Source organism: Ovis canadensis, chromosome 1, assembly GCF_042477335.2.
Source record: "Ovis canadensis isolate MfBH-ARS-UI-01 breed Bighorn chromosome 1, ARS-UI_OviCan_v2, whole genome shotgun sequence".
NCBI lineage: Eukaryota > Metazoa > Chordata > Mammalia > Artiodactyla > Bovidae > Ovis > Ovis canadensis.
In genome coordinates, this window is record NC_091245.1 from 99,578,861 (window position 1) to 99,649,760 (window position 70,900).

The window sequence follows — 70,900 nt, forward strand, 5'->3', positions numbered from 1 at the left end:
TTTCACCTCAGGCTGACTTGGGTTTTAAACTCAGCTCCCACTTAGCTGCATGATTTAGGACAGTCACTTACTCCTTGAAGCATCTGGCGCCTCAACTGTAAAATGAGAATAACAGTTCGTATCTCATGACGTTATTATGTGTATTAAATGAGACAATATAATGTAGTGTTTAGAATAGTGCCTGGTACAGGCAGATACTAAATACTCAATAGATGACAGCTGTCATCATGGTTGTTGGTAATGACTTTTCCTGTTATCATTTTCTGTCCACACATGTGCTGTGCTCCTTTCAGTCCATGGCTTGCTCCTTGTCTATCTTCCCCTGAGGTCATCAACCCCTCTTGGAACTGCCCAAAACCTATTCTTCAAGGCCCAGTTCAATCTGATCCTTCAGATTATTGCTTTCTACTCCAAACTCTACTCATCGCTTTTTTTTTTCTTTCCTACGAGTCTAGAGTTTTGTGTCATATCTGTTATACAATTTAGGAATTAGTTGTTATTAATTTTTATGCTTCCTCATTTGGACTATAAGGTGCCTGAGAGGGACTATTTCTTCAGCCTCTAACGAAATTCTTGCTCTCCTTAATTTGGCATTAAGACAGATAGCAGGTGTTCTATTAGTTTTTGATAACACAGAAAGCAAACATGTAAAAGTCGTTATGAAAATTTAAAACCCGGGGTTTCTTGATCCCCTGTATGGTCTCCTTCATTAATATGAATCAAGATTTATCCTGAGAAAAATTATTTATTCTAAAACACAGCACAGAGAGGAGAAAGGCCTGGTGATTGAAGAGTTCCAAACTCAAGATCAGCACTGTTTGTTAAGTTAGTGTCTTTCCTGACACGAATGACCTTATTTTTGCTTTCCTCATCACTTCTTGGCCTCTCTCTGCTGTCTCACCTCTTTTTCCAATCCCAGAGGACCTGCTGTCCTCAGGAAGCCCTCTGAGTATCTCCTTCTAGCTTGAGTTTCTGAGGAAAAAGTAACCAATGTTTATTGGGTACCTACAGTGTGCCAGGCACTCTTCCTACATGTCTGTATGCAGTCATTCATTTGTTCCGTACACTATCATTACTCCACTTTATGGAAGAAAAAACTCAACCCTAGAGAAGTTAAGTAATTTTTCTAAAGTCACACAGCCCTCTAATGGAAAGCTGGGATTCAAGCCAAGCAGTCTGACTGAGAGGCTCTCCACCCAGAAATGCGTTTTTGATTCATGATTCTCCCCTTGTAAACAGTCTGGGAAGGGGCAACTTCATGATAAAAACCTAGATATCACCACCATCATCATAATCATCACCATCATCACAGCAAACAAGGTCCTGTGTCACTGTGTACAGGGCACAGCACAGAATGCTCAGAGGATAAAGAGGCATCTGGCCCCACTACATGTCTGAACTTGACCCCTTAACCCTTCAGATTGCTTCAAATGCCTCCACTACCACACAGCAGTTTCTGCTCACCTCACCCGACTCCCAAGAATGTACCTCCTCTTGATTGCCACTTTTTGCTTCTGCTCTGCCACTTATTTATTACTTTCTATCTTGTACTACGGTTATTTATATACATTCTCATACAGCCGACCAAGCCTTTGCTCATTGCTAAGTCTTGCCTGGTTGCTGCTACACATTTTTTAAGATTCTGCTCAGGTCTTATTGTGTCCCCTGACTCTCCTGTCTGAATTAGATACCCCTCCTCTGTGTGCCCCAAATGCCTGGTGTGTATCCATATCATAGCATTTACTATGTGCTGTGCTGTGCTTAGTCACTCAGTCATGTCCAACTCTTTGAGACCCCCATAGACTGTAGCCCACCAGGCTCCTCTGTCCATGGCGATTCTTCAGGCCAGAATACTGGAGTGGGTTGCCGTACCCTGCTGCAGAGGATCTTCCCAACCCAGGGATTGAACCAGCATTTACTATATGTGATTATAAATGTTTGCTTATCAGTACCCCTAACTGGATAGATCCCAGAGTCTAATGTCAAGGAACATGTCCTCTGCTTATTTGAATCTTTGGTACTTTGCAAAGTACCTGGTAAATTAGGCATTTTCTCTCCCCGCTACCACCCCCGATGAATGAATCTTCCATATAAGTCTGATTATACTTGGAAGACAAAATTGTGTACCTGATTCATTTTTTGTTCCCCTCAAGATGCCCTGCATCTAATAGATGTTCAATAAATGTAGCAATAACTAAATGACTTCGAAACACAAAGAGGTGTCAGATTCTGCTCTCGGGATATAGGGAAGGACTGGCAACTACAACAAAAGGTAGATGATATTACTATTGGGCTTCCCTGGTGGCTCAGCAGTAAAAAATCCTCCTGCAAGGCAGGAGCTGCAGGAGACACAAGTTCGATCCCTGGGTCTGGATGATCCCCTGGAGGAGGGCATGACAACCTCCTCCAGTATTCTTGCCTGGAGAATTCCATGGACAGAGGAGCCTGGTGGGCTACAGTCCATAGGGTCGCAAAGAGTTGGACAGGACTGAAGTGACTTAGCACGCACGTACACACGCTATTAATATTAAACGTTTGCATATCTAAGTTGTGTTCTAAAACAGGTGATATAAACACCTACTACTGAACTTAATGATAAAGAAAATAGCATTTTTTTTTCTATGAAGTTTGAAGTTATTTGGCCAGTAAAATGCAGTCTAATATTCAAATCCAGGGCCTGGTAACTCTAAAGCCACTGATTTTCCTGCTCTACTATATTGTGGGGATGTTAGGATAGTTGGTTCCAGAAGAACAAGTAGGGCTTAAATAATTAGAGAGGAATTAGCACTGCACAAATGACTATACACACACACACACACACACACACACACACACACACACTCGTATGTACATGTATGTATACACACACAGGTCTTTCGGAAAGATCTATTTAGGAAGAACGCGGAGAATTGACTGAGAGGAGAAGCTGGAGGCAGGAATGTCTATTTAGAAACTATTACAACAGTCCCAACTTGGGAACAGAAAACAAGAAATTGATTTAAGGAGGAGTTTGTGGACACTGATGATTGAGTAAAATACACAGCAGGTAGAAATTTTGAGTCAGGATTACTCCAAAGTTTCAAGCCTAAGTGAGAGACAGTGTATAATTTTGAAAGATGGTGAGTTTGTATTTTGATGTATTAAATTGACTCCTAGATGGGTAAGCTGAGTGGATAGAAATGCAGGATTTAAGCTCAAGAGAGGCCTGTGTTAAACCTGCAGATGGGTTGATCAACTGCAAAGAGGTGATAGCTAAAGTTAGGAGAGTGAGAGAGAGAAATCCTAGGGAGAAGTGGAGAAAAAAAAGATCAAAGAACCAAGGAGTTGAAGGAACATTCAAGAAATGTTCAGGTCAAGGAAGTATTTAAGTCAAAAAAGAAGACAGACCTCTAGGTATCTATTAGAAGGAAATGAAATCATGATCTTGAAGTGATATCTGCACCCCCATGTTGACAGCAGCACCATTTACAATAGCCAAGTAACAGATGAATGGATAAAGAAGATATGTGTTATATATACAGTGAAATATTACTCAGCCATAGAAAAGAAGTTATGCCATTTGCCATTACTCGGATGAAACCTGAGGGCATTATCCTGAGTGAAGTAAGTCAGACAGAGAAAGGCAAATACTGTGTGATCTCACTTATATGTGAAATAAAAAAACCCCAAACTCACAAAAACGGAGAACAGATTGGTGATTACCAGAGGCAGAGGGTTGGGGGAAAGGTATTAAGGTATTCAAAAGGTGGCTCAATGGTAAAGAATCCGCCTGCCAATGCAGGAGATGCAGGAGAAGTGGGTTCAATCCCTGGGTCCAGAAGATTCCTTTGAGTAGGGAATAGCAGCCCACTCCAGTATTCTGGCCTAGAAAATTCCATGGACAGAGGAGCTTGGCAGGTCAGACGAGACTGAGCACACACACACACACACACACACATGCATTCAAAAGGTACAAACTTCCAGTTATAAGATAAATAGGATGTCTATTTATCTATAAGATAAATAGGGGTGTAATGTACAGCATGGTGACTATAACCAACAATACTGTGGTGTATATTTGAAAGTTGCTAGCAGAGTAGGTCTTAAAAGTTCTCATCAGACATACACAAATCATAACTATGTGAGGTGATGGATGTTAACTAAAGTTAAGGTGGTAATTATTTCACAATATATGTATATTCAATCATTATATATATACCTTAAACTTACACAATGTTATATGTCAATTATATCTCAATAAAATTGGGGGATGGGGGCTAGACAAAATAAGAATATCTTTGTATCTTGGAGTCCAAACCGTAAGAGAGTAAGGAAAGGATATTCATTGGATGGATTTGGTGATTAGGTTTGGCCATATTGGAGAAAGGATTTTGGTTAGATGGTTGGGTTAATTACAGAGGAAGAAAAGGAATTGTGATGGGAGAGAATGTAGGTTACCCTTTAGATAAACTGGGAATGAAAAGAAAGGGGGGAAAGAGTATTTGTGCAAGAAAGATTTTACTAAAGATTCTAAAAAGTAAATGGAAGACAGATGGATAACTGAGCAAAACCCTTCCAAGTTGAGATGAGATGACAAGGTTGGTCTTGCATTTCTATCCACTCAGCTTACCCATCTAGGAGTAGGAGAAGTAGGAGACAAAGTTTGGAATAATTGCTGTAGGAAATGATATAGGAGGCAATGAGGCTGCATAAAAGGATTGCCAAGTAAAACCCAATAAAGTTTGATTGAAGTTTTATCACCCGAAATTTGATTGAGATCCATTTTTTTTTGTTTCATGGGTTTTTTTTTTTTTTCTAGTAATGTCTGCCAGCCCAGGAGTGAAAACAAATGTGGGTACATCTCAGCCATGGGAATTTCAATTGCTGGAATGGTAGGTGGTCAAGGATTCCAAAAGGCAGTGTGGCTAGTAAGAGCAACCCGGATTCAAACCATGGAAGTGAGGCCAAAGCTGCAGTAGTTGGGTTCCAACTCCAGAGAAGCTGGGAAGAGACTGATTGTGGGAAGTGGGAAGATTTTAGTAGTGAAGGCAGAACCCAGGAAAAATAAAATAGGTGTATCCGATGGGCAAAATTCCTGGAGAAATGTCTAGCAGAAGAAAATGAAATTAAATAGTAGAAATACTTGCACAGAATTATTCTTGGGAAAGAGGTTAAGAATAAAAAATGAAATAGTAGATTAGTGGAAACTGAAGAAGAAAGGAGACATGAGACTGTAAGGACAGATGTGAAGAACCGGCCTGAAGACCAGGAGATCTAGGGGAGAAATGGTTAGAGCACGTGGAACATATAGGTTGTTTCTCATTGAGCAATGATGGACTATGGCTAAACTGGAAAGCTGGGGAAGGGGAACTGGGATTTCTGTATTGATCAATTCAGTTCAGTTCAGTTCAGTCGCTCAGTCGTGTCCGACTCTTTGCGACCCCATGAATTGCAGCACGCCAGGCCTCCCTGTCCATCACCAACTCCCGGAGTTCAAACTCATATCCATTGAGTTGGTGATGCCATCCAGCCATCTCATCCTCTGTTGTCCCCTTCTCCTCCTGCCCCCAATCCCTCCCAGCATCAGAGTCTTTTCCAGTGAGTCAACTCTTCACATGAGGTGGCCAAAGTATTGGGGTTTCAGCTTTAACATCAGTCCTTCCAAAGAATACCCAGGACTGATCTCCTTTAGGATGGACTGGTTGGACCTCCTTGCAGTCCAAGGGACTCTGAAGAGTTTTCTCCAACACCACAGTTCAAAAGCATCAATTCTTCAGTACTCAGCTTTCTTCACAGTCCAACTCTCACATCCATACATGACCACTGGAAAAAACATAGCCTTGACTAGACAGACGTTTGTTGGTAAAGTAATATCTCTGCTTTTGAATATGCTATCTAGGTTGGTCATAACTTTCCTTCCAAGGGGTAAGCGTCTTTTAATTTCATGGGTGCAGTCACCATCTGCAGTGATTTTGGAGCCCAAAAAAATTAAGTCTGACACTGTTTCCACTGTTTCCCCATCTATTTCCCATGAAGTGATGGGACCAGATGCCATGATCTTCATTTTCTGAATGTTGAGCTTTAAGGCAACTTTTCACTCTCCACTTTCACTTTCATCAAGAGGCTTTTTAGTTCCTCTTCACTTTCTGCCATAAGGGTGGTGTCATCTGCATACCTGAGGTTATTGATATTTCTCCTGGCTATCTTGATTCCTGTGGTCCACTGGAGAAGGGAATGGCAAACCACTTCAGTATTCTTGCCTTGAGAACCCCATGAACAGTATGAAAAGGCAAAATGATAGGATCTTGAAAGAGGAACTCCCCAGGTCGGTAGATGTCCAATATGCTACTGGAGATCAGTGGAGAAATAACTCCAGAAAGAATGAAGGAATGGAGCCAAAGCAAAAACAATACCCAGTTGTGGATGTGACTGGTGAGAGAAGCAAGGTCCAAGGCTTTAAAGAGCAATATTGCATAGGAACCTGGAATGTTAGGTCTATGAATCAAGGCAAATTGGAAGTAGTCAAACAGGAGATGGCAAGAGTGAACGTCGACATTCTAGGAATCAGCGAACTAAAATGGACTGGAATGGGTGAATTTAACTCAGATGACCATTATATCTACTACTGTGGGCAGGAATCCCTCAGAAGAAATGGAGTAGCCATCATGGTCAACAAAAGAGTCCAAAATACAGTACTTGGATGCAATCTCAAAAACGACAGAATGATCTCTGTTCATTTCCAAGGCAAACCATTCAATATCACAGTAATCGATCAATTGGGGCTTAAGAATTTGCAGACTGGGTGTCACAAAGCTTGGCTTCTAGAAGGCAGGCAATGAGGGTAGGAGGCACAACCCTGTAGGTCTGAGTGTGGAAATAAAGGAGAAACATCGGTGGTACCCTCTAAAGGGAAATGAGTGTCACATGACAGATCTGTCAGAGCTTTTACAGATAGAGTGCCTCTGATGCCCAGGTCGTGGAAAGCAGATATGTGGGGACACAGAACAAGACCCAAGCTCACATCAGACTGCCAGTGGCCCCAGATGGAGCGGCAGGAAGGAAGAAGATGGGAATTTTGATTTCTTCCTTACAAAAAGGACAATTAGCCCTCCATATTCCTGGAAGGGATGAAGCTCTGGAACTTCTCATTGGCTTAAATGGACTGGTGAAATCTGCTTCATGGGCAGCCTAAAGAAGAAATCCCTTCCTGACTGTTTTACTACAGCATTGGGTAGTACCTATGAAAGTCAAGATGCTGGCCCATTCTAACCCTTCATTTTCAGTCATAAATTACTATCTTGATAGTATTCCTCTGTCCATGGGATTCTCCAGGCAAGAACACTGGAGTAGGTTGCCATACCCTCTTCCAGGGCATCTTCCCTATCCAGAGATCTTGCATCACAGGTAGATTCTTTACTGCTAAGCTACTGGGGAAGCCCAGATAAATTGATAAAAAATAGTTTAAGAAGCAGGAAATCATGAACAAACTAAGGACTTTGACCAAGGCAAATAATTTGTTAGGGCCTCTTATAACCCTTGCTGTCCTGGGTGGCTCAGTGGTAAAGAATCTGCTTGCAATGCAGGAGACTCAGATTCGATCCCTGGGTTGGGAAGACCTCCTGGAGAAGGAAATGGCAACCCACTTCAGTATTCTTGCCTGGGAAATCCCATGGACAGAGGAACCTGGTGGGCTGCAGTCCATGGGGTCACAAAAGAGTCAGACATGACTTCTGAACTAGATAGCAAGATGCTTCTAACCCTAGCACCAGCTGACTGAGTGGGTTCAGCCTTTCCGAGTCTTGATTTTATTATCTAATATTCTCTCCTACAATAGTAAATATTGTTAGGAGTGAATAATCCTCAGAGGTTAGAACAGTGCTGTAGAGTGTTGGACTTAAATTCTAGTCCCTAAAAATGGGCATAATTTTGGCAAGTCATGAAACTTCTATGTCTCAGAATTCTCATCTGTAAAATAGGATGTGGTTCTTTCCAACCCAGAAATTTAGATATATGTTTATCAAAAGCTGAGAGAACAAAAGCATTTCGAAGGTGGAGCTTACAAGTGAAAAAGACTAGTGACACACAAATAACAGGTGCGGTGATTAGTTGAAGAACTAAGCCAGACATACCATCCATGTTTGTATCACAGTGAGTGCTTATCATCATTAGGAGAAGCACATTTCAGAAAGTAAAAAATCAAACCCAGATCTCTTTAGTGTTGAAAGCTTTTATTTTTAACAATATTACCATTTGGATTAAAAAAAAAAAGATTTCTCTTAGAATTTCTACAGTAAGAGAAATAGTTTGAAGCTTTTATTTAAAGGATGCTTTTCACAACGACTTCATCATTATCAATTAGTATTTATGTATAAACAGTATGCTAGATCCCTATCCAGTAAAATAGATTGAATTCTTTCTCAAGTGAGATGCAGATGCATGGAAGTTAGAAAATTCAAAGGAAAAAACTAATAAAAATAAACTATTTTATTACAGTAAATAATATTTTAAATGCATTTCTATCCCATGTGCAATGTAGCTAAATTACCATTACTATGGAGTCTCTAACCTTTGAATTTCATGACTTTCAGCTTGCTTAAATTCTCAGTATTATTGCTCTTTTAGCCTGGTATTGCACATTTAATATTCATTTGCTTTTTCTTCTGGTTCAGTAAATAATTCCAAACTTTGACATATATAGTAAAGTGAGGGTGTAAGGGCTTGTAAAATGGTTAAGACTTATTATAATGAGCTTGTTTTTTTTTTTTACCTTTCTGGGCAAAGGTGATCTGGTCCGGAACACCCTAGCCCAGAGTTTATTTTAGTAGTGGTTTTCTCTTACAGATAAGTCTGTGAATCCCTTCTGTCCATCTACATTAGTAATTGTAAATGCCTCTTGCATATTTCTGGATTTAATTATCTTTTCATATGTCCAGGCCTGACCTTCCTCCTACCATTTTTTTTTTACAGAGGTCCTTACTATGTTTCATCAAATATTCTATCACCAAAACGTGACAAAAAGCATTGTAATATTTTTCCATTAGGAATCCTTCAATTGATCTTAAATTTAAATTTATACCTGCTTTTGCCTTTTTTCTTTCCACATGCAATGCGGGAGACCTGGGTTCAATCCCTTGGTTGGGAAGATCCCCTGGAGAAGGTTATGGCAATCCACTCCAGTATTCTTGCTGGAGAATCCTCGTGGAAAGAAGAGCCTGGGGGGCTACAGTCCATGGGGTTGCGAAGAGTCAGATGTGACTGAGAGACTAAGCACAGCACAGCATGCTCAGTCATAACATAAGACAAAGAGAAACCATCTGCTATGAAAAAAACAGTTTTTCATAGAATCTAAGCTGGGGAGCCATGGTATAGAAATTTACATGACCAGCCCAGAGTTTTAAATTGTTTCAAAAGTTTTATCATTTAGGGCTCTCCTGTATCATCCTTTTGGGCTTCCCTGCTGGCTCAAAGGTAAAGAACCCGCCTGCCAACACAGGAGATGAGGGTTCAGTCCCTGGGCCAGGAAGATCCCTTGGAGAAGAAAATGGCAACCCACTCCAGTATTCTTGCCTGGGAAATCCCATGGATTGAGGAGCCTGGTGGGCTACAGTCCATAGGATCACAAAGTGTCAGACACGACTGAGGATGTACCATGCTTTACCACCAGCACCATTTGTTAAAAGATTGCCACAAGGACCGTTTCCCATTTTCTAGACAAGGAAACTACCATTTCTTAGAAATAAGTGCCTGGTTAAAACTTGGTGATGGAAGCAAATACAGAAGAAAATTTTATCGGCTTCTCTTGGCCATGTTGCCTCCGTCTATCTTCAGGGAGAATACGAAGTACAGTATATCACAGGCAGTCTTCACTTAACTGAGAAAAGCTGTGGGGCCAGTGCACATAGTTACAGAAACATCTTAGATCAAAACTCTACAAAGCACAAACACAGAGATTTAAACAGTGTGTTCTGGAGCAGACAGGTTTGTAATAGCAGCTGGGCACAGCAGCAACAAGGGCCACAAAGATAAAACAGGAGTAGTCGGAATCTGAGCTTTATTCAGCAACATGCGCTCACCATGATGCCGTCATTTTTCCTTTTGAGAAAAGTGCAATCTAATGGGTTACCCTCTCACTTCACAGGGGGCAGTGCCGGAATGCCTGGGGGTTGAGCTCTCCAAAGCACAGGCCTTCCAAAAATCAGGGAAGTGATTAAAAAAGCGGTTATGAAGCGATTCTAGGATCTGGGCAGAGGTTCTCTGTGGGCACTAGATAGCGTTGCGTGAGTGGGGCTGGGGCGGGCTCCAAAGGAAGAAGAGACCCTGCACTACCCAACGTGTCTGCAGGACATGGCTAGAACGTGCCTCGGAGAAGGTGGAGGAGAGTGCAACCCCGAAAGGGGCCTGCACTCTTGGGAGGGGAGAAAGCCGGCAACAGCAAAGGCAGTGCAGAGATTGAGGGGTGAAGACCAGGGACGGGCGAGGGGATTGGGTTAGGGTGGAACCGCATCCTGGAGGTAGGCAGGGGTCTCCTTGAAGACTAAGGACTAGGCCGGGACCAGGACAGCAGGGAAGTGTGAGGGAAGAAGCCCTTCCTTTGGCAGCTCCCAATTCTTTTCTGTCAAAGATGGCCAAATTCCACATTGCCCTTCCCCCCTCCGCGCCTTTTCCACCGTGTAGCTCCCCGGTGCTGCAGGAGGCGGTGGGGAGGTCCGGTGAATGTGAACGTGAAAATAAAGGTGTAAGAAAGAAGAGCCCCTCCCTGGCCGCACCTCCCACCCCGCCGGCCCTTTGGGAGGTTAAGTTGAGAAGGGGGGGCTCTGCCGCTTTAAGGTGGGGAGTAGGCGTCACCTCTGGCTGGGTGACGAACTGAGGAGGGGACCTGGAGGGCGTGTCCATGCAAAGCAGGAGGTGGTGCCCACGGTGGGCGGTTCCATAGTAAAATATTGGAGGGAGGGGCGGGGTCGAGGAGGCGAGGCTACTTGGTGGGCGGGGCTCGGGGGCGGTGCCTCTCCGGGAAGGCTGGGGAGGGGGAGGAGGAAGCGGCCGGGTTGGTACCATTATGCGCGTTCGGGAGGGGGACAAGTGACATTCCCTTGGAGGGGGGCGGGCCCTTCCCGGCGGCTGGGCCCGGCGCTGAGGTGGGGAGGGGCAGTTCCCTCTTCCCCCGCCGGGCGGGACATCGGAGCAGCGGGGGAGGGGGCACTTCTCCGCTCGCGTCCGAGGCGGGGCCGGCGGTACCTTTCGTGGCGCGGTGCGGCTGGGGGAGGGCCGAGGGGAGGGGGAAGGGGCGGTACTGGGAGGGGGGTGCCGGAAAGGGGGAGGCGCCGGCGGACAATGGAGCCTATGTGTGCCTGCGGGAGTGGGCCGGCGCCGCCGCCGCTGCCGCCGCCGGGGGGAGACGCTGCGCCGCCGCTGCCGCTGGCCCCGGCCCCGGCCCCCCGGGGCTGAAAGCCGCCCGGGACCGAAGCCCCCTCCACTACACCGTTCCTCCTGTCCCCTCCCCCACTCCTGCCTCGGGGGTAAGTGGCACCTCAGGGGGAGGGGGAGGGGAAGGACCGGAGCCGGGGGTGCGGGGGGGCCGGTCCGCGTCCGCGTGTTTTGAGCGGGTTTGAGGGCAGGGGTAGCCAAAGCCGCGTAGGGCTAGGGGCTGGGGTGAGGGGAGAAAAGGGGTGGGGGTCGAGGTTGTGAATTTAAGAGTTGAGTCTAGAGAAACCTGTGGGGGAAGGTTGGGGGGGCGTCCTCTGCCCACCAGCGGTGGGGAGAGACTGAGGCGTCTCTCAGCTTTTTAGATGTTGTGTCCCAGGCGGTGCTTGGAGAGACTAAACGAGGACATGGGACAGTCCCAGGGTCCTGGGATGAAGGGACATCGTAGGGACGAGATGGAGAGCTGAATTCGAGTTGAGTTTGGTGGGGTCTGTTAGACCCAGAAGATGGATAGAGAGGTAAAGGGGAGTTTGCAGGCCAGTGACTTGTTGGAGGGTGGGGGAACCCGAAGCTAAGAGGAATGTTCCTGTAGTAAAGGGCTCCAGCAGGTGAGGTGGTGATGTCTAGGTCACTGAGTCATTGTGGGGGTCGTGGACACACCAGTGATTTCCAGAATGGAGCTGTAGTCGTTGACCTTTGAAAGTTGCAAAGACTATTAAAGATGTCACTGGTTGGTGTTGGACCAGCCTGGTGAAATGGAGATATTCTATGGAAATAAACAGCAGACTTGGTTATTATGTTCAGAGGGAAGGGCCAGAGGCCTATAATAGTGTTTCTGGGGGCCTTATGTGAAGGCTCCCAAGCCTGAAGGAGGAGGCCTGAAACCTGTCTTCCAAGGCCCTGCCTGCCTAGAGAAGAGTGACTTGGAGCCTAGACTGCAGCCCAGTTGGAGACTGATAAACTTACTAGACAAAGTAGAGAGATGGACAAAACTTTGTGTCAGTAGTGAGAGACTAAGATGGGGTAGAATTGGTGCAAAGTTAAACTTTCCTTAGGGTAGACATATTCAGATCCCTGGGCAGTAACTTTAGAGGGAAAATGAATGAGTGGCTATGTAAAGAGTTATGTTTTGATCAGTGGTGTGTAATGGAGTGTTTGTTAGCATTTAATGTGTTCAAGAACTAACTGTTCATTCTTGGGTCAGAGATTTGGACTCTTGTCCACTGTGCTGGAAGTGATGAATCAGAATTAACAGGTAGGAAGGATAAGTAGTTGCAAGTAAGGGGTAGGGGGTGCAGATGGGTATTGGTAGGTAAGACCCCTGTGTAGTATAACTTTTTACTCTTCATGGAAATTGTACAACATGATTTTTTCTGATTTTGGTTTTTGATTGGATGCTCGTGATTTGTAAAAAGGAGTTAACGTTAAGTGTGAAAAACATTACCATCCTAAGTACAGATTAAGAAGGATCTTGCTAACTGTTGAAAAAGACCCAATCTATAAAAAACAAAGATGCATTAATAAAAGGAGCAGTTAGTTAGATGGCATAAGGATGCTTTGGGAAGTAAGGATTCCATTAATTGGTGTTTTGGGTAAAGAGGAAATTTAAGGCAAAGTTGACATAGAGATGACCTTTCATAGTTTTAGCATCTAGGATCTGATTGTATTGAACCATTAGGATATTATTTTGTAATAACAGTGTTGAATGTAAGATGATAATAGTTCCTAAACATGTGGTAGATGATAAGGAGGTCATTGAGTAAAAGGTGAAGAAACAATTACCATACTGTTATCTTCTTATAAGGCAAGTTTTATGTAGTAACTTGGCTGTTGAGCTAAGGATTCCTGACCTCGATTCCTACATGACTAGCATAAGTGAAAAAGCACTTACGTACGTTGGAATCTATTCTATGGGATACTTTTCCCATAGCCTTCAGAAGTGTCTGGTCCTGTGAATCAAATGTTCTCTAGCTTGTGGGGGGCAGGGGAAGTACAGAGGTTTCACAAGCATTGTAATCAACTAAATATTTGATGATGGTGATTTGGTTGAGCCTTGAACTTAGTATTAGAACGCTGACTTTCCCATTGACTTATATGTGACTTCAAACAAATCTCTCATATTTATTCTTCAGTTTTCCCTTTTATAAAGCGGGGTTACCACTGCCCTCATCACTCATAATGCATTGTGGCACCAAACAAGTTAATGATTATCTGCAAAGTGCCTTGGACACATCTAGGAATGAAAGTTCGTGTAGACCAACTTTTTCCTCACTTCTGAAAAATTGCTATCTCAGGAACAGACCAAATTCAGCTTTGGAAACATGCCCTGTGCTTGATCAGGAAACAAAAAGGAGTACCTTCTACCTTCTGCCTATCTATCTGCCTTGTTCTATTGTCTGGGTTTGGATTTTACATGAGTTTTGAAAGGTGATACCTCTTCCTCATTTAGTGGTAAGACAGGAATAGTGATGACAGTTGTAGAAATGTAGTCAACAGTCCCCATGGGAAAGTAGAACTATACATGCTGTGAGTGCTAACCTAAGCTGAAGCTGACCCTAAATTTGTGTGACCTTGGACATGTTGCTTGTCTTCCTGGTGGTTTGCGTACATGATAAGTTGCTTCATTTGTGTCTGACTCTTTGTGACCCAATGGACTGTAGCCTGCCAGGCTCCTCTCTCCATGAGATTCTCCAAGCAGAAAGAATTTCATATCTTTCTGCTGGATATGAAATTGGAGTGGGTTGGAGTGTCATGGAGTGGGTTGCCATGCCCTCCAGGGATCGTCCCCACCCAGGGATTGAACCCGTGTCTCTTATCTCTCCTCCATTGGCAGGCAGGTTCTTTACCACTAGCGCCACCTGGGAAATCTAGTGGTTTAATTTTCGTCATCTATGAAGTACTGCTGGTGGAATGACTTGTCTGTCTGCCTTGGTAACTATGTGAGGTCTATAGAAACTTTATTTGCTCTAGATCAGAAGTTCTTAATCTTCTGTGCTGCATGTTTTCCTTTGGCAGTTTAATGAAGCTTAGGACCCCTTCTGAGAATCGTGGGTTTTTTAAATGTATAAAGTATTTAAAATTACAAATGACATAGAAACAGGTATCAAAATGTTAAAACAGTTGTGATACAATAGTTTCTATGTTTAACGCTCATTAAATAACAAAATGTAGCTGCAGATACTATAGTTTTGAAGTTGTGATAACAGTAATGTAATGTGAAGTGTCTTGTGCTTACTCTTGGTGACATAGTCACAGAATAGCTAATACTACTGTGGGTTGTTACCTGCATTCATTGTTGAAGGTGGTGCTAACTTTTACTTGGAGGTTAGTGAGTATGAAGATCAAAATATTCTCCAGCCAAGTTCACAGCTGCCTCCCTTCCTCTGAGTCTTTCTACAGACCACTTAGGAGGTCGTGGATACCCGGATAAGAGCTCCTGCTATAGACCGGCTGATTTTTGAAAGGTCAATTACCTTATGGCCACTCACCTTATAAGCCTCAATATCTTTACCATGCTAAGAACAAGAGCATAGAGAAGATATGAAATAAACGTCTATTTTGCATCCTGTGATAACTGTTCTTGGTTGAGGAGAAAGTTAAAGCCAATGACTAGGATGAGGCTTCTGTGTCTGATGGATTTTGCTTTTCTAGACTTCCCGGTGTTCAGTGGGACAGATGTGGGCTAGAGTGCTCCAGCTTCTTGCATTTTGAGTTTTAGTGGTTTTGCCTGCCTTCTCCATTTTTGACCTAATTTTTTTCTTACTGTTCTTTCTTCCAGATATTGTTTTGGTCACGGAGCCTTGGGGAATGGTGGTTTTCTTTGCTGTTGGTGTGATGGGGTATGAACTTTTCCATTCTTCTCATTCCTGTAGGACTGAATGTGGGACTAGCTGGTGTCACTCCACTTTGACCTAAAAATTCCTTTCTGTTTGGGAGGCACAGATCGCTGTGTCCCAATGTTAGAAGAGAGAGCAAGTTGGACATCTTGAAAGGTAAAGAGCCCAATTATGAACATGTAACTTCTGTTATTCAGTCAGTGTATTTTGGATTTTGTTTCTGCTTCCGTAGGGTGTCTTGTAAGTTAAAACTATATTTGTTCATTATTGTAGCAGTTCCCAAGGCAGTGGTCATCAAGTTAAATGCACGTCATAGCTGTAAGTGCAGTTACCTTGTACTTTTCTGTGAACAGGGACTTCTGCAGTAACTTATTTCCTAGGAAAGACAGATGGTGAGAAATTGAACAGGTATTTATCGTGTCATCATTGCTATGTGGGGATGCAAAGCAGAAGTAGCCGTACACAAGCCCCCCGCTCATTATCATAGACGGATCAACTAGCATTTATTGAGTTTCTTCTTTTGGGCGCTGAGATGATGACCTTTTCCTCAGGAGGTTCCCTGGCTGTACATAACAAGGATACAATTCTCAAAGTGTTTTAAAAGTGTCATGAATATAATGCTGTGGGGCCATGGAGGACATTCCTGGGGATAGTTTGGAATCAAGGAAAGTTTCACAAAGAAGGGACATTTGTGCTGAAGTTTTACTTTGGGTAGCCATTATTCTAAAGGGTGGTAGATGATGTTCATTTTTTATTAGTTACATTTTATCAGAACCCTTGAGCTTGATACAAATTTATTTGCTTGCTTAAAGTTTGTTAGCTTGAAGGACATTAGATGAGTTTTTACCCTTTGAGTATGAAAACATATCTTAGCATTTTGTTAGGACCAAGGTTTTAAGACTATAGTATAGTGTTCTTCTCTCCACATATTTGGGAAAGATTGGTTCTTCCTATTGTGTACTTTTTCTGAGAAGGAAGCCTTTTAGTAGCTGGTATGCCAGAACTTAAGAATGAGCTCGGAATGGAATCCCAGGGCCTTTTATTTCCACATTCTAAGTTTGATACTATGCCTTTTATGGTGTAGTGGTCATAGCATAGAAATGAAATTTGTTAAACATGACATACTTGTAATAAACTTGACTTCTTAGAGCAGGAGAGTGGGAAAGGATCATTGGAAGAGTTGAAATTGCAATTATAGAGGTGATTCTGAGCTTCACGGCAACCTTATAGAATCTCCTTTTAAAGATTCCTGAGAAATTTGGCCTTAGGACAGTCTGGAACTTGGTTTTTCCCTGCCATTTCAAAACTATAAATTCTGGGTGAAGGGGGAGGCTCAGCATTATCATTGTAGTTACAAGGACTAATGTTGGAAGTAGTTCTGCCTCCTGAGTTACTTCGTGTTTTACCAATTTACCTAGCTCAACTTGGTATAGCATTTTTTTTTTTTTACAAGTCAAAAATTTTTATTGAGATATTGTCGATGTACCAAAATTGGTATAGCATTTTATACACAGTAGGCTCTCAAGCAAAGGAAATCTTGTGGCCCTGTTGTTCAGTCAGTGTTCTCCCAAAAGTGTGTGAAAGTAAATTTCCTTGCTGAATGCTTGCCATGTAAAGTTACAGTTGAGAGTAGGGAGGAACTGTAGGGTATGCACTTTGTGAATTCAAAAGTGTGTCTGGAATTTTGTCTCTTTCACCTTTACAGTCAGCTCTCAATTCTCTGTACTAATTAGGAATGGGAAGAAGCAAAAATGTGAGGTTTTTTTCCCTACTAAATATTCAGAAAAGTAGACAAATCGATTTTCTTTGCCCTTAATTTTCCAGTCTCTGAAAAGAAAATATGCACTTTGGAAGGAGGGAAAGTTACAAGGGTCTTGAGGTATCTGCAGGTTGGATGATATGCCCTGAAATAATTGGAAGCTAATGCTGTTTACATGGGAGATGACAACTTCCTCTTAAACTAATACTCTGTAGATAGGAAGCCAGGTCTTCGAATAGTAACTAAGTGGCACTGATGATTTTGTTTTCCTTCCTTAGAAACTCTTCTTTCCTTTATCCTTATCCAGGGGAGGGTCACCTCTGAGACAGGGGTTCCTGGACTCCCCAAGCTCCCCACCTCCAGGATGAGCACTGCCTTATCGTGACCCTTGGGGTTTTGGTGAGTAGCCTGATGGAGGGATGGGGGCCCTAGAAAGCAGGCCTGGTTTAGGGAAAAGCTTCAACTTTCATTCAACAAGTACTTCTTGAGCAAATGGCATGTATCCGATACTATAGCAAGTACTAGGAATACAAGGATGAATAAGTCAGCCTTGATCCTTTACAGATCCTCCTACCTTCATGGAGCCTAGCATGACAGATGAATGTTAATGCAAATGACCACATAATTATACAACAGGAGAAATGTTGTGAAGGAAAAACATAGGATGCTATGAAAAGAATGTAATGGAGCATTTCGTCTAGATTAGTGGCTTTACAGTATTGTTTATCTCTGAAGAAGAAACAGTGAAACTGAGATTTTCTTCACTCAGCAAAAATATTCAAACTTGACATGGGAAGGTTAGGGGTGAGGGAGAGAGGTGTCAGGAATGACTCCAAATTTCTGGCATGAGCAGCTGAGTGGATAAAGGTGCCATTTACTAAAATGTAGAAAGCTGAAGGGGAAATACGTTGGGGAGGGAGGCTATATAGGGATGAAGAATTCATCTTTGACCTTGTTAGGTTTCAGACTTCTAGTGGGATGCCAAGTTGGCAGCTGTGTATACAGGTCAGCAGAGCAGAAGCTGAGCTGGATGGAAATTTGGGAGTTCTTGGCATGGAAAGAACTTACAGAATGAGAAGAGAAGACGACCCGGGGTAGAGCTATGAGGAACTTGAAATTGTAGAGATTGGGTAGAGAAGGGGTCAGCAAAGGAAGCAGATGAAGAGTAACTTGAGAGGAAGGGGGAAGACTGGAAAAGTGTGGTATTATAGAAGCCAAGAGAGAGGAGTTTCAAGGAATGCTCAACCAGCATAGTCTAGGAGGTGGAGTACGATGAGGTTAGAAAAGTGGTCAGTGGTGACCTTAACAAAAGCCGTGGTTTTTGTGATCTGTGGGTAGAAGTTGGTTTAAGATAGTTAAAGGGTGAATGGCAAGTAAGGAAATGAAGACTGTGTCTTGTCAACTCTATAAAGAAACTTGACTTCAAAGGGGAATAGAATGCCAGTTTTGTTTTGCTTTATCATTATTATTTCATCTGGAAGGTAGAATAGCATGTCTGAAAGCTGATTGGAAATATCCAGGAGATGCAGAACGTAGAAGGGTGGTCATGGAAGAGAGTGAGTACTCAGTCAGCTGAAAGGGATGGGGCTAGACTGTGGTAGGACTAACCTTTGGGGGAAAAGTGGGCTTTTTTTTTTTTTTTTTGTGATTGCAGTAATAGAGAAAAAAGAAGGGATAGGCAATGATAAAAAGAAGTTTGAAGATTTGGTGGTAAGGAGTCCTGCCTGGTGACTTCTCTTTTCCCTGTTAAGTCCTGGGCAAGGCCATGCACTGTGAGAGGAGGATGATGGTTGGCAGTGGTGAAGGTCTGAAATGCCATTGGGCAGGACAGGTGAGTGAGCTTGCTAGAGGATGGTAGAAGTCATGGTACTAGTTTACATAAATGCTTCTGTTGTGCTGCTAAGCATTTCCTGTGTGCTGGCTCACCTTGTCCACCAAGTCCACGCTTTTCACAAAGTACTGCAATGATGAAGAGCACAGCCTGAGTGTCTGGCTGACCTCCAGCTCCACCACTTAACTAGGGTGTGACCAACTTACTTGGGCAAATTACGTACTGTTCCAAGAGCCTCAGTTTCCTCATCTCTGAAACAGGGATAGGATATATATATATGGGTATAACTGATTCACTTGGCCATATACTTGAATCTAACAGAGCATAGTGAATCAACTATACTGCAAAAAAAAAAAATCAAAAAGAAAGAAAAAGTAATAAAATAGGGATAGTAATGGGACCTGCCTTCTGCAGTTGTTATGAATGAGTTAATATGTATGGAGAGTGCTTATAAGAGTACCTGATGTACAGTTAGTAAATATTTTAAGTATTATTTACAGAGAAAAGAAAGAAACATTCTATAAGCAGATCTTAGAAGATTTAGTTATATTGGGGAAATATCTCTCTCTGGCTAAAATTAACCATTCTAAGGAAGATCTCTTTTTCCTGAAAGGTAAACAGTTGAGCACTAACCTGAACACGCAGGAGCTGAAAGAGTTGCATTTTATTCTTTAGGGTTATCTGATAAGATACTTGGCAGATTTCTTGCTCAGTTGTTTTTGGTGTCAGATAGGCTAAAACTAGGATGACCTATTTCAACAACTCCTTTGGATTAAGGGTGAAAACAGCTGGATTTTATTCCCATCTCTAGTGAGCCCATACACTTATTTCAACCTTCTGTGTTGTTTCTCTACTCATAAAGTAATGGCAAGGAGGTGGCTTAGAGGAAAGAGCAGGTCAGGGAGCACTGATTGGAAACCTGGGAGAAGGCATTCACGCCCATGTGCTCCATCCGTTCATCTATAAAATGCCATTGATCACGGTATAGTGAGTTTAAGAAACTGTATGTGGAAATACTTTGAAAATAAGTATTTTCTGTTTACATTATTATTATTTAGAAGTAATCTTTGCTACCAGCTCATCAGAAATACCTGGCAGACTGAGTTGATTTGGTACTTTTAATGTTTAGAGTTTCTTTAGAAGGAGTGTAACACAAGTGCCAGGCATTTCTGCTCTGTAACTCACCTAGTATCTAACCACATTCTTAGTACATTATATTGAGTATTATAGAAAAACCAAAGAAATTTAAAACAAAGTTCTTGTCTTCAAAGAGCATAGTCTTCAGAGGGAGGTAAATCATACACATGGGACTGTTCAGTTTGACACATGATTGGAGTGCTCAGATGTGTGATATAGACAGAAAGTACCAAAAGGGACTGCACAGGTGGTAACTTCCTTTCTTTTCCTGAGCTAAGTGTTTTCTGTTGGCTTTGTCCATGGAAGATTCATGGACTACTTCTGTTTTACCGGTGATTCCTGATGTTTAGTGAGAGGTACAGTATGGTTTATGATCATATATTATGTTGAGCTTCACAGCAATAATCAGTTTTAGAATCTAAATTGAGGGGAGGGAGCTAAAGGTGGTAGGGAATAAACATACACCCCTAAATATAATTGAGACTCAATTATAGGATGCTTTTTCCTAAGGTCAGTGTAGAAATATTCTATAGCATTTTACTCTAGTTTTTTTTCCTGCCTTCTTCATTTAAAAGAAAACAATGTGATTGTGTATACTCAGAACATCCATAAATTCCTCTCATGGTCTCAGATAAAATAGTTGGGACTATTTCTAAATGAGGAAATAGACATTTAATACTTGACAATGATCATACTCATTGCTGATTCCTAGAATATAAGGATTTCTCCCAGTTTTAGTCCCGTTCTTGAACCTCTTGTAGTGTATGTAACACTGAAGCGACTTCTAACTCCTTTTGATTCTTTAGCCTTTAATCCTGCATCTAATATTCTCCTTCAGTCCTATACCTCATCAGTAAAGATAGCAGGAGGGAGGGAGGCAAGGGGACCATGGTTACCAAAAAAAATCACATTGGAACTGCCCTGGAAGAAGCAGTGACTGAAAGTGTATCTTGGTTTTCCCTGAACCAGTTTAGGTGTCTCTAAATAAAGGGCTTTCTCATTTGTTCTCTTACTAGGTTGGGGAATATTTTTTTGACCTTTATGCTTCAAATTAGCCTTGCAAATTGGCTCAAAAAATATCTTAGTCTTCAAAGATGTTCTTTCACCTCCGCATTATGGATCATTCCCTTGCTTACCCATGCCTACAGCTCCTGTCATTAAGCAGTGAGAACACAGGACACATACTCAGCATAATTTAATAGAAAGATCATAGAAATCAGGGGGCAGAACTGATTGTATTTGGTATTGGCTCAATAGTTGATTTCAGAAGTACCTCCTTTAATGTCTTCCCCACCCTGAGGCCCTGAGAATATAAACAGAGAGTAATTTGTCTCATGGTTTGAAATTGGGATGGGTTTGTTACATTTCAGTGCCATCAAAGGTGAAGCACCAGATAGCTGCTATGGATTTGGAGTACCCAGTGGTTTCAGTGCATTGTTTTGAAGAAAGAAAAACCCAAGTTTTTGAGGGTTTTGTATTTGGAAGTAGAGAAATAAATGTAAGGGAGAATACACAGCTAAAGATAAAAATGTTTTTCTCATCTGCTTACAAACGCCTGGTATATGATGCTTGGGTGGGAGGCTTGTATGCCTGGCAGAAAGTCTTAGTCACTCTTCCGCTGTTTAGCACCAGAGCCTTTTGGCCAGAATATGAACATCGCCCTTTCCTTTCACCCTGAGGAAAGCTGAGGAACCATCTGCCTCTGCACTGTTGAGGTGGGGCTTTAGCCTTGGTCCTGCTATAAGGGTGTTGGATGTCTCTGTTTCTGTTCCCAGTGTGCCCTGGAGATGCGAGATTTTCCTTTGGCAGCCGGAGGCACACACCCAGAGAATGCTGGAGCCGCAAGGGGACAGGACCCACTTCCACAGCGGAGAAAAACAAAGAGGAAAAAGGCGTGCAGGCAGTCAGCGCTAAGGGACGCAGCCAGCACGCAGTGGGCCCCTGCCACTGCCCCCAGCAGCCGTTTCTGCTGCAGCCCGAGAGGAACTCGGTGAGCCCGTCCCTGTTTGTGGCTGCAAGCTCAGGATTTCAATCAATGCATTCCAGTAACCCTAAAGTGAGGAACTCTCCGTCAGGAAACACACAGAGGTGAGGCCTAGGGCCTGGCCCAGCTGCGCCTTGGGGACATCATAGTGGACCCTGAACATTCACTGGTGGAACAGTATGTTGAATCATGAGACCCAAACGGGAAAAGAAAAAGACTCAAGTAAACAGTGATAGAATAGTGAGTCAGAGTTTAGGTTAGCGTTCTCCTCTTATTCATTCGTCCATCATTACCTAACTGCTCCTCATTGTAGCCCCCCTCCTCAACAAAACATTAAGAACCATCCAGTACAGTGTGCTAAACTTGGCAAATGAGGAAACTTGGAATGAGGAGACCTGGAATGTTCGGGAGGCCTAAAGGCCTACAGCTAAAACACCAGCCCTTGACCCCCACTGTGAAGCTTTTTCCTCTGTTCTACAACATTGATATCTTAAAAGAATTTCTTCCTCCTCCCCTGGAGGCAGTGGTTAGTGTGTCTGCTCTGGTGTGATACTTCTTATTTGGTGATTAGTGTCCTGGAGGGTTTCCCCAACCTGCCAGTCACCAGCGGGTTTCCTCACACTCTCCCAGACCTGCTCGTAGTTTCCAGCAGGGAAGCCAGCCTCTTGTTACAGCTGTTCCTTGTTCATCAGCCAAGGGGTGGGTAGTATTTTGATCTTAACGATATCTGTTTGTTTACTCTGAGCTAGTCTTAGTGTGAGAGTCATTTCTCTATGTACATAGAAACCGTTGTCCTTTATTGACAGAAGCCCTAGCGATGGGTCCCCATGTGACTCTAGGGTTACCGAGACGAGGCAGGCCACTCTGCCCAAATCCTCCTCTCTGTTGAGAGCTCTGAGATGAGAATGGGGAGAAGAGAACAAGCAAGCTGCTTAAGTGAAAGGTGGGGTGGTTACTTTAGCTGTCTAGGTCTCCCTGACGTGTGATAGAAATCAGACCTCTTTGATTTGCACTGCCCAGTGCTGTCTGGTGTCTGATTTCCCTTTGTTATTTGTCTCTTCCAGTAGCCCTAAGTCAAAGCAGGAGGTGATGGTCCGTCCCCCTACAGTGATGTCCCCATCTGGAAACCCCCAGCTGGATTCCAAATTCTCCAATCAGGGTAAACAGGGGGGCTCAACCAGCCAATCCCAGCCATCCCCCTGTGACTCCAAGAGTGGGGGCCATACCCCTAAAGCACTCCCTGGCCCAGGTGGGAGCATGGGGCTGAAGAATGGGGCTGGAAATGGTGCCAAGGGCAAGGGGAAAAGGGAGCGAAGTATTTCCGCCGACTCCTTTGATCAGAGAGATCCTGGGACTCCAAACGATGACTCTGACATGAAAGGTATGTCTATAAGATCTTTGAGACTCAGAGGGAAGTAGGCATTCCTGAGGGAGGGCCTCCGACATGGATGGATGCTGGAGAGCCTAATAGTAGCCAAGTGGGGAGAGCAGGAATCGGATCCAGGAGTTCTCAGAGCTTCAGATGGAACTCCTTCTGGTCATTTTCCTACGAACTTAAGAATAGTTTGGAGCGACCTTGTTGAGTTCTTGCCCTTGAGGATGCAAGTGTTTGAGGATGCTGCACAACCCCAACCACGTACTCATGGATGTTTCTGGTTTCTGTGCCTTTGTGTACTTGAGTGTCAAGCCAGTAGCTCCAGTTTGTCTATGCCAGAGCCCATACTGGAGCGGTTTTTCTGACAACTCTTCCTCTTCTCCATGAAATTAGTCCTTCAGGACTTGGGTTGCGTGCACTCTGGCTGCCATTTTGCCGGTTGTAGGTCAAGAGGCTGCCCTGGCACAAGTCCAGATTTGTCCCCGCCAGTGTCACCATGGTGGGAATGAGGGGCTCCATGTGGTAGAGATCCAGGAGGTGCCACAGTGGAGTCAGCCAAGAAGGGGATGGGACCCATGGCTATGCTCTTAGGCTGTCCCTCACTTAGTGTAAAATAAAACATCTTAACTGTAGGCCAGAATGTGAAACTAATACTCAAGGAGTGGAACGGTGACTCCCCAGTCCAAATTTGAAATGAGTACCTGGGGAGCTGTTCCCCTGTCTTTCCTCTCTTCTTCAGGTTGTTTGTTGGAGGCCTGTTTTGAGCACCAGCACTATGCTGGGTGCCGGGGGTGCCATGGTCAGCAGAACCGAAACAGTTGCTATCCTCAAGGGTTTAAATGTGCCTAGATAGCAGATCATTTAAAAAAGTACAATAAAATTTCATAAGTGCTGAAGTAAGGGAAATTAGGGGGCTATGGGTCTAACTAGCAGGGACATCTAGCCCAGGAGGTTCCAAAAGGTTTCCAGGAAGGAGGGACATTTATGCTAATATCTAAACCCTCGTGCTCAGACGGTAAAGATTCTGCCTGCAGTGCAGGAGACCTGGGTTCAATCCTTGGGTCGGGAATATCCCCTGGAGAAGAGAATGGCTACCCACTCCAGTATTCTTGCCTGGAGAATTCCAGGGACAGAGGAGCCTGGCAGGCTACAGTCCATGAGGTCACATAGGACTGAGCAGCTAACACTTTCACACTTTTCAAAGAATGTGTAGTAGAGCAGTAGGATGTGGGGAAGAGCGCTTTGTACTTAGTCATTTAAATGGGAGAAGTGTATTTGTATTTTTATGAATAGAAGAATTTCCTCTTAACAAGATACTTCCTCCTTGAAATTTTCAAGGTGTTTGCATTATGATGCTATAAATGCTGGCAGAAAAAAGAAAGCTTTATACTTTCTATAAGATGAACCTTCTTTTTATTTTTTAGAATGTAATTCTGCTGACCACATTAAGTCCCAGGATCCCCAGCACACGCCACACTCGATGACCCCATCAAATGCTACAGCCCCCAGGCCTTCCACCCCCTCCCATGGCCAGACTACTGCCCCAGAGCCCACACCTGCTCAGAAGACTCCTGCCAAAGTGGTCTATGTGTTTTCTACTGAGATGGCTAATAAGTAAGTTCATGGCTGTGTCTTGATGCTGGTGTGGCTTGTGTGTTTGGGCATCTAAATTTTTATTCCCTTTGAAGAGACCTTTTTTTTGCCCACTTGTATTATTACTTAAGGTTAACACTACAGAAAGCGGTAAAATAAAATATAAACCCCCTACTCCCCTTCTCCCAGAGGCAACCATTGGTGGTAGTTCCTTGGCTTTCCTTCCAGAGAAACTTTTTAGGCTTATACATATACATGTATATATACTTCTTTAAACAGGAAAAGGATCGATGGTACAGTACACACTTTTCTGCAACTCAGTATTCTTTTTAAAATGGCATACATAAGTAATACATGTCCATTTTAGAATAATTAGAAAATGTATCTCGAGAATTTACAGAAATAACATGAATGTTTTGGTACATGTTTCTAGTAGACAGATGCATCATTGGATATTTGTTTATTTAAAATGTGAATATACACTACATAGTTTTCTGACTTTTTCATCTAACATATTTAAAATTAAGACATAGAGTGAATCTTGGCAACCTTAAATTATGATAAGGTGTGAGAATTCATTTTACCCTTCTTGGGTTGGGATATTGAACTAGGATTCTCTATAAAACACCTACTAGAGTGGATGGATTTAAAGGAAAAATCCCTGGGGTTTTTTAATGCCTCTTTTGAGATTTGCTAATGGCTATTTTTAAATTTCAGAAGAGTTACAGTAAATGACAGACAAGTAATGAAAACCTTTTTATCTTGATTTCTTCTCACTGGGCATTGCTGGTGGTTCTTTATACTTCTTCCTCTCTCATACCAGTTCCATCTGGGGTTAAAATGCTTTAGAATTTCAGTTAGTGAAATAGAAACAAGTCCTAGTGTGTGCATCTCTTCTCTCTTTGTAGGGCTGCAGAAGCCGTATTGAAGGGCCAGGTTGAAACTATCGTCTCTTTCCACATCCAGAATATCTCTAACAGCAAGACAGAGAGAAGCACAGCCCCTCTGGTATGTCATCTTAGAAGTGGAATAATGGTTTAAAGGTTATAAGGTGACTAAAGGTGGGAGATGATGAATTCACTGATAGTCTTTTTTTCCTTCTTCCAGTTCTGAGATGTAGTTGATGGATAGCACTGTATAAGTTAAAGTGTACAGCCAACTATACTGTATATACTTTAACTCACATACATTACGAAATGATTATCATCATCTCATATACATATAAAAATTAAGACAAAAAATTTTGTTTTGTCTTGTGATGAGAACTCTTAGGTGTACTTTCTTAATTTTTATGTAGAACATACAGCAACATTAATTATTTATCATGTTATACATTACATTCCTAGTACTTACTTGTCCTATAACTAGAAGTTTATACCTTTTTGCTGCCCTCCTCCAGTCCCCTTTCCCCTAGTCCCCCCACTTCTGGTAATCACAGATCTAATCTGTTTTTCTGTGAGTTTGTTTGTGACATTTAACTGACCTATACTCTGTTAGTTTGTGGTATACAACATAGTGAAATGATATTTCTATACATTTCAAAGTGATCACCATAAGTCTAGTCACCATGTATCACTGTATAAAGATATCACACAATTATTGACTATATCCCCCACACTGTACATTTCACGCCTATTACTCATTTATTAATTGTACTCTTAATTTCCATCACCTGTTTATGTCCTCCTCCCATGGCCCCCCTCCTCTTTAAATGACCTGTTTGTTCTCTATATCTGTGACTCTGTTCCTGTTTAGTTATGATTAACCATTTGCTTTGTTTTTTTAAGATTCCACATGCTTGTCTTTCTCTGACTTATTTCATTTAGCACAATACCCTCTAGGTCCATCCATGTTTTTGAAAATGGCAAGGTTTCATTCTTTTTTAATGGCTAAGTAATACACCATTGTGTGTGTGTGTGTGTGTGTGTGTGTGTGTGTGTGTGTGTATACCATATAGTCTTTATTCATCTATTAATGGGCACTTAGGTTGCTTCCATATCTTGGCTATTGTAAATAATGCTACAGTGAACAACATAAGGGTACAGATATCTTTTCTAATTGGTGTTTTTGTTTTCCTTGGATAAATAGCCAGGAGTGAACTTGCTGGATTATATGTTAGTTGTATTTGTAATTCTTTGTGGAATCTCCACACTGTTCTCCATAGTGCCTACACCAGTATACATCCCCACCAACAATCCACGTGGGATTGTTGTTGTCTCCCACGTAGGGAGACAGTCTTGGTATCAGCTACATTTTGAGCATTTAACCTAGTTGTATAGTTTTAGGCACATCACACTGGCCTTTTCTGCTAGCATGCTGATATGTTGGTGAATTACTAGAAGAGAAGAGGTGCAAAATAAAAAAAGGAGACATATGGATATCTTAGGATTTCCTTAATGTGGCCCTCTCCGGGAAATTCTGAATTCAGACCCTGCATACACAGCAGAATTTAAAAAAAATAACAGACACTCATGAGTTACTTAAAGAACAGAGGAAAAACAGCAGTTAAGGATGGACAGTGGTTTCCTATAGACGGTGACAGAAGAAACAGTTTACTCCCGCCCTACGGGACTGGAGTGCATGCTGCTAATGCCACAGTTAGAGTCTCAGTGACTTTCAGAATGATTCTTAACTTATTTCAGAGTGAGAGAACCATTGAATGTTTTTAATTTCTTGATATTTTCAAAATTATAGTTAGTGTTTGTTTCCTCTCTGGCATGTAAGCGCCTGCTGTAAACTACACTAGAACATGCCTGCAGTGGTTGTTTCAATATATGTAGGGTCTCGCATTCCACACGGTATTTCTTGTGTCTCAGATTGTCAAGGCATTGCACCTAGTGCTGTGAGAACACTGGAGGTTCAAGACACAATCCCTGCTTTCAGGAAGCATGAAATATAAAACTGGGATGAGTCTGAAACATGGGAAAAGTGAAATGACTGAAGTGACAATTCAGTATAGAATAGGTGACATTATGTCCATGTTATATGAGAACTTAGGATGCCTCCCCGTGACATAGCAGGGCTTGGGCTTTCCCAGACCAAGCAAAGGAATTGCATGTCTCTTTGTATCTCCACTACTCAAGGGAAGAAGACGTGTATATATAATATTTAAGTGTATATATTTTAAGTTTATACTTTAGAAGTATTTATATTTTATATTGTTCTGGAATATATAGGGCACAATTGCAGCTCAAACCGGTGTTTTATTGACTTAATGACAGATCTTCATACAGTTTTTACCTCCACCTCCTCTAGTACTAACGTGAAATCAGAAGAGGAGTTAAGGAGGGTATTGGGAATAGTCCAGTCACCATCGCTCCAAATCTAAAATAAAAAGAGTGGCACTAAACCATTTCTTCTGTCACAGTCACCCTTGTAGGAAAGGAGTGTCCACCCTTAACACAAAACACAGCCTGGCCAGCAAAAGCAAATGTGAACTGGCTCTGGAGAGAAAATTAAGGTGACCTCCAGACTCCAGTAAAATAGTCAGAGATACTGAGGACACTGTGACGTCCAGAGTCATCTAGGTTCAGCCAATCTGCCCCACCTCAGTCTGGGTCTGCAGGCATAGATGCATGGAGAATACCAGCTAGTGGAGCATTTACATACATGTCCACAGAATATGAGCTGTTTGTGTTCAGGGATACATGTAATGATAGCTGTACAAATTTGTACCTTGAGAAACATTCCAGAGAGTAGGTGGGGATGTAAGTAAGAGCCTTAGGGGTTTGGAAATACAGACTGGATTAAGTGAACAGGTAGAAGGAAGTGAACATCAAAAAGGGATCCTGTAGCTCTCGAGATCCCGTGATGGAGTGGTAGGCTGGGCGCTTCTGTTCTTCAGTACCGCCCTTCTCTAGTACCCGAACCTCCAGCAGGGCCAAGGCATAGATGCAGAACATTTTATATCCCTCTTCCAAACACTGACATCATCCATGTCACCTCTTACAGGTGAGCCTGCCTTTATCCAGGACTTAAATGTAGCATTGGTACTTAATAAATAATAATAAAACACTCATCCAGCCTGTAGAAAGGGCCATGTCCTGTCTATTGGAAAGAACAGATCAAGAGACACCACAAGCTAGCCTCAGATTTCTCCACAGATGTTTCTTGCCTACAGATTATCTTACTGCAGTTAATGTGCAAGTTCTTATCAAATATTGAATCAGTGATCACAAACTGAAAACAGAAATCGGAGATGTCAGGCCCCTTGGAAACTAAAGGAGAGGAGTGCTTCACTAGTCGCCGTGCCAGGGCAGACAGTGAAGTGGAGCGGCCTCACCTGCTGCCTCTGGCTGGTAGAGTACTGAACTGGAGTGACAGGGACTTTCTTTTTCAGTTGAAAACGTCAGACTCTTTGATTGACAGTGAGAAGTCTACATACCCATTTATACTTTCAGGGAAAGAAAAAGGTGTTAGGTACAGCCTCCCACATACCAAGAAACTAATCTCTCCCTGAATCAGAAACACATAGTAGACATGTGATATCAAACCTGTTCCTCGAAATAGATACTCAGATGTATTCACTCCAGCAGAGTGGCTTTCCCTTGGCATGCTTATAAAGTTATTGAAACCTAATCTTCAGCTTGGGAAAGAGGATACCGTTTGACAGTAAAATGTGAGGGAAGAAATCCGAATGTCTTCATGTCCATGGAGTTTGTACATGAGCAGTTTCTACGGCAAGTGTCAGTGTAGATTTATATGGCTGGGAATAGTCCTTTATAACATAGCGTGCTCTTTTCATTGTCCTTCTGTTCAATTTACCAATGATTTTTAAAATCTCGTTTATCTTCAGAACACACAGATATCTGCCCTTCGAAATGATCCGAAACCTCTCCCACAACAGCCCCCAGCTCCAGCCAACCAGGACCAGAATTCTTCCCAGAACACCAGGCTGCAGCCAACTCCCCCCATTCCGGCACCAGCACCCAAGCCTGCCGCGCCCCCTCGTCCCCTGGACCGGGACAGTCCTGGGGTAGAAAACAAACTGATCCCTTCTGTCGGCAGCCCTGCCGGCTCCACTCCACTGCCCCCAGACAGCACCGGGCCAAACTCAACGCCCAACAACCGAGCCGTGACCCCTGTCTCTCAGGGGAGCAATAGCTCTTCAGCAGATCCCAAAGCCCCCCTGCCTCCGCCAGTGTCCAGTGGAGAGCCCCCCACACTGGGGGAGAACCCTGATGGACTATCTCAGGAGCAGCTGGAGCACCGGGAGCGCTCCTTACAAACGCTCAGAGATATCCAGCGAATGCTTTTCCCTGATGAGAAGGAATTCCCAGGAGGACAGAGTGGGGGACCCCAGCAGAACACTGGGGTATTAGATGGACCTCAGAAAAAACCAGAAGGGCCTATACAGGCCATGATGGTTCAATCCCAAAGCCTAGGTAAGGGACCTGGGCCCCGGACAGACGTGGGGGCTCCGTTTGGCCCTCAAGGACACAGAGATGTGCCCTTTTCTCCAGATGAAATGGTTCCACCCTCCATGAACTCCCAGTCTGGGCCCATCGGACCCGATCATCTGGATCACATGACCCCTGAGCAGATAGCATGGCTGAAATTGCAGCAGGAGTTCTATGAAGAAAAGAGAAGGAAGCAGGAGCAAGTGGTCGTGCAGCAGTGCTCCCTCCAGGACATGATGGTCCATCAGCACGGGCCGCGGGGAGTGGTCCGAGGGCCGCCCCCTCCGTACCAGATGACCCCTGGTGAGGCTTGGGGGCCTGGGGGCACAGAGCCCTTTGCCGACGGGATCAACATGCCCCATTCTCTGCCCCCGAGGGCCATGGCTCCCCACCCCAACATGCCAGGGAGCCAAATGCGCCTCCCTGGGTTTGCAGGAATGATAAATTCTGAGATGGAGGGGCCCAATGTCCCCAACCCGGCATCGCGACCAGGTCTTTCTGCAGTCAGCTGGCCAGACGATGTGCCAAAAATCCCAGACGGTCGAAACTTCCCGCCTGGCCAGGGCGTCTTCAGTGGTCCTGGCCGAGGGGAGCGCTTCCCAAACCCCCAAGGATTGTCTGAAGAGATGTTTCAACAGCAGCTGGCAGAGAAGCAGCTGGGATTGCCCCCGGGGATGAGCGTGGAAGGTATCAGGCCTGGAATGGAGATGAACAGGATGATCCCAGGCTCCCAGCGCCACGTGGAGCCAGGGAATAATCCCATCTTCCCACGAATACCAGTGGAGGGCCCACTGAGCCCTTCCAGGGGTGACTTTCCAAAAGGAATGCCCCCGCAGCTGGGCGCTGGCCGGGAACTCGAGTTTGGGATGGTTCCCAGTGGGATGAAGGGAGATGTCAGTCTAAATGTCAGCATGGGATCCAACTCTCAGATGTTACCTCAGAAGATGAGAGAGGCTGGGGCGGGGCCCGAGGAGATGCTGAAGCTCCGTGCGGGTGGCGCGGACATGCTGCCTGCTCAGCAAAAGATGGTGCCTCTGCCGTTCGGCGAGCACCCGCAGCAAGAGTATGGCATGGGCCCCAGGCCGTTCCTCCCCATGTCTCAGGGTCCAGGCAGCAACAGTGGCTTGCGGAATCTCAGAGAACCCATGGGGCCTGACCAAAGGACTAACAGCCGGCTCAGTCATATGCCACCACTACCTCTCAACCCTTCCAATAACCCCACTAGCCTCAACACAGCTCCTCCCGTTCAGCGCGGCCTAGGTCGGAAGCCCGTGGATATATCTGTGGCAGGCAGCCAGGTGCATTCCCCAGGCATCAACCCTCTGAAATCTCCCACGATGCGCCAAGTCCAGTCACCGATGCTGGGCTCACCCTCGGGGAACCTCAAGTCCCCCCAGACTCCATCGCAGCTGGCAGGCATGCTGGCAGGCCCAGCTGCCGCTGCTTCCATTAAGTCCCCGCCCGTCTTGGGGTCTGCTGCTGCTTCGCCTGTTCACCTCAAGTCTCCATCACTTCCCGCCCCGTCACCTGGATGGACCTCGTCTCCAAAACCTCCCCTTCAGAGTCCTGGGATCCCTCCAAACCACAAAGCGCCCCTCACCATGGCCTCCCCAGCCATGCTGGCAAGTGTAGAGTCAGGTCAGTATGTTCTCATCCTCACAGTTGCACCTATAGCCAGAGATTGTGAAAGCCTGGTTTACGTACTTTTAAGAAAACTGGTGTCCTAATTATGCAGCCAGAGGAGGGGGCTTTTGCCAAGATGGATGTATTTGTGGCAAGGTGCAGAGTTGGTACTCCCAAGGGGTTATGCTCAAGTGTTCAATCCTGGTGAAGATTTATGGGTTTCAGTGCAAAATATGTTGATGGGATAGGATTGGAAGGAGAATGGGAAATGCATATCATTTCACTGAACAATTTACATTTGCACAGGGAACTCTTATTGGTGGAATAAAATGTCTTAACAGTGGATAAATGTGTTTCCTTTAAACACCAGCCCTACTCACTTCAGAGGTCTGCTTTTGTGTTAAGAGAGTGTGAGTGTCATCCCAAGCAAAGAGGGGAGACTGCTGAGAGACTTGAGTGGTTTTCATAAATATGTGTCGACCATCGAAACAGTTTCCAAAACCTTCTCCTTGGTAGACTGCTATTCTCACAGATCAGCTGCAATTTATTAGTATTTTCTTCCTGGGGGAAGTTCTCACTGATGATGGTGGTTTTGTGAACAGGACCAGAGGCGGTCAGTAGATGAGCACTGAGGTGTAAATACTAGGTCTGTGCTGCCTCCACTTGAGAAAGACTAGAATCAGAATAAGATAGGAGATTTATCCTCCCGGGTTAAAGTGTGTCTCTCCGTTGGGTAGCAGTTCTCTATAAAGCAGTCCAGTGGAGCAGCCCCCTCAGACCTTTTGAGTGCAGACATCTTGGTGGCGGAAATCAGTCAGGAGCATGTGTAGGGTGCTTTGGTCAGTACCTGGGGTGAGATGGCTCATCTGGCTTCCAAGCGCACTTAACACCAGAGGCAAATTTTGAATTGTGATTGGCAAGGGTAAGAGATCCACTTATTTCCCATTGTTTTAGTGAAGGAGTTTGTGAGACGTGGTTTTCCCAAGTTTGAGCTAATATTTCTCATGCATCCTTGGTGCGTTGTCCTGCCATCTGCTGAGCTGTCACCTCCATCGCACGCTGCCATCTCCCTCTGCACACGCATGGAGCTTGACTAGAAGACTGATGATTCATGTCCTGGGTCTAATAACACTGTCCCGTTCATTTGTCTCATTCCTGGCCCTGCTACTTCATAATCAAAGGCCCAAGAACCTTCAGGAGAATCTAATTCCCTGCCTGTTTTATTTTGCTTTCTTCTCCTAGGTGGCCCCCCACCTCCTACAGCCAGCCAGTCCGCCTCTGTGAGTATCCCGGGAAGTCTTCCCTCTAGTACACCTTACACCATGCCTCCAGAGCCGACCCTTTCCCAGAACCCACTGTCTATTATGATGTCTCGAATGTCCAAGTTTGCAATGCCCAGTTCTACCCCATTATACCACGATGCCATCAAGACCGTGGCCAGCTCAGATGACGACTCCCCTCCAGCTCGTTCTCCCAACTTGCCATCAATGAATAATATGCCAGGTAAGAAATCAGGAAGATAGGATATGGCCCTATTGCTGTGACAAAAGAAAAACGTCTTGTGTTTTCTTGATATCTGTAGACCTCAATAAGCTGGACGTTCAGCAGACTGAAAAAGTATACCATCTGAGTTAGTTTCAGTAAAACTAAAATGTCTTGCCTAGAGGAAGAGAATAACACTTTTTTGGATTAGCTTATTTAATTTGTGTGTGGATAAGAAAGCAAGTTTCTTTAGAGTTCTTGTCATTTTCTTACAGAAGTTCTGATGCTTCTGTGTACCTCGATGTGCTTATTTTTAGGTGGCTCCTCCTGGAGCGAGACTGAAAGCAGTATCTTTTTAATATGCTGATAGGAATGTCTTGAGTCCTCAACTATTTTCCTGAAAGAGCAGCCTCAAACCACAAGCAGCCACAGGATTTCAGACAATGGAAGACCCCTGTTTCCTAGAGAAGCACTTTCTTTAGGCCTACAGAGAAAATAAAATTCCTCCCTTCCCTCCTCATTTTGTTCTCCTTCACTCCTACACCTCCCATCTCCCCAAATGTCACTAACAGGAAAGGATATGGGAGGGCAAAGGTGGTCAACAAAGAGACCATAATAACTTCAGCCATGAGTTTCTGGTTCCAGTTCCATTCTGATTGTTAAGAATGCTTTTTTATCATCAATCAGGTTAGGGCATGCTCCATGGATGGCAGAAGCATCATTCTTATCATACTCGGTGGTTAATTTCATGGAGAGACCAAATATTTAAATGTCCCAGAGGCCATGGTAGAACCTGTGTGTTTTCCTTTTCCATTAAAAGTTAGCTTTTCTTCACCATTTTATGTAATCTAGAGTTTTAAATGCTCTCCCTATAAGGCATTGTGAAATAGATGTCACATTATCAATTGAAAAAGGCCTGTTTGGTTTCCTCATTGCTGTTGCTTCTGATTCTTGGACTTGTAGGACTGATGAATCCTCTTCTCCAAAAAGGACCATACTATAGGTCATCTAGGCAAATTGTTTTCTTCTGAATTAAATACCTCCAATGAAGAAGACTGTACTCATTTGTGTATTAACTTGTAACTTTTCACTCAGGAGACTTTCTTTCTAGGTGTCTTCTTTATACATATATGTCATACAGTTTAAAGCTCAGTAATACATTGTCTTGTGGAGTTGTTCGTTTGTGTGCCCCAAAATGTGTTGTAACCTTCCTGAGGGTACATTGTGCATTGCGTATTTTCTCAGCACAGTCCCATGCGCATTTGATGCATAGTAACTTTTTTGGTTAATTTGATTTATAATAGTTTTTCTGAGTTACTTTTGGTGAAATTGATTCCTTTGATATCTTTATTTTTCTAGGAATGGGCATTAATACACAGAATCCTCGAATTTCAGGTCCAAACCCCGTGGTTCCAATGCCAACCCTCAGCCCAATGGGAATGACCCAGCCACTTTCTCACTCCAATCAGATGCCCTCTCCGAACGCCATGGGACCCAACATACCTCCTCATGGAGTCCCTATGGGGCCTGGTTTGATGTCACACAATCCTATCATGGGGCATGGGTCCCAGGAGCCTCCAATGGTACCTCAAGGACGCATGGGTTTTCCCCAGGGTTTCCCTCCAGTTCAGTCTCCTCCACAGCAGGTTCCGTTTCCTCACAATGGCCCCAGTGGGGGGCAGGGCAACTTCCCAGGAGGGATGGGTTTCCCAGGAGAAGGGCCTCTTGGCCGCCCCAGCAACCTGCCCCAAAGTTCAGCAGATGCAGCACTTTGCAAGCCTGGAGGCCCGGGGGGTCCTGACTCCTTCACTGTCCTGGGAAACAGCATGCCTTCAGTGTTTACAGACCCAGATCTACAGGAGGTCATCCGACCTGGAGCCACCGGAATACCTGAGTTTGACCTGTCTCGCATTATCCCATCTGAGAAGCCTAGCCAGACACTGCAATATTTCCCTCGAGGGGAAGTCCCAGGCCGTAAACAGCCCCAGGGTCCTGGACCTGGGTTTTCGCACATGCAGGGGATGATGGGTGAACAAGCCCCCAGAATGGGACTAGCATTACCTGGCATGGGAGGTCCAGGGCCCGTGGGAACTCCAGACATCCCTCTTGGTACAGCTCCGTCCATGCCAGGCCACAACCCTATGAGACCACCAGCCTTTCTCCAGCAAGGCATGATGGGACCTCACCATCGGATGATGTCACCAGCACAATCTACAATGCCCGGCCAGCCCACCCTGATGAGCAATCCCGCTGCTGCCGTGGGCATGATTCCTGGCAAGGAGCGGGGGCCTGCCGGGCTCTACACTCACCCTGGGCCTGTGGGCTCTCCAGGCATGATGATGTCCATGCAGGGCATGATGGGACCCCAACAGAACATCATGATCCCCCCACAGATGAGGCCCCGGGGCATGGCCGCTGACGTGGGCATGGGTGGATTCAGCCAAGGACCTGGCAACCCAGGAAACATGATGTTTTAAGCTGCTAAGACTGGATGTGCCCATCCTTGTTGAGATGAGATTCCAGGTCCTGAGAGCTGCTATGAGGGCGTTCCAGGAGCACTGTTGGTCATGCAATAGGAGAACAGAGACCCAAGGGCTGCTTTGGGGGCGGGGGGAACTCGAGAATGTATGGATTTATCTGAAAACAAATTATTCATTTAATCAACAGGTGTGTTTTTTTTAAGATTTATTTTTTAAAAATTATTTTTGTGGACTTGGGTATCCCGTGATGGCACCTCCTTTTGGGAATCTGTAGCCGTGCTTTGAGAATCGCCATGGGTCACGTGTTGCACCGTTCTCTGTATGTTTACGTCCTTTGGACTTGGCTTCTCCCAGGATTCTTTTCTGGTTTTGTTTTTGCTTGGGGCTTTATTTTTTTGTGTACTGTACTATATTGTAAAAGGGATTTTAGCAGAGACTTTAGTCTTTGGGACAAGAGGAGAACAGGAATGCTGGGCTGTTTACTTTAGGTGGAGAATCCATCTTCAGACCTTTGGACTATTTTCTTTCAACTCCAGTGTATAGAAAAACCAAACTACAACCTCAGAGCAGAGTATTAATGAAAAGCACAAAAAAAGGAACTAAGTTCAGCGAGGGGTGGGGGGAGGGGGAGATTTTTCTTTTTAAAAATAATGACGCTTAGGACTTTTGTTTTTCAGTTTAAGTGCTCTCAGCACTGTCTGCCTTTCCCAGTCTGCAGACCCACCTGCACATTTTTCTCTTGTTTTCCCTCCCCTCTCCTTCCCCGTCTCTTGGTTGAGTGAGTTTCCCCTGTTGTGTCCCTCACTGGTGACCCCCTGCTTCCCTCCTCTGTTTCCCTTTGGCAGCTGCAATACACGGTGATACTTTGGGGAAATAAATCTAAGCAAGCCTCACCTTCCATGCCGAGCATCGTCCCGGCTCCATGAGGGAAAGGTCTGTCTTTGGGATGCTCGACGGTCTTCTTTGCCCTTCGTCTTTTCTTCCCCATCCTACTCTTCCCTGCCCACCTTGTTTTCTGTTCTCCTTTTATTAGGAATTCCCAAGTGAATTTTATTAATGTGGGAGTGGAACAGATGCTAAAAGCTATCCAGGATTTTGTTTTTCTGTTTTTAATTTTGTGGTTCCTTCCCTTTCCTCCCCCTCCCATGCGTAAAACGTTCTGTGTAACCTCCATTAAATTTGGTACAAAACCACTCACCAGAGCTGTGGTGTCAGAAAAATAAAATATATTGTTTCTTACAAAATTGGATTGCCTTTTTTTTTGTCCGTTTGGATTCCTGTTTGTTTGCTGAGTATTAGGCATAGTGGTTGCCATGTGACCCAGGAACGTAGCACCGTTGTATCAGACTTGATCGGCAGGGTGAAAGTTAGGGAAAGTATAGAAAAGTGCTTTTGCAGATGAAGCGTATTGCTTGCTGTTGAGGAGTAACTGCTCTTGTAGATTGATCCAGTGCTGTTCCTGTCTCAGGCGTGAAATCTTAGCTGTAGGCAGAAGAGCAGCCCTGGTGCCCACGGCCTCGTCTCTGGAGGCAGCTCATGGTCTTTACTAGGAATTTTTTGTGAGGGCCAGTGTAATGGTGTGAAGTATTTAAGAAGGCCAAAGTTACAGTCATTTGAAAAACTATGAAATGTCCCTGGAGCTTGTTAAAGTAAAATATTACTGTGTGTGCAAATGTGGGTTTCTGTGGTCCGTTCTGCCTCCCCGCTTCCCTGCCTATCACGGTCCCCTTCTGCCAGCCGTGCTCAGTCTACACAGTTCGCTTCCACACACACACCTTCAGCACGTCAGTGTATGAGCCCTGCAAGGTAAGCGTCTAAGGGACCGGCTGCTTTTGTGTTCTGTGCAGTTAGGTTTCTTCTGGTGTCTGTATTTCTTGTGAGTTATAGGCATCTTCAGCTGAGCAAGTGGGTGTCTGTGTGCGTGTTTCCTCCCAGGTGAGGGAATCTAAGTGAGGAGCAGCAGGTGCAGTCATCTGCAGACAGACTTGTACAGATTGGGCTCTGCCAGAGCCCCAGTCTGAGTTTGACCTATGAACGTTTCTCTCCGTGAAATGGTTTTGAGAGTCACTTTCTCTTCTGTCCTCAGCAACCCTGTCTTCTCAAGAGCCCCAGACCGCAAAAGTGAGATTTGAGTTGAGTACCTCCTCTACCAGCCACCTCCCCCCTACATGCGTTCTCTTGTGAACTTTTGAGGGGCCATAGGAAGCAGGTAGTAAATCATCTCATTTGGAGACGAGAATACCGAGCTCACAATCAGATCTTTACAGATGAACCTAAGCAATGAAAATTTTACGTTGTGGAGAAATTAGAGTACAAGGATTTTGTTTCAGGGATTTAGCCCTATCCCTAGGTTCTCTAGGCTTTGAACTAATAAGAATAGGGAAACAGCGAAGCGTGCGGGCACGTGAGATGAGAGCCCTGAAAGGAAGGCTGGGACCTGGTGGTGGTCCACTGGTCTGGCTTCATGGGCAGCCCCACTCCCTGTTGCATCTCAGTGTGCTGTGGTCACTGATGCTGTGTGGTCCCTTTGCTTCTGTCCCAAGGAGGGAGACAAAGGCAGGCAGGAGCTTTGTAGACCCCCACTGGGAGAGGCTGGACGTGTGGCACTCTGCATGTCCTTCCCCTGCTGGAGAACTTGTAGCAGTGCAAATCAACTTAACCATTTCAAAGTAGTTGGGTTTTGAAAAGACCATAAATCTTCATTCGTTTACATTAGCCATATATGTTTCATCATGATCCATCTGATATGATAAACTTCATTTAGGGTTTAAATGTCACAATTTCCAATTTGCTAATCTTGCTATGAAATAAAGTCACGTTTGGCAGATTGGGTGCTTTTGCATGAGGAATAAATGATGCAAGATTTTTTTTTAAATTCACAAAAGGGTGATAAAAATATTTCATGTTAACATAATCCCATGAAAGCCAAGCCAGTCTCTCCCACCCCCTGCCCCTCCTGAAATTTTGGGATTAAATGAAGGAAGTGCAATAATGTGTTGCTTCATTCCAGGCTAAGTGGTAAGGTTGTGGATCATAGCATTTCTTAAGAACTAATGAAGCATATGTGGTATTTTCCTTAAAATAACGTGAAACAAAGTGATTTACTTTTTAAAAGAATCTGCACCTGTAAATGAAAACAAGCAAACAAAACTGGAGACGCCTTATGAAGGGGCAAGAAAAATAAGTTTTTTAAACAATTTTGTATATTTTAAAGCTATTCTTTAAAAAATTGATCCAAAATTTCTGCCATCCTCCCTACTCTCCTGTACTTCTAGATGTTGTGATCATGACACAACTTGTGTCACGGAAGCAGCTGCACAGGCCCCAGAGTGGTTAATGCTCTGCTGTCACGTGTTGACTTTCTTAATAATCTTTGAGCAGAGGCCCCGTATTTCCATTTTTATACTGGGCCCCACAAATGAAGCAGCTGGCCCTGTTAGGAATAAGAGAATTCTCAGCAGCTCCAGAGCAGTGCTGGGATCCGGGTCTCTCTTCGTGCTTTCTCTATCCCAGTGGCCAGGGGTGACCCCAGACAGGGTGGGTGCTGTGTTCTGTTTAAACCGTCTACACTTCAGTCACTTCCTTTTCCTTTTCTGAGTACCTTCAAAGTGCTCAGAGGAGAGGAAAGCTGTATTTAACCCAAGGATTCATTTATTAGCAGCCATTTAGACAGCGTCTATTGTGTGTCAAGAACTGCGCTAAGACAGGGGCCAGGAAACAGGTGTTGTAAATCGACATTCCATACTCTGATCGCTGCCACGGGGAAAGTGCCAGCTGAGTGCTACTGGCCAGAGAGGAAGGTCCAGGGAAACTGCCATGAAAGGTGCTTTTGAACTTAACTCTTGAAGGAGGAATCACTTCCCAGTGGAGGGTGCTGGTGGGCTTTAAATAGGACATGGGGGCAGCAAAGGCCTGCTTCTTGCAACAGGGTGGCTCTTTAAGGGAGGGAGGTGGAGAGAAGAAATGAGCTCAGAGAGAGCAGGTCATGGGAGAACCCAGGGTGGCCCAGGGAGTTTGAACTTCACAGCTTTAAGCAAGGGAATCTGGTGATCAGATAGATTCTGCAGAAAGATTACTGTGCTGGGTGTGGAGGACAGGGTGGGGATGGAGTGAGAGAACCACAGGAAGATTTTGCAAAAACTTGTTTATTCTACAAAATCTTTAAACTCACAGACTCATCTCTCTTGCTTTAAAAAAACATCAAATTGGGTCATATTTCCTCTGCTGCTTAATAACTTGAGCCTACTGCCACTTTCTTTTCTCTAACCCAGACAACTCATATTTTTCAAAGTCACAAACACCTTTTTAAGAAAAGTCAAGGGAGCTTAATTTGGTGGTAAAATTTTAATGACACATTTAAAGCAAACAGTTTATAGCACACAGAAACCAATTTGTGGCCCAATATTTTATATTGGAGGGAGTTAAATAATAAACTAAGTTAAAAAGAAGATACACTCTAAGGGTTGTATAAATAACAAAGCCTCTGACGTGGCTCCTTATCTGGGTTACTGTAACAGACGGGATCTGTTTTCTGCCTGTAGGTAACCACACTTCGACTGTTAACTTTCTGGCCCAGTGCTTAGTTGTGCTTGGCAACCAACACTGCCTGGGGAAGAGGGTAAGCAGATGATCACAGAAAGAAGATAAAGAGAAGGTTCAGAAATGAGTGCCTCACACATATTTAAAGCATGAAAAAAGTCCAGTTATTTCATCAAACATACGAGAACTCAGGCTTCCCTTGCAAAACCCCACCTCAGAGCCCGAAGCAATTATGAGGGACCCTGGGGTTCCAAAGAACAGGTTTAAAAACACAATCCAGCCCTAAGAAAGTTCAGGTCTGCCCTGTGGCGGGGGGAGGGGAACAGGACAGGACATGATGCGTGATTCTGGGAAGTCTGGTTCTATACAGCCTGCCCACAGCTCTGTGCTAGCCTCCCTCTTCCTTTGTCCTGTGGCTGGAAGGGGAAGGGAAGGTGTAGTCGCTCAGTCGTGTCCGACTCTTGCGACCCCATGGACTGTAGCCTACCAGGCTTCTCCGTCCATGGGATTCTCCAGGCAAGAATACTGGAGTGGTTTACCATTTCCTTCTCCAGGGGATCTTCCCAACCCAGGGATCAAACCCGGGTCTCCCGCATCGGAGCCAGACGCTTTAACCTCTGAGCCACCAGGGAGCTAGGGTCAAAGGTGAAAGAGACTTAGAAATCTTAATGGTATTTAGTGTCCCTGGTGGCTCAGCAACAAAGAATCCACCTGCAAATGCAGAAGATGCAGGTTCAATCCCAGTTCGATCCCTGAGTAGAAAGATCCCCTGGAGGAGGAAATGGCAACCCACTCCAGTATTCTTGCTTGGAAAATGCCATGAACAGAGGAGCCTGGTGGGCTACAGTCTATGGGGTTGCAAAAAATTGGACACAATTTAGCAACTAAACAAAATTACTGTCCAGGGTGGATTTAACTTTTTAAGATTTTTTTTTTCCCCCACAGCTTAAGTTCTGTTGAAAACTCATGGGAGCCTGTTTCTCCTCTTTGTCAGTCTTTCAGGAGCCTTTATCTTCCCCGTTTCCCACATAGAAACCCCACAGCTCTACATGCATTTCCCCGCATGGAGCTCCCAGCCACCCCCATGAGTTAGTCTGATCTAAGCACGTGCTGTTGGATGTGCTTTATGAGCTCTGGGGCGCTGGCCTCTGGCTGCCCAGTTCCCAGCACCAAACACAGTCCGGCCAGGCCCAGCACCTTGCTAGACACTGAGTCATCACAACTGCGTTCACTCAAAATGTATTTGGTTACAGGGAATCATGGATTACTGTGATTTATTTTGTTCTCCAAACAGCAGGAGGTCTCCCAAGCTTTGGTGAAGTTCTCTATTCTAGCTGTCAGTAGTTCAGCTATTAAAAATTTTTATATACACACACACACAGATTTACTTATACAAATGTATATGTACTTTTAATATACTAGAGTATGTAAATAATTAAATGCCAGTTTTGAAATGTCAGTACACTGTTGTAAAGATGAGTTGGTTTTCCCTTGTCAAGGAAGCTACACAATCCCTAGGATCTCTTTATTTCTCTTATGCTTAGTGTCTGCAAGAGCTTTAAAATATAACAATTGTGATTTAAATGTAATAATAACAATAAGGAAAAACAGGGATCACAGCCATACAAAGTATGAAGCAGTCTTTAGCATTATGTACCAGGATCCATGGTTTCAACAAGGGCCTTATAAGGAGCACTGAGCATTATCTTTTATCCTGCACTGTGCTGGGCACAGTGGAGTAAAAGGAAAGTATAACAGCTGCCTACAAGGAACCTACGTCTAACTGAAGAGATATACACTAGCAATAATGGCAAAAGTGGACCATATGCTATTCTTAGCATATTTCGTGTTCATAGTTCATATTGAAATAATTACTAAGTTAGCTAATCAAGACAGACTGGAGCCACCAGGGAAGCCCCTAAACAACAAAGCAAGGACCATATAGAGTGCAGTTATTGGGCTTATGATCATGCCTTTGACCCCCTTCCTGCAGAGCATTCCCATCAGCATACAAACATGCCCTGGGCTCGGCCCTGGGCCTCCTGCTTACTCTTCTAATCCATCCAATCACAAGTCACTAAATACCATCTGTGTAACTGTAAGCCTAGAATTTCTCTCTCCCTCTCAGCGTATCCATAGGAGTTCTAGACAGTCAACTGGAACCTTCAACACTGCCTTGTGTCTTACTGGCACCTCAAACTTAAGTCCTAAATGTTTGCATTTCCCCCAAATCTAATCTCCATATCCTATTTCCCCATCACAGTAAATGATCTATATCCATCCATCCAGTTATCATGTCAGACACACAGGAGTCATCTTTCATCCTTTACTCCTCACGTAAAACCATAAGCAAATCCTTTTATGTCTATTGCCAAGAAATATCTTAAATCTGTCTACTTCTCTCCATCCCTCCAGATAAAGTCACCATCCTTCACATGGTCCATTACATTCAGTTCTTAACTGCTACTTCCACTCTTGCTCTCCTTCAATCTGTTCTCCAGAGTAGCCTGAGTCATCTTAAAAAGTGTCTAAATCATATACATCAGTTCCTTCCTTAAAACCCTCCAATGGCTTTCCAATATAATTCATATAAAATCCAAGATCTTTAACAGTGCCTACCAGGCCCCAGGCATTCTCCAGTTTCACCTCATGCCGTTCTCTTCGCACTCACTATGCTCCAGTCAAACCACTCTAATTCTAGTACCTCCGATGTGCCACACTCTTCCTGCCTCAGGAATTACACACTGGCTTTCTGTACTGGCATGCTCTTGACTCTGGCCTTCCCCTTTCCCAACGGCTGACTCCTTCACATCCTAAGGTCTCAGCTCCTCAGAAAGGCCTTTTCTGATTACCCCAACAAAATACTACTCCCCCATCCCCAACACACACACATCATCATTTTGTAGTACAACATCCTACTTGTGTCCTTTATGGCAATTATTTATTCTTTCTCACTTACTCCACGAAGTCAAGAACCAAAGGATCAGTGTGAGTTTGGGTGGCCAGGGAAGATTTTGTATGATCCTTCCTTCCTTTCATTCAACAAATATTTACTGATTGCTTTCAGAATGCAAGTCCTATGCTAGTGCTGGTGAACGAGTGATAAACAAGAAAAATTCGGTTTGACAGATGGATACAGAAACTGTGAATCAGTACCATCTTTCTAGAGTCCATAAATATGCATTAATATACGATATTTGTTTTTCTCTTTTTGACTTCACTCTGTATAATAGGCAGTGGACACTTGGTTACTTCCACCTTTTGGCTGTTGTGAATACGGCTGCTATAAACATACGTATACAAATATTTGAATCCCTGCTTTAACTTCCTTTCCCTTTAGCTTTTTTTCTTTAGTCTTTAATGTAAGTCAACTTCATTAAGTGTAACTGCTGGATCATATGGTAATTCTAAGCTTGATTTTTTTTGAGGAATTGCCATAGTTTTCCACAGTGGCTGTGTACTATTTTACATCCCCACCAAGAATGTACAAGAGTTCCAATTTCTCTGCATCTTTGCCAACACTAGTTATTTTCTGTTTGTTTTTTTACAATAATAGCCATCCTAATGGGTATGAAGTGGTTTGGGTTTGCATCTCCCTAATAACTAGTAATGTTGAGCATTGTTTCATGTGTTTATGGCCATTTGCATATTTTCTTTGGAGAAATGTCTATACAGGTCCTTTTTCCATTTTTGAATTGGATTGTTAGTGTCTGTTGAGTTGTAGGAGTTCTTTATATGTTCTAGGTATCAATTCCTTATCCAGTACATGATTGTATCTCCCACTCCATAGGCTACATTTTTGCTGTAGATAGTGTTCTTTGAGGCACAAAATTTTGATCATGTCCAACTTACCTATTTGTTTCTTTTCTTGCCTATGCTTTTGGTGTCATATCCAAGAAATCATTGCCAAATCCCAAGTCATGAAGCTTTCTCCCTATGTTTTCTTTTAAGAGTTTTACAGTCAGAGCTAATCTTTAGACTGACATCAATTCAGTAATTCATTAGTATTTTAAGCATACCTTCATAATCCCAAGTCTACCATCAGCCAGCTCACATTTTCCATCTTCCTATTAAGCAATTAGTTGTCTTATCCATCTTTTAATGAGTACCTACAAAGCTAAGAACTATGGATACAGCAGTGAAGTGGTCAGAAATGGCCCCACCTTGCTCTCACCAAGTTCATAGTCTGTTGATTGAAGAAGTCAGACACTGAACAGGTATAGTATGAAGGCACAGGTATAATATGAAAGAAGAAAAGGAAGCTGCCAACATGTAAGACTGAGAAACATAAAATAACCCCAAAGATTTTATCAATTTCTTGGGAATTTTTGACTTACTGGTTTATTAACCTAAATAAAAGAAATAGTCTAGCTAACTACTGATCCCTAGTGGGAATTACTGCTTTCTTCCCTAAATGCTCGCAGACTTCTACTTAAGAATCCTTTCTAGGCTCTACTGGGGCCAAGGAGCTCTTGTTTTTCAGATTGTAGAGTCCAACATTTCATGCATTTTAATACAAGGACCACATTTGCCTTTGTATTTTGGCTCTCTGAGACTAAAAATCTGAAAGTATCTTGGGACTTTCCTGGTGATCCAGTGGTTAGGAGTTGGTCTGCCAATGCAGGGGACATGGGTTTCATCTCTGATCCGGGAACTAGGATCCCATATGCTGTGAGGCAATTGAGCCCACACACCCAACTACTGAAGCCCATGCGCCCTAAAGTCAATGCCCTGCAATGAAAGAAGCCACCACAAAGAGAAGCCCCTGCTTTCTGCAACTAGAGAATGCCCGTGCACAGCAACAAAGAGCCCTGTGCACTGTAATGAAGACCCAATGAAGCAAAAAAAAAAAAAAAAAAAATCTGAGAGCATTTTAATTTATCTTAGATAATTCTCTGAAGTAACAGCTATAACTTCTTTACCTACCTTGGGATATTACTCAATGGATATCAATATCTGAAGTCATTAAAAGCAACTGGATGTTATATCCTCACCTCTTTCAGGTTTTCATTCCTCCTAACAATGTTCGTTCGGTAAGTTTTGGCTTGAAGATTGGTTCTCCTTATAAGAGAGACTTGAAGCCTTCCCTGGTGGCTCAGAAGGTAAAGAATCTACCTGTAATGCAGGAGACTAGGGTTTAATCCCTGGGTCAGGAAGATCCCCTGGAGAAGGGAATGGCAACTCAGTCTAGTATTCTTGCCTTGAGAATTCCATGGGCAGAGGAGCCTGGAGGAGGAGCCTACAGTCCATGGGGTCACAAAGAGTCAGACACCACTAAACGAACTAAAAGTTAAAAATAAGTAATTTCTTGTTGCTGTTCAGTTGCCAAGTTGTGTCCAAATCTTCTCGACCCCATGAACTGCAGAAGCACACCAGGCTTCTGACAAAACGTGATCTACTGGAGGAGGGAACGGCAAACCACTCCAGGATACCAGACATGAGAATCTCATGAACTGTATAAAAAGGCAAAAATAAGTACTAGGAAAGACTTACTAGGAAGGAGAGCAGAATTTGGAGTTAAATGATTTTGTCCTGTCTCTCTCCTTTATTAAATCTTTTCCCCCAGATATTGGGGCCTATATTTGATTTTTTCATTATATTCTCAGAATATAGTTTAAAAGCCTTAGCTTCCCCTCCACACCCACCTCACCCAAGCCTCAGGTATCATGGATTAAAAACTGTGGGAGTTGGGGAGAAGTGCTTGTTGGGGGTTGAGGAAGTGCTGAATGTAAAGTGATGCTGTGGCAGCTACACGTGGACAGTTGGAAATAAAGGCTGAGACGTTCGGACTGGTTCCTCTATGAGAAATTGAGATGAGTATGGATTATCTCTCAATGGAAATGAGAGAAGAGAGTCACATGGAAGGCCAAGAAATAAGTCATGAAAGACTGGCACAATCAGCTGGGAGGAGAAGTTCCAGCAAAAGAAACTGAAACCCATTGATTAAGAAGAAATGATCTTCCTAGACCTTTAGATCTAACTCACCTCTCTCACATAACTGATGAGAAAATGGTTGTCCAGATAAAAAAGAATATGTCCCTGGAGTAGCTACAAAAGTATAGAGTTGCATGAATCCTGAAGGAGTGAGAAAGTGGCTTTTAAGCAGTAGGAAGTGGTCCATAGGGCCAAACGGTACTAAGGAATTGAAGAATGTGAGGGTGCTAAGAATGGGTCTCAAAATTAATTAAATGATGCGTTGGTCTTCTAGCGTACAGTTTTGGTAAAGAAAGAAAAGAAAAGGAAGCCAGGCTGCAAGGTAAGTATCAGAGGAAAGGGTTTGAATGTGAAAGAGACAAGGAGATGGTGAGTTATATACACTCAGCTTGACAAGAGAAATAAGATGATAGCTAGAAGGAAAGGAGAAATAGAGTTTAAGATAATGGAAATATTACTATTTTAAGACAGAAGGGAGGAATCAATTGAATGAGAGGGATGGAGGATACAAGAGAACTCCTGCCATCCTTGACAGAAAGATCACAGAAGCAGAAAAGAAACCAGAGCACAGGTGGAGGTAAGCTTTGGAGAAAGGAAGATACTGGAAAGAGAAAAGAGGAAGGTACCACAAGTGGTGAAGAAGACAGAGCAAAAGGAAAGCCACACCCCAGAGGACAGGTGTAGGGGTAAAAGGGGAGAAAACCAAGCTGACCTCAAGGTCAACAGCGGGAATCTGAGTCCAGCCTCTGCCTCTCCCTGGATCATTGACTTTGATCCCTCTGAGCCAGCAGCTTTACACGGGGATGTCACAGTCTTCATACGAGGCTGGTGTCAGTTAACACAGGTGCATATGCCCAGTACAACCTAAGTTATCAGAGCATTTATGAGATTCATCCCAGGACTCACAATGCAAAAGGGAAGGTCTGAAATGGCTGCTCCAGTGAGTAAATTCAAAAGCTCACAAGAGGTGTGCTGGTTGGGCAATGGGAAGGTTCTAGCTTGAAATTCCTTATCTTCTTTCAGAAGAGAGGCCCAGGAAGCCCTGTTGTTGCTCTCCTGGGTTCTGAAAGGCAGCACAGAAAAGCCTTAAAGAAAGAAGCACCAGAGCGGAAATTTCAAGATGGGATGGCGGGAGCAGTATCAAGAAGGTGCTTTCAAGAGCTACTCATCCTTAGAGGCTCCAAGCCCAAGCGGCCCAAGGTGATGGTAGCAACACTCTTAACAGGGTTATACTGAGGTCACCGGATTCCCAAGCACTCCTCTCTTCTTTAAAAAGTTCAGAATTATCAAATTAGAGGACCAAACCCCAGCCCTGACCACATGAAAGACAAAAGGAGGCTTGCCTCTGACTCAGACTGTTCACAGGGAATGAAGGATGCTGTGGAATTATAGGACTGCAGGTTCTCAGAGTGGGTAGACTTTACAGGTCATTTATTCCACCACTTGGCTGGTATGAGACCCTTTCCCATACTCTGGCTAAATGCCCATGTAAGCTCAAAATCCTGCAGTGACAGGAACCCTCACACATAGCCCAGTTCATGCATGGAAGCTCTGACTATTTCATGGATTATCCTTATATTGCTCCGTATGTCCCTGTAGCTTACATTCTGGCCTAAGTGTGGTCCTTAAGACACACATAAATAAAAGCTTTGATGTGCCCTGAGCCCTTCCATTCCTCCCTGAGATGGTCCATCTCCAGGTGACCTGCTTGTCTGTCTTTGCTCTCTGAGCACAACTCTCTGAGGGTGCTCTGAGCTGGGCAGGACAGGACCATCACCTCCTCCATCTCAGGGACCAGCACAGGCACAGCACATTTAGAATTTTGAGGAATGCATCATGTCATTGACTCACACTGAATAAACTGTTCACTCTAACATCTTTCCTGTTGTGGGCAATTGATTGTGAGATTAAGAGCTTAGTATTTATCCCCAGTAAATTTCACCTTGCAATATTTGGCCCAGAATCCAAAAAAAAAGATATCAATATGGACATCTAACACACTTATTCACTCATTCAGTCATTCAGTTACCTATTTCTTCCCGTTTTATGCTTTTAATAAATGTAATTAGCCTATACTCTATATATTTATTCAGTTGTTTTTTTGCAAACCATTGAAAAACATGTCTGAAAGGGCAGAGCCTATCATACAACACGCAACACCTCCTTGAAGAATGACTGACTGCCGCATTAGTGGTTTTATTAATTCAGCAAATTTATTCACTTAATATGTGTCAACACAGAATATGCCAAGGCATGATCTCTGTGCTGGAGAGACAGAAAAGCAAACAAAGCAGACAGAGGTCCTCCTGATTATAGAGGGAGAAACAGAGCATAACACGAATGCTACTACTAACACTAGCTGACATTTACTGAGCATTTCCAATATCCCTAGCATTGCTCTAAACACTTTGCATGTTTATTCTTCACAAAACCTTATGAAGTAAATCATTATTCCCATCTTATTGATTAGGTATACTGAGGCAAAGAAGAGTTAAGACCCTTGCTCAGGACCACACAGATCCTAAAGGATGGAGCATCAGTGCAGGCAGTCTGGCTCCAGAGCCTGTCTGTCTAACCACTGAGTTTCTATTGTGTCTCTGCAGAAGCAAACACTAAATTAGACATATATATTAACATGCAAGGAAATATCCTCATATGAAAAGGAGTGACATTTAAGCTGAGGTCTGGATGACAAGAAGGAGCCAACACATCAAGAACAGCAAGCCCTCAGTAGGGATGAGAGCTTTCCTGGTGGCTCAGTGGTAAAGAATCCAGCTGACAATGCAGGAGACACGGGTTCGATCTCTGGTCCGGGAAGATCCCACGTGCCATGGAGCAACCAAGCGAGTGAGCCACAACTATTGAGCCTGTGCCCCAGAGCCCACGTGCTGCAGCTACTGAAGCCTGCATGCCCAGGAGCCAGTGCTCCACAACAAGAGAAGCCACCGCAGTGAGAAGCCCACGCCCCACAACGAGAGAGTCGCCCTACTCACCACACCAGAGGAAAGTCCAAGCAGCAGTGAAGATACAGCATAGCCAAAAAAATTAATGTTAAAAAAAAAAAAGAGGTAAGGGATGAGGCTGGAGAGGTGAGCAGAGGGGCTATTACGAGGGGTCTTGTGTACTAGGGCCTCCTAGGGATGTAGCTCTAGGAATTCAAGCAGTTATGAATATGCACAATTGCTTCAGTATCCAGCCTACATGTGTGCTAAGTCACTTCAGTCGTGTCCAACTCTGTGACCCAATGGACTCTTGCCCACCAGGCTCCTCTGTCCATGGGATTCTCCAGGCAAGAATACTGGAGTGGATTGCCACGCCCTCCTCCAGGGCATCGTCCCGACCCAAGGATCGAACCTGCATCTCTTATGTCTCCTGCATTGGCAGGCAGGTTCTTTACCACTAGCGCCACCTGGTCTACATGTGCCTGTTCTGTCCACAAATATGCCATGAATGGTTTCCTGTCCTAATCCCCATGCATGATCCAAGATGCCCCCTTTACACCCCGGCAGCTCCTACCTAGCTCACTGGTGTACGTCAAGACACACTCTGGACCCACAGTCAGGATTCAGCATCCATTACATCTCCAGTGTGCTGGCCACATCACAGCCTCTCTGATCGTCAGTGTCTGGGGATTTTCCGCATTGTTCCAGAATGTTATCTCACTCCTCACACTAAGGTATTAAGCATCTGTCGACACTTAGATCTACAGAGTAGTCACTCTTTTAACCCTTCCCCTTCCTGATCTCTTCCATTCTTCTCCCCACAAAGCCCAGGTAAGCTGTGTCTAACATTATGCATCTGGCTTCCATTACTAACAGCTCCAGGGACTGCTCTCTCATCTCCCAGAAGCCCTGCTGGTTTGACCCCATCAAGTTCTACTTACCCAAGTGTTATACAACCCTCCCCTTAATTACACACTCAATCAGTTCCTCCAAGCTCAGCCATTTGTGGTCTCTGGGCAGCCCCCAGCTGCTCTTCTGGAGGGAGCTCCCAGGCTGGGCCTTGGCAAGCCTCTGAAACACCGACTGGGTTTCTAAGGCCATGGTGCCCAGAGTTGAAAGCCTTGCTGCTATTTCACACTCTATTTCCTTCCAAATTAATTCTCTGATGAATACTGTCCTTTGCAGTGATTCAGTGCAGGCCATTTCCTTACATCTTTCCTTTTACCTTTGAGATTTTTAATCTCTCTCTCCAATCCAGATTTTCCTCTGCAGAAAGCCTGCCTCAGGGAAAAATGCCCTGCTTTCCAACCAACATAAACAGCCCTACCCCACAGCACACTTCCTTTACTGGTTTACCTAGGCCCTACCTTTGATTTCAAAGCCCATGCTTGCACTTTCTAAACATCCCTGCACCACAAGGAGCGACTCAGATTTTAGGGGCTTACAGTGAGCTGCTAAATTCTAATTTCTTTAAGCCCCAAATACATGAAGATGAGGATTCAAAGATTTAAACTTAAGCAGTTGCCACATTCCAGACCCTTTTATATAGTTATTTTGCTTTACATTCTCTACCACTTGCCCCCTCTAACCTACAGATAGCATCCTCATCCTCAATATACAGATGAAGAAAGACTTGATCATGTTGAGTTACTCAAGGTCAGAGTCCAAGAAAGTGGTAAAGCTGGAATTTAAGCCCCTGGCCCTTTACTCCAAGGTGGGTACGCTCACCACCCCACAGGAGTGCTTAAGCACCTCTAGAACAGTCACCAAGGGGACTTCCCTGGTGGCCCAGCGGTTAAGATGCTGTACTTCCACTGCAGGGGCCGTGGGTTCAATCCCTGGTCAGGAAACTAAGATGCCATGCCATGCAGCCAGAAAAATAAAGCAAAGACTTCCCTGGTGGTCCAGTGGTTAAGAATCTGCCTGCCAATGCAGGGGACACAGGTTCAATCTCATCTAGGAACTGAGATCCTACATGCTGTGAGACAACTAAGCCTGTGCGCCACAACTACCGAGCCCACGCGCTGCAGCTGCTGAACCTGGAGCGCCCTAGAGCCCATGCTCTACAAGAGAAGCCACTGAAATGAGAAGCCCATGCACCACTAGAAAGTAGCCTCTGCTCACTGCAACTAGAGAAAGGCTGCACGCAGCAGTGACGACCCAGTGCAGCCAAAATTAATACATAAATACATAAAAATCAGTTTTTTTTAAAAGAAAAAGGTCTGCTTTAAAAAACAATGTTTTTTTAATGTTATTTAAAAAAAAATAGTCACCAGGATCATACTACCAATGGCACGCCATCCAGGACAGGGCGCCCACTACCTCAACTGCCAGGCAACACTCAGGAGCCACAGAGGGGCTTTTCTGACAATACTTTGAGCAATGCCTCATGTGTTTTTTGTTTTAAACTTTTTTTTTCTTTTTGTCAATTGCCTCACATTTGTATAACACTTTGACATTACCGCATGCTTTATACACCTGACCTGTGTGAACCCTGGGGTAGTTCTGTGAACAAGGCACCATATTAGAGTTCCAGTATACAAATGAGGATCTGCAGGCTTGTTAACAGGAAGTTAGTAGAATGTCCTAACTCACATGGAAACTACCTGCAGAGGCACGACTTGAGCTCAGGGAAGACAGGCTTTGTATTGGGAAAAGTGTTTCTCTCCTCTCCGCACTTACCCTTGGACAGGGACCAGGATCCTAGAGGTTGATGGGGTGGACTGGGATGGTCCAGACTGCATGGCCGGTTCCCCTGGCCACTAGAGGGCAGGGTCTGAGCAGAGCACACAGCCCGCTCCCCAGAGAATTCCCCAGGCAGCCAAAGGGACCCACACCTGCCCGTGCAGAGCCAGGGTGCACAGCAAACCACAGCTCTTGGCCCCAAAGCTGAAGAATGATACTTCCCTGGTATATATTAAAGTAGCTGCTCTTAAACCCCGCAGCCTTCTTCACAGGTATATGAGCAGTGCCCTAGATAAGTCCAGCTGAGGAGAAGGGGTGCCAGGCATCACTTGCAAAGATGCAAGTTTCTTATAATAAACAAGTCAGCACACCAGGACCCAGTGCCCTGAGGTCTGGGGGTGTGGGTGGAATAAAAACTCTTTCCTCCTCCCTCTCTCCAGGTGGATCTTTCAGTTTTGATGTCCTTGCTGTCCTTTCAAACTATGTCATTCAGTCGCTAAGTCGTGTCCGACTCTTTGCAACCCCATGGATTGCAGCATGCCAGGCTTCTCTGTCCTTCACTGTCTCCCAGAATTTGCTTAAACTCATGGCCATTGAGTCGGTGATGACATCCAACCATCTCATCCTCTGTTGCCCCCTTCTCCTCCTGCCCTCAATCTTTCCAAGCATCAGTATCTTTTCTAATATGTTGGTTCTTCGCATCAGGTGGCCAAAGTATTGAAGCTTCAGCTTTAAACTATCTACATGAAACTATTAAAGGAGAGTCAGCACAGCAGTGCCTGGCCTTGTCTTTACCAGTTATTTCATCCCAGTGCCTACCAGGGCCAAGAGTTCCTAAGATAAGCCATGAGGCCCTCCGGACAGTCTCTCAGGTGAAGTTCCCAAGAAGTCAGCCTATCTGAACAGGCTTGGTTATATGGGGGGAGAGGAGTGACCATTCTCCTGTCTCCTGGGAGGCCCTTTACTTTGCCATCCAAGGGTGAGATCCCCTCTGGAAATTATTTCAACCTTAACAACACTCATTTTAAAAGCATTAAGAGAAACCAGTCGAGGCCAAGGGCAGGTTAGGCTATGCTGTGCCTAACATCTCCATTTTTTTTTTTTTTTAATTTTAAAATCTTTAATTCTTACATGCGTTCCCAATAACATCTCCATTTTACATTTCACATCCATCCTCAGAACAAATTGTCAGGTTAGGGGAATAGTAACATCACTGTTTTGCAGTTGGGAAAGCATAAGCTCGGAAAAGTTAAATGTCTTGCCCACAGTCACACAACTAGCCAGAGAGGGGCCAGGGCTCTCCTGCACACATAGGCGTGCTCTCCTTGGTAAGGGCAGGCAGAGGGAAGCATGGCCCACAGGAAGGGCGGCTGGAAAGAGCAGTCCAAAGCACCTGACTAGTTGAGGAAACTAAAGTTAGTGCTGAGCCCAGTGGGACAAAAAGGAGCATTTGAAGGCTCTTACATTTACTCAGTTCTCACAACAACCCTAATTAGTTAATAAGTTGATAATAATTATCTCCATTTTACATGAGAGGAAAAGCAGGCTCAGACACCTGTCCAAGGGTCACAAAGACAGCTGTTAGCATCAGAATGTGAACCCAGCAGAAGCCTTGTTTCCCTTACTCCATGCTTCCCCCTGGTGGTGAGTGGAGAAGAGTGCACAGAAGCCCCCTTCCTGCAAGGCAGAAACAAGGATAGGCAGCGGTCCCAAGCCATTCAGTGAATCTTGTTCCAAGTCCTGCACTTGGCTCTAAGAACATAGCAATGGACAAGACAGGTGCCCCCTACTGACGGACAGACAGAAACACAGGAGGTATCCAGATGCGAGGGATAGGGACTTCCCAGGTGGTTCAGTGGTTAAGACTCCACTTCCAATGCAGGGACTGTGGGTTCAATCCCTGGTTCTAAAACTACTACATTCTGTGAGGTGTGGCCAAAAAAAAAAAAGAAGTACAAGAAAGGGAAGAAGGAATTCTCAAGATAGCAACACAGAAATTCTGCCTGAGTTTCCGACCATCAAGATGGCAATACCAGCTCTTACCTGAGTCCCCTTCCTAAAGACTTGCTGGTCCCCACGACTGTGTTAGCCAACTGCTTTAAAAAAAAGTCTCTCCCTCTCCTTAAAAAAAAAAAAAGAGAGGGATAGTTGGGCAAGAGAGGGTGTGCTGGGGGTCAGGGAAGGGAAGAGTGTGCCACGAGGGCCAGAGGGCAAGACTTACTTTTCTTGAAACAGTTCAGTCTGGGGATGTGTCAGGGGGCATGAAGGATGAGGCTGGAGAGGCAAGCAGGGGCCACGTCTCAAAGGAGATGACCCACTAGAAAGGGGCTGAGTAACCTGGGAGGATAAGTGTGAGCCCAGAACGGAGGCAGAGGGCATGTGCTCACTCTACGAATGCGTGGCTACTAGCACGTGCCAGGCACGATTCTCAGCACTGGCCACACCTGGGTGAACAAGATGAAGTCTGCCTTCATGGAGCTCACGTTCTTGTCAGAGAGACAGATAAATACACAAATGTGTAATATCAAGCACTGAGAAGAACCACAGTGGAAAAGAGGGCAGGCGGACTGGTTTACTGGGGCTAGCAGCGCAAAATACTACAGACCAGGTGGCTTAAACAGTAGAAATGCATTTCCTGGCGGTTCTGGAAGTTCACGGTCATGGTGTCGGCAGGGCTGGTTTCTTCTGAGGCCTCTCTACTTGGCTTATAGATGTCCATTCTCTCCCTGCGTCTTCGCATGGCCTTCCTTCTGTGTCAGAGTCCTAACGCTCTCTTCCTTATCCAGCCATATTGGATTAGGGCCCATCCATATCACCTCTTTTTACCTTAATTACCTCTTTAAAGGCTCTACTCCAATACAGTCACATTTGAGGTACTGGGGGTTAGGACTTCGAAATATGAATTTTAAGTGGACATAAGTCAGCCCATCACACAAGGAGACAGAATGTAATTGGGCTGTAGGTAGAGTAAAGGGGTGGATCTGAAATGTCTCATATAGGACAATATGGAATGGTCTCCCAGAGATGACAGTGAGCTGAGATCTGAATGAAGAGAGGGAGCTAAAAATGCCCATGTCTAGGAGAATGTTCCAGAGAGGAGAAGAGCAAGTACAAAGAGCCTGAGATGAGGACATGCCTTGGGACTTCTTGGGAAACAAGAATAGTATGGCTGGAGTCCAGTGAGTAGAGACAGGGAGGAAAGGAAGTTACATAAAGACCTTGACCGCCATTATGACTGGCCCTTTTTTTGAGATGGGAAGTCTGGCAAGAATTCTGAGCAGAAGACTGACATGATCTAACTCATATTTTATTTGGATAATTCAAATATTTATTTAATTTATTTATCTTTTTTCAATGAGCAACAACTTCAAGTTTATAGGTAGGAAAACAATTAGCAAACCAGAATGGTTAGCTACATAAAACAACTCTTGTCTAGCACCTTCTCTTAGATGGAGCCCCTGAATGGCAATGTGACTCGTATTTTAAAAGCAACACCTGTGCTGGGAATAAATTAGCAGAGAGTGAAAGCACAGAAACACGAGACATGGCAACAGTCCAGGTGAGTGGTGCTGCTGGAATAGTAGCAATGGTAGTCTTGAGAAGCAGTCAATTCTGGATAAGGCGCAATAGCGTTTACTGATGGATTAGATGTAGGACATAAGAAAAAGACAGATGTTAAGGGTAACTCCAAAGTTCTTGGCCCAACCAACTGGGTTAATGGTAATGCCATTTACCTCGATGGGGAAGTTGTGGAGAAGCAGAAGAGGAGAGAGAATTAAGAGTTCAGCACAGGCAATGGCAAGTTTAATACACATTAAATATCTTAACTATCCATGCAGAGATGTTGAGTAAACAGTTGGAAATGAGACCAGACTTCAGAGGGAAAGGTCCAGAATGAAGGTATAAATTTGGGAGACATTATGTAAATAATATTTTAAGTTACAGAATAGCTTGACATCACCAAAGGTGGGTGTGTGGGGGGTGTGGTAAGTGTAGGAGAAAAGGTCCAAGGACTAAGAGAGATACTCCAACATTCAGAGATTTTTAAAAGGTAGATTCAGAGAAACCTGAGAAGTCAAGAAGTGAGGAAAACCATTTGTCATAGAAGCCAAATGGAGAAACTCTTCCAAGAGCGCTAATGAGAAGCTGAGTAAGAAGACTGAAAACTGGCTACTAATTTAGCACTCAGAGGTCACTGATGACTTTAACAAAGCTGTTTCCATGGAGTGGTAGGGGTGAATGCCAAATCACAGTTCGTTCAAAAGAGAAGGGGAAGGGAAGAATCAGGGTATAAACACCTCTTTTGAAAAGTTTTGTTATAAAGGGAAGAAGAAAATAGCAGAGTACTTCAAAGACGTGGGAAACATTTTTCAAGACAGGATTTTATGGCATGTTTGTAAGCTAATGGGAATAACTGGTAGGAAGAGAAAATTAACAATACAGGAAAGAAATAATTACAGGGTTTAAAGCAAAGCTGGAGGGTTGGCCTTCAATAGGAGTAGGAATGGTTCATTCTTAGTAACAGGAAGGAGGGCCTTGTAGGTACAATGCAGCTGGGTTAGCAGGTTGGGGAGGGGTGATGGAAGTTATCTTCTGATTGCTTTTATTTTCTTAGTGAATTAAATACAGCAATTAGTAGGGTGAAGGGATATTGAAGGTTGAGGATAAGAAGATACGAATATATTTAAGACATAAACAGGTGGGATTGATAGAACTTAACAGATCAGACATAGAAACATGTGAGAGGAAAGAGATAAGGATAGATTTCTGGTTTAGTAACTGAGTGGATGGTGGAGGTGGCTTCCATTCAAATAAGGCAGGCTTGTGGGGAGGGCAGGTCTAGGAGGAGAGAGGGGAAATTCTGTGTCTATGAGACCTCCAAGTGGACATGAGAGTCTGAAGCTTGGAAGAGAAAACCTGAACTAGAGAAGGAGATCTGGGAGTCATCACCATACAGACAGTGGGAAGTAGAGAGGTGTTTGTGCTTGCTGTTTTCTCTGAGAAGTAAAGGGATTGATGGTTTGAGATCAAAGAAAGTTTGAAATAGATTCTGGGGAAGAATGAGAAAATTGAAAAGGAAATAGGGGACCATCAGGTAACTTTGGAGGCCCAGGTCAAGGTAGAGCACATATGCTGAGTGGTCCTGACCCACCATGCAGAGACCTCACCCACGCTCCTGGAGCTACAGCCACCACAAGCCAGGGGCCCCCCTGCTGGGTCTCCATAGCAGGGCTCCACCTCACTGCCCAGCTATGCTCCCTGACCTTTCACACAACACCCTTTCCTCCTTGCTTACCTGGTTAGCCGATCTTTTACATGACACTCTTTTCTCCTTACTTAACTGGTTACTACTCACTCATTTTTCTCTTATTCAGATCAGAGCAAAACCTGCCAAAAAACCTTTAACTGCTCCCCCCAGCCCCTGCCAATCAGGGCTGAGGGGTCTTCTCTGAACCCAAACAGCCCTCGAGGTACCTTATCACAGGATGAACCATACTGTATCATCATCACTGATATACTTTATCTGCCTCTCCTACTGGACTGAAAAAACTTGAGGGCAGAAATCTTTCACCCTTATAATGACCACTACTTAGCAGATGTTCAATATATGTGTGTGAAATGAAGACAGGAAAAGAACTGAGGTCCAAATCCACATGCAATTCTATAGCTTATGTCACAGGCAAGAAAAGGAAAGTGTTAGTTGCTCAGTCATGTTTGACTTTTGCAACCCCATGGACTGTAGCCCACTAGGCTCCTCTGTCCATGGAATTTACCAGGCAAGAATACTGGAGTGGGTAACCATGCCCTTCTCCAGGGGATCTTCCCAAACCAGGGATGGAACCCGGGGCTTCCACATTGCAGGCAGATTCTTTATCATCTGAGCCACTAGGGAAGCCTCATGTCACAGGCAGCTGCCATGGAAATCAAGCCACAAAATAGGATATATCCTTTTGGTCTCAACATTATACCCTTTTCCTTTCAAGAAGAGACCTTAATATACCTATAGGAAAGAAATACCCTTACCTTATGTTAAAGTCCATTAACCCTTGTTCTTGCCTTCCCCAAACCAAACAGCAGGAGGCATTGTGTAAAGGTGTTTTATTTTAAAAATCCAGACATCTCACTTGTACAAACCAATCACTCTCCATTTCCAAGTCGCATCATCTGTGCTTCAGAGCAGAGCATGTGGTATTTTTCTGGGTTTAAGGTATAAACTGATATGGTGTTCAAGAACTGGTCCAGTGGACAGAGCCGGTCAGAGCAACCTTTTGGCACTTGCTCCTATGGAAGAGACGTAACTCAGCAGGGGCACTGGGGACCCTGTCTGGCTGTTTTCAGCTATGTCCAGAGTTCTGAAAGGCTTTGACCCAATCAGATGTGTATGTACACATGTATCAGCCAAGAACCCCCCATTAATCAGTCAGCTTTCAGATTAAAGGCACTATGCCCTGCTCATGAAAAGTCACTCAATAACTGTTGGTTGAACTGACTGGAAGACACATTGATGTTATACCCCTGGGAAGGCTAAAGGTCTAACCTTAGGGAGCGTTCAGCCTCTGCCCTGGACAGCAGCCTGCTGCAGTGGCCACGGCACCAGAGGTGCTGACAGTACACATCACCTCCCAAAGACCTCATCATTAACTTCCAAACAGGCCTCGCAGTCAGGAGTTACATCCTGGGAGAGACCCTCAGGAGAAGAGAAGGGTGGTCCTGCTGTTAGAAGGGTTCTGTGGCAGAACCGGGACACGGTTCCAGCCCCAGCCTGCCACTACGGACCCAGTTCTGCCTTACCCCTGGGCCACAGCCATGAGAGGATCCAGAGAGCTCGTGTACCAGTGGAGACTCCCTGGGCCCAAGCAGGCGACTTGGTGTGAAACCAGGTGGGCCGCGTGGCCCAGCCACCTCCCAGCCACACCCCAGAGGTCTTACCTTCCCTCGGTAATAGAGCTGCACAAACCACTCCTTAGACTCCCGGTGCTGGTAGAGTTCCACGGTCAGGTCCACAGCAAATGGGGGCCATTTGTGGTCAAAAATTCCCAGGGTGATTAAGAGAGGCATGAGGGTCACATCGTGAGCTGCATAGAGATACAGCTTCCTGCAAGAAGAAAACAGTTCTCCATAGTTCTTCACCGCAGGATGCTGGAGGCCAGGATATCACCTGCCTCCTTTGAGTGGGGAAACCAGGTGACATCTAGAAATCAGTTGAGCCTGGTATAAATCTCCTTTGAGGGACTTTCCTGGTAGCCCAGTGGTTAAGAATCCACCTTGCAGTGCAGGGGACATGGGTTTGATCCCTGGTCCAGGAAGTAAGAGCTCACATGCTATGGAGCAACTAAGCCCAAGTGCCACAACTACTGAAGCCTGCGTCCTGCAATGAAGACCCAGCACAACCAAATAAATAAATGTGAGGGAAAAAATCAAAAAACTCCTTGGGCGTAGATGGGCTTCCCTGGTGACTCAAAGAGGGAAAATCTGGCTGCGATGCAGGAGACCCAGGTTAGATCCCTGGGTTGGGAAGTTTCCTCTGGAGAAGGGAATGGCTACTCACTCCAGTATTCTTGCCTGGAGAATTCCACGCACAGAGGAACCTGGTGGGATTCAGTCCATGGGGCCGCAAAGTGTTTTCTCCAATATCAGGGGGCTTACAAACCACCTGGGAGTCTTGTTAAAAGGCAGACTCTGATTCAGTGGGTCAGGCTACAGTGGAAAATCAAACAATCTCAGGTGATGGTGAACCTGTTTATCTACAGACCACACTTTGGTTACCAAGTGCCTTGGACACACATTCCAAATCCATGGTCCCTAACCTAGAGTTCCAGTCACCCCAAAAGTGGCTATGGAGGTTCACAAGCCACTTCCAATATTTTTAAATGCCCAGTAGAAATCCTTTCTTCCAATATACTCAGTGAAGGTGTTTAAACAATCTATTAAGCAACTATCATTGTTTGGGGCTATTTTAATACCAAATCAGTTCAGTTCAGTTCAGTCGCTCAGTCGTGTCCGACTCTTTGCGACCCCATGGACTGCAGCACACCAGACCTCCCTGTCCATCCTCCCAGAGTTGTGATGTCCTAATTACTTATTCCACTGGATGCATGTTCAATTAGTTTTAAAAAATGGAAAAATTAATTCAGGGTTCTTTTCTACTAAAACGAAAATTTAGAAACATGGTAGGACAGATGTGTCAGGAAGAAAGGTAGAAATGTCGTGAATGTCTCTGGGACACATGGCCTCGAATATCTACTTTCAGTTACCGACAGTCTGGTTCTCACCCTCCTAGAACCTGGGTTCCCTTCCTGTAGCCACAGCCCCACCACCACCACCCTCCTCAGTCACGCCAAGCCAAGCTCCTCGGCCAAGTACCTGGTCTTGCTGGGCGGAGTGGCAGGGTCCACGGCTTTCAGCAGGTTGCTCTCCAGGATGTGGAGGAATGGGCCAACTGCCATCTGAAGGCCCTCCCTGTGGTGAGTAAATGGTACTGAAGTACCCAGTGGGCACTGGGCACACAAGGGATGCAGGCTGCTTCTGCCCCCTGGAACCTCATGAGCCCAGTCAGAGAGCTGAGAAAAGGTGGGGAATGCAAGAAGGACAGAGACAGGCAGTAAGGGCAGAAGCAGCACTGCCTTATGTCCAAGGGCTCTCTGTGCGCCGAGACTGTAAACAGCAGCAGGGTACAGACCTGGTACGAACGTGGCTGAGATGGGAGGGGTGAGGGGATGGCAACCAGGATAAGCAATAGAGAACGAGGCCAAAACTGGGAAGGACAGGGTGTAATGAATTCCTGGAATTCCAGAAGGGCCTTAGAAGAACGATCTGAAGGGAAATCGCCTGAACTACACTTCCTCTGTGTCAGCTCCCCTTCTTTGGCGTTGAGACCATAAGGACTTTTCTTAATTTATTTAACAAGTCCAGCACTAGAGCCCTTGGGTTGGCACTGGGGCTCTACCACTTTCATTCTCAGGATGGGCACCTCATGATCACAGGTGGTTACCTCAACTCAAAGCACATTTGAGAAGTAACAAACAAAGCAGGAACATGGGGGCTAGTAAGCAGCAAAAAGGCTTGGTTTGGGTGACTCTCACTTTTTATCCAAGAGAAGAAAATCTTTCCCAGAATCCCCAGAACCCAATCACTGACAAAAAGAGTTGCCGTGACTGGCTTAGACCAATCCTTATTCATGGTGACTGGCCACTTTTACAAATCAAGGAAAGTTGAAGCAATAGCTGAAGAGTAGGCAACCAATGGAGAAGGCAGCGGCACCCGACTCCAGTACTCTTGCCTGGAAAATCCCATGGATGGAGGAGCCTGGTGGGCTGCAGTCCATGGGGTTGCACAGAGTCGGACACGACTGAGCGACTTCCCTTTCACTTTTCACTTTCATGCATTGGAGAAGGAAATGGCAACCCACTCCAGTGTTCTTGCCTGGAGAATCTCAGGGACAGGGAAGCCTGGTGGGCTGCCATCTATGGGGTTGCATAGAGTCGGACACGACTGAAGCGACCTAGCAGCAGCAGCAGCAGCAGGCAATCAATACTATAAGCAGCGTATACTTTCCAAATAATTCGTGCAGGCCAAGGCAAGTTGTATGGCATTATGAACTAGAACCATTTGTTCCTGAAGAAATATCAGTTTTAAGAAACCAGGGCTAATGGAAAAGAAAGTGGACTGGACCCAGATCTTGTTTAAAATGCAGGAGAAAGCAAACAACACCTGTGGGCCAATTCCAACTCAGCAGCCCGTTTTTGTAACTCGTTCCACCGGAACACAGTTGTGCCCATTTGTTTGTGTATCATCTATGGCTGCTTTCATGCTCCACGGGCCAAGACAAACAGACACAACAGATAATGCACAGCCTGCAAAGCCTAATATATTTATTAACCATGTGTGTATGGACTGTCCTGGTGGCACAGTGGACAAGAATCCACCTGCCAAGGCAGAGGACATGAGTTGAATACCTAGTCCAGGAAGATTCCACATGCTGCAGAGCAGCTGAGCCTGTTTGTCACAACTACTGAGCCTGGTGCGGCAATCACTGAAGCCCGTGCGCCTAGAGCCCATGCTCTGCAACAGGAGAAGCCGCCGCAGTGAGAAGCCCGTGCACAACCAGAGAGCAAGCCTCGCTGCAACTAGAGAGCGCCTGAGCACACAGCAGCGAGCAGCGCAGCCAGGACAGATACGTGCGAGTATGTGCTGGTGGAAGGGAAGGAACAGTGGAGCCACCTCAGGAAAAGATGAGGGAAGGTGGTCAGTCACAGGAGTGGCAGCGAGCTGAGAGGGTGTGGCTGGAACCTTCCAGGAGCCTGAGGCAAGTGCAAAATGGATGCACTGACTGAGCGGAAGAAAAGCAGGCAGAGGCTCCTATGATGCAAGATCAAGCAAATTCTTGAAACGTTAGCGGCTTTTTCCTCCCACTTCTCTTCCTCAGGACTTCCCCTCTATACTCCCCTCTCTTGCCAAGTCATCTATTCTGAGTACAAGCTGCATGCTCTGAACCAACCATTAAAAAGTGCTTTTTATATTTGGGAAGAGAGATACCTTCCATTCTGATAGTCGGGAAATAGGCCTTCTATAAAGAGAGCCCTAAATACCAGTAAAACAGAGAAAATACAGGATTGGTGGTCAGAAGATCTGGGTTCAAGTCCTGCCTCCACCTCTTGTTAGCTGAGCCTAGGCAAGGTGGCCCACATCTCTCGGGCCCCGTTTCCCCATCTCTAAAGCCAGGACTTGGACTTGTCAGGGATAATGACATCAACCTCATGGCAAGAACAGGAAAATTATTTATAAACTGTAATATGATTAATAAAATGAGCAATAATTATTCTTCCTTCATTCTCCCAATGTTTTGAAACTTAAAGCAAAGGAAAAAGTCAGTGATTAAGAGAAACTCAATCAAGGGACTTCCCTGCTGGTCCAGTAGCTAAGAGTCCATGCTCCCTTATGCAGGGGGCCCAGGTTTGATCCCTGGTCAGGGAACTAGATTCCACATGCTGCCACTAAGACCTGGCATGGCCAAATAAATATATAAAAATAAAATAAATACTTTAAAAAGAGAGAGAGAAACTTGGTCGAGTGGCAGCTCCCAGTTTTGTGTAACAGTGAATGAAAACACTACGTCACCATCCCTGTTCCAGAAATGGAAGGACCCAGGGCCGACTCTATTCAGAAGGCCAGCAGAATGGGGTGATTTCAGCCTCTGCACACAGAGACACCAGCTGACAGGTATGAGCAGGCCTGACGAGTCCCCTTCCCCACACTCTGGGAGGCCTGACCAAGCGTGACTGTATGCCGGCAGCTGAAGAGGCCCCCTCACCTGTCTTCCCACTGCAGGATGTACATGGCTGTGTCCACAGCTCTCTGCTCAATCATCCATGCAAACCTCTTCAGCGTGGGGCAGCTCGGGAGGTTGTGCACCTGAAAGGGCCATGGGTACAGTTTTAGAAAGAAATGCTCATCCAATGGGCCTGGCGGCCGATCCGCTTCCATGGAGTCCAAGGGGACTGTCTTCTCTCAGAGAGAGACTGGCTCAAAACTCTATGTCCCCAAGGCCTGTCGGAAGCTATTCCTCCAGATCTGAAGGCCCAGAGAAAAATTGTTTTTTCCTCTCTTTCTGATACTCATTTACTCCAAAGTAAAAAACATTTGTGTTCTTTTAAGCTAAATAAATAAATAAATAAATAAAAGGCAAGGAATTAATAAATTTTTACTCGGCCTTCATCATCCCCAAAATGATTTCTAAAAAGTATGCCATATAAATACTTTATCAACTCTTTTGTTTTATAACCTTAAACCTATTTTACACGTAAGCATAAGGTGCATTTCTGCCTTCAAGGCACACTGTCATCTTCACAAGAGAAGGAAGGAGGATCCAGACTGTATAGCCTTTGGGTGTCTGACTTCTGAATCTGGAGCAGCATTTCCCATTGTGTGGCCATCAGTATTTATTAGGAAAAAAAAGATTCTAGGGCCAAGCTTGAGAAAAACAGAATTAAAGATTATAGGCTGACGTGCATACAGACTCTCCAAAAAGTGACACAATAAAGAGGCATTCCAAACTTTTCAGACCACAATCCCTCCCTACTCACCACCCACCCCAGCCCTGCCTGCCCACATTATACACACTTGCATCATGGGTATTCCAGTGAATATGCTTCAAGAAACTCTGGTAAAGAGTTAAAATGTCTACACTCCTAATCTGGTGAGGAGTCCACCCTACCCCCCCGTTCCCAGGTCCATTCTGCCAGCAAGTGCTTTCACAGCTGCCTCCAAGCCAGGAGGCCTCCACCCGCTTCTAACTCAGGAGCCAGCCCACCAAGCCTTGCTCAGGCTCCCCTGACCCTCCCAGAGCTCAAGGAGGACAGCCAGCCTACCTGCTCAGCAGCCATGTTGTCCAGTAGGACGAGGAAGTCCACTTCATCACTACTGGCAATGCCCATCCCTTCCTTCACTTTCTTCAAATCCTCTGAGATCCCTGGCTGCAAAGAAGCAGCCTGCCTCCGGCCTCTGCCGAAAAATAAAAAAGTTATCCCTTATATTTCTTTATACTGTATGGTTATTAAGTTCACAAAATATATTTCATTCATCATTTAGGATCTTATTTAACTTTCAACAACTCATTGGGGTTAGCTAGTATAATTGTCATTTTAAAGATACGTAAACTACAAAATCCAAAATCACTGCAGATGGTGATTGCAACCATGAAATTAAGATGTTTACTCCTTGGAAGGAAAGTTATGACCAACTTAGACAGCATATTGAAAAGCAGAGACATTACTGTGTCAGGTCTGTCTAGTCAAGGCTATGGTTTTTCCTGTGGTCATGTATGGATGTGAGAGTTGGACTGTGAAGAAAACTGAGCGCCAAAGAATTGATGCTTTTGAACTGTGGTGTTGGAGAAGACTCTTGAGAGTCCCTTGGACTGCAAGGAGAGCCAGTCCATCCTAAAGGAGATCAGTTCTGGGTGTTCACTGGTAGGACTGATGTTTAAGCTGAAACTCTAATACTTTGGATACCTGATGCGAAGAGCTGACTCATTTGAAAAGACTCTGATGCTGGGAAAGATTGAGGGCAGGAGGAGAAGGGGACAACAGAGGATGAGATGGTTGGTATCACCAACTCAATGGACATGGGTTTGGGTGAACTCCGGGAGCTGGTGATGGACAGTGAGGCCTGGCGTGCTGTGGTTCATGGGGTCGCAGAGTCGGACAGGACTGAGTGACTGAACTGAACTGAAACTCTACTAGGCCAACTGACTTAGTACATACCTGGGCTAGAGTAATCGATTTTCCAAATCCCATTCCAGCATTCCCTTCTATTATACCCAAAACAATGCAAGCATGGCCAGGTCTGCTTGAAAACATGTCTACTTCTTCTGGGGAACACACTCTACATATTTTAAGTGCAGTCTCAAAATACCTGAAACCTGAATAGTGCCATCAGCTCCAAACCAATCTATCCTACACAGCAGCACGTTGTGTCTTCTTTGGCGTGCCCATCCAGATTTGCAGTTAATGACTGGCTTACTCATCTTTTCCATAAGTTTCTTCAGTTACCCCATCTGAGAGCCCAGGACTGAATACAAAGGACAATGCTTGGTAAATGGTGAAGCCCCACGCGTGGCTGTATACACCATCTCTCAGCCCAGCGTGTAGGTCTCCCTGGATGTCCTGTACCTTCACCATGAGCCTGTCCTGTGAGCAACAGCTGCCTCCCATCCTAGACAGCTGATGTCAGACCCAAGTAATGCCATCTCTCCCATCCATTATCCACTGGCACAGCCAGTCTGCTGGCAGAGGTGGTATAATGCTGCCTGTACCCCCACCCTAAGGAACGTGAGTCAGAGGCAGTTACCTGGTTCTTTTCCGCAGGTTCCAGCAGTATTGGTAGTTGGGGTACAAGACTTCCGAGCTTGCTTCATCAGTGTGGATGACAATGGGTCCTGGAAGGAAGGTGGGAAGCACAGGTGGGAAGAGGCTTCAGCTTGTTCTTCCCAGCAGCTCCACCCACTTCTTCTCTTTGTATACACAGATGGAGCTACTTCCAGAGGCCTTCATCCAGGTTACTCCTTAAGGACAGTGAATGTCCTGGCTTTGCCAACAGGAGCTCCCCTGGGTCTGAGAAAGCACACAGCAGCCCAGTTCTGTCGAGCACAACCTCTCCTGCTGAGCTACCTGTATCCTGGAGAAGGCACAGACCTGATCAGACTGGCACATCCATGCTCAGTCGTGACCCTTTGCAACCCTATGTACTGTAGCCTGCCACGCTCCTCTAGGGATCTTCTAGGCAACAATACTGGAGTGGGTAGCTATTTCCTACTCCAGGCACATCTATGATGCATTCCAAAAAAAAAAGCCTGCCTCAAGATACTACCAGCACTCGGAGATGCTAACAAATGGGCCATCCCTTACTTTAGCAGAACAAGGTGATTTTCTTGCTTTGCAAAGTCCAACCCTATAAGCCAATATGGGCTTTCCAGGTGGCACTTGTGGTAAAGAACCTTCCTGCCAATGCAGAAGTAAGACACGGGTTCAATCCCTGGGATGGGAAGATCCCCTGGAGGAGGGCATGGCAACCCACTCCAGTATTCTTGCCTGGAAAATCCCATGGAGAGAGGACCCTGGCAGGCTACAGTTTATACAGTCACAAAGAGTCGGACACAACTGAAGCAACTTAGCATGCATGCATGCCTGCATACACCAATATGGTGACTTATGAAACAATCTGAGAAAGGTGCCCACAAGGTCACAAATCCTCTGAGACCCCATGGCCTTGCCCAAAAGAAAAGCCAGGCTTCTACATGCACTAGCAGGAAGCATAGATTAGACTACAGACAGTGTTTCTTACACACCTCACAGCAGCTTGCTCCTGCTCAGAGTTGACAGGTACCCTTGTCTCCTGTCAATGCCCAAGGGAGGTGCTTTAACACCTTTCCATGCTTTGCTCTGCACCAGCGTCCTGTTCTACACAGCTCAACCCTCTTCTTCTCTGATGGCAGAGGAGCTTTATGGAATTCACTGAGGTCAATCTGTGGAATGATTGCTGTATTATGTGGTCAGTCACTCGGTTTTATCCAACTCTTTGCAGCCCCATGGACTATAGCCCACCAAGTCCTCAGCCCATGGAATTTTCCAGGCATGAATACTGAGTATGTTGCCATTTCCTACTCCAGGTGATCTTCCCAACCCGGGTATCAAACCTACATCTCTTGCGTCTCCTGCATTGGCAGGCAGATTCTTTAGCGCCACCTGGGAAGCCCTCAGGTGAATCCAAACCCCAAAGACCTACCATTCCCAAACAAATTACTGATAGTCAAAACCTCAGGATTAAAGAGCAGCCTACCGTGACTGGAGCACAATACCAGAAGTCACACACACTTGGCTGGTCTGGACAGGAGGAGAAAATCAGACTGTGTCATGAGGTTAGCCCCGAATCTACAACCAACCAGCAGGATGACTTTGGGAAGTCACTTCTCTTCTTTGGGGCTCACATGTAAATCGAAGGGGTGAGACTAGTATCAGCAATTTCCAATTGTTTCTAAAGCAGTGGGAGCTTTTTTCTCCCACTATGAAATAAGGTAATAAAAGGAAAGGGGTTGAGGGCTTCCAGGTAGGGGTCTGAAGCACAGTGTACTTGCATGCCCCATTCCCACTCCTTTTCTGTAGATCCTGACCCCTCTGAAGAATCCTGGAGTTCTGCAGAACACATCGTAAAACAGACCTCATGATCAGAGGCCCTCTCCAGATACCCAAGTCTTCTGAGAAGCAAGATGGCACAACAGTGAAAAGTATGGACTGGGAAATCAGACTGCCAGAATTTGAATCCCAGCTCCTCCATTTACTAGCTTTGTGTACCTCAGACAGTCCTTTATCCTTTGCCTTAGTTTTCTTATCTGAAAAATAGAGATGCTACCTACTTCACAGGGTCATCACAAGAATTAAGTCAGTATCTGCAAAGCTCTTAGAACCATGTTTGATGTACAGTGAGTCCTTTAAATGTGAGAATAATAGTAACTCTGATTTAAGCCTCTACTTAACACATGGTAATTCCTACCTGGTACCTGCCATGACTGTCTGGATAACTGACCTTCAGTTTACGATAAATAAGGTATATTTGAGCTGGCACTCAGATATGTGTTGAAGGAATGAATGACCAAATGATATAGAGCAACACCCTCCAGCCCTTCCCCACCATTCTGATTCTCTGGAGCTTACTCAAAACCTTCTTGGACTTCACTACAATTTTACTCTTGAAACAATATCCCAAAGTTGAACCACTCGCACCAATGTTAGCACCTTGTGGGGTTCTTTGGTATTATCCAAATCCCATGATAATGGCCAAGGCAAGGAAGTAGCCAGGTCACAAGTCAAGTTGGAGTGTGAGGCTGAGTCCAGCGCAGGGAGCGGCTACCCAGGCGGCCACACCAGCAGTTGGTGATGATACCACTTCCTTCCTCGCAGGAAACCTGGGGCAGCCTGAGTCTGAGGCCTGCCTGTAGATCAGGCTGCTACCAAGAAACACCCTTTCTACATTACTTATACTTTAGGTGGTTCTGGGGACAGGACATTTGCCTTTCAGAAGCTGAGCAAGTGAACAGTTTTCAGAAGGCCATGCACCGTAGACTATTCCTAAGCTCAGGGGCTCCCAAAAGGTAAGGAGCAGGCCATCCTGTTTACTCTGTTATTCAGGCTGTTTGTGTTCAGCCAATGTCAGCCAGAATTAGCAGCCATACCCAAACCAGCTAGGGGCAAGGCCAGCCTCCTTTGGTCTGGAGGTTCTGTATCTTACATATATTTTAAAAGCCTGATGGAAATTTTACCTCAATTTGAGATACTGCTAAAGAAGTTAAACAAAGTAACAAGAACTTTTGCCTTATGGCATCATTTGAGTATTTTAATATTGGCGAGGTCATGATGCTCTGACACTCAGACCAGTAATTAAGTGTAAATTTGAATCGATTAAAATTCACGACCAAATGCAGCTTCACTTGATAGTCAAAAGCCCTCAAATACATGAGATCCATAAGGGAAAATAATAAACGTAGTCCTTGAGGGTGGAAAGTTGCAGAACCCACTAGTGTGATCACTCACTGGCTGAATATGTCAAAACCCAAACTCAACAGACTTCCTGAATTGGGAAAGGCCATATGGTAAACTGTTACCACCACCTGGATTAGGCTGTGAATTATCACCAAGACCAGGGCCGTGGCAGCAGGCCTGGGTCCCAGTGAAGAGTTCCTCTTACTCTCTTTCCTCTCCAGCAGTGTCTCAACTAAACAAAAAGCCCCAAGTATTGTTTGAAAAACTCTGGCTGCAGCTACCTTATGCAGCTTGTGTAGACACTTGAGAGAAAAAGTCAGGAGCCAGGGGTGCATCGGAGCAGCTGACATGTCGGTGTAGGTGTGAGGTCAGGCTGGCAGGTGCAGCGGCAGGCCAGACACGGAGGGGCCCACCACACAGCTGGTACACCAGAGAGGCCCCAGGAGCAGGAGGAGAGAGACCCAGGTGGGGACAGACATCAAGAAAGAGAGGGCGGGGCTTTGGAAGCAAGACGAAAAGGCACCTCAGGGACAGGGGCTGACTTGTAGACCCTGAACTCGAACCTTCTTTTTGACGCTGGAAAAGTCCAGCCAGCAAACAGCGGGTAGACTCCAGGTTCCGATAGATGTTAGTGGAACGGATGCTGGAAACAAAACAAAAACATAGAGAAACTCATAGAAGGAAGATTTACACTTGCCCACTACCTTATTCCACAGAGCACTCACAGGCTTTCTAAACTACGTAAAGGGAGCTACTACAGTGTTAGTCACTCAGTCGTGCCTGATTCTTTGCGACCCCACGGACTATAGCTTGCCAGGCTCCTCTGTCCATAGAATTCTCCAGGCAAGAATACTGGAGTGGGTAGCCATTCCCTTCTCCAGGGGATCTTCCCAATTCAGGGATCGAACCTGGTCTCCTGCACGGCAGGCAGATTCTTTACCATCTGAGCCACCAGGAAAGCCCCAAAAGGGGGCTAGAGGGCTGGGAAATACCCTTTCTCTCTCTGTGGGATGGCTGTCCAAGGGACCTGAGGGCCAGTGAACATGACCTCCAGGGACCACTTGTTCTCCGAATCCTATCCTATTAGGGTAACTGTCCCCAGACTGCCTACGAGGTTCTAGCAAGGGAACACAGCTTCTTGTATACCCTCGATCGAAGAACGGTTCTCCTCTCTCAGGGAAGGTCATCCTCTGGACTGAGCACGCAGCATCAGGAGGGATACGTGCGGAGCAGTGAGAGAGGAAGGGGACACCAGCCGAGCTAGCCAGATGAGCCAAATCAACCCTGGCAATCAACGGAGCGACAGGCTGCAGCCAGATCACTCTCATATTTCCACCTAGACTACCTCGAATGAGAGTGGGAACCACACAGAGGGTGAGGACAGGTTTTCTCACACTTAAGACCTGACACTGGGTGCTATATTCCTTTCTCAAGTGACTCACAAGACCTCCAGTGGGTTGAAGTTTGGCGAAAGAAAGGGGATGTCCTCCACGTAGTTCTTCCTCAGCCTCTCCCCGAGGGCAAACATCTGCTCCATGCCCACCTTGGTCAGCTGTCCAGCAAACATGCCCCCCTGAGGCGTGGGAGGGGAGAGAAGAATGACGAAATCTCACAGCCTGCTAAAGAACCCCAGCCCAGGGCAGACCATCACAGCTCTGCAAGGCGCTTCAGGGAGCAGGAAAGCATCGCTCACCTTCAGCGTGGTCTCACGGTACTGAGAGTCGAAAGGAGAGTGTGGTTTCGGGCCACCAGCAAGATTGGTGACTGTATAATCAAGCTGAGTTTGCGGTGGGACCTCTAATAGCTGGGGCTTCCACTCTACCTGCGGTGAGCACAAAAAAACAACACATTGCTTAAAAGGTTCTGGA

General features: G+C 45.0%; 3 protein-coding genes across 4 annotated transcripts in view; 2 read left to right on the plus strand and 1 right to left on the minus strand.

Annotated features, from left to right (window-relative positions):
• Nucleotides 1-21,750: 21,750 nt before the first annotated feature.
• On the plus strand, nucleotides 21,751-30,498 carry LOC138447155 (uncharacterized). The gene is made up of 5 exons (XM_069602604.1): nucleotides 21,751-22,051; nucleotides 23,012-23,328; nucleotides 24,747-24,936; nucleotides 25,824-25,923; nucleotides 29,711-30,498. Exon 1 carries the CDS (start codon nucleotides 21,751-21,753, stop codon nucleotides 21,955-21,957), a length of 207 nt encoding a protein of 68 aa, XP_069458705.1. The 3' UTR covers nucleotides 21,958-22,051; nucleotides 23,012-23,328; nucleotides 24,747-24,936; nucleotides 25,824-25,923; nucleotides 29,711-30,498.
• Nucleotides 21,967-37,143, plus strand: BCL9 (BCL9 transcription coactivator). Its single transcript, XM_069602572.1, has 7 exons — nucleotides 21,967-22,051; nucleotides 23,012-23,328; nucleotides 24,747-24,936; nucleotides 25,824-25,923; nucleotides 29,711-31,952; nucleotides 33,180-33,440; nucleotides 34,779-37,143. The coding sequence occupies exons 1-7, from the start codon at nucleotides 21,999-22,001 to the stop codon at nucleotides 35,894-35,896; spliced, it is 4,281 nt and encodes a 1,426-aa protein (XP_069458673.1). The 5' UTR covers nucleotides 21,967-21,998; the 3' UTR covers nucleotides 35,897-37,143.
• A 20,940-nt stretch (nucleotides 37,144-58,083) lies between these two features.
• The window catches only part of ACP6 (acid phosphatase 6, lysophosphatidic), a 21,435-nt gene continuing 8,618 nt past the window's right edge, over nucleotides 58,084-70,900 (minus strand). Inside the window, exons 2-11 of one of the 2 annotated variants that reach the window (XR_011259690.1) lie at nucleotides 70,726-70,854; nucleotides 70,475-70,605; nucleotides 69,596-69,675; nucleotides 65,848-65,935; nucleotides 64,368-64,500; nucleotides 63,311-63,411; nucleotides 60,364-60,459; nucleotides 58,930-59,095; nucleotides 58,538-58,687; nucleotides 58,084-58,281 (exon numbers count right to left, since the gene is read on the minus strand). Coding sequence is in view for 1 of the 2 variants with exons in the window: in XM_069602588.1 (XP_069458689.1) it covers nucleotides 58,138-58,281; nucleotides 58,930-59,095; nucleotides 60,364-60,459; nucleotides 63,311-63,411; nucleotides 64,368-64,500; nucleotides 65,848-65,935; nucleotides 69,596-69,675; nucleotides 70,475-70,605; nucleotides 70,726-70,854 (1,068 nt within the window). In the remaining variant the exon portion in view is untranslated. The remainder of the gene's footprint in view (nucleotides 58,282-58,537; nucleotides 58,688-58,929; nucleotides 59,096-60,363; nucleotides 60,460-63,310; nucleotides 63,412-64,367; nucleotides 64,501-65,847; nucleotides 65,936-69,595; nucleotides 69,676-70,474; nucleotides 70,606-70,725; nucleotides 70,855-70,900) is intronic. The other variant, XM_069602588.1, reaches the window with a different exon arrangement.

Bases quoted from the DNA above. Each gene is read 5' to 3' on its own strand.
- LOC138447155 (XM_069602604.1), top strand. From the start codon at position 21,751: ATGCGAGATTTTCCTTTGGCAGCCGGAGGCACACACCCAGAGAATGCT.
- BCL9 (XM_069602572.1), top strand. From the start codon at position 21,999: ATGCATTCCAGTAACCCTAAAGTGAGGAACTCTCCGTCAGGAAACACA. The intron at 24,937-25,823 runs GTAAGTTCATGG...CTCTCTTTGTAG, and splicing joins TCTACTGAGATGGCTAATAA to GGCTGCAGAAGCCGTATTGA. The intron at 33,441-34,778 runs GTAAGAAATCAG...TTATTTTTCTAG, and splicing joins ATCAATGAATAATATGCCAG to GAATGGGCATTAATACACAG.